Raw genomic sequence first — 72,089 nt, 5'->3', positions numbered from 1 at the left:
TTGGTAAACTTGGTCTTGGCTGGCTGTTCTTGCTGATCTTCTGGGGGAGGGGCCTGTTGCTGTGGTTCTCAAATGTCTTTGCCGGAGGCGGAATTGCCCCACCCTTGCTGGGTCTGGGCTAAGTAATCTGCTCGGGTTTGCTCTCGGGAGCTTTTGTTCTGGGCAAACTTTCCATACAGCTTTGTAGGACAAGAGTGAAAATGGTGGCCTCCCAATGTCTGCCCAGGAGGAGCTGAGAACTCGGGGCCCTACTCCTCAGTGTGGCCCCAGAAAAATGGAGTCAGTCACTCCCGTCTCCCTGGTCTCCAGCCGCACTCGTGCTCACCCAGCCTATGACCGAGCATTTCTATCTCTGGCAACCAATGCCATTTAGAGTCTCCAAACCCAGCAGATCCCTGCAGTGCACTCCCCTGCCTCTCCTCCCAGGGGAGGAAGGGGAGTCTCCCTGGATCTGCCGCTTGTTGGGTCCCTGCTGGAAGCGCAATGGCCCGACTATGCCAAGGATCATGTTTTATGGCAACCCTGAGCTGAGAGCCCACTCATCAACTCTGTCTCTGCATCCGGCTTCCCTGCTCTGATACCTGGGAGCTCTGCTGCACTCAGGCACCCCGGTCTTTCTGTGACCCTGAGTGTCCTGAGACCATACTGTCCCAGTGAGGGTTCCACCCCCTGCTTAGCCACTGAAGTGACGTCCCTCAGCAGAGCAGACTTTTAGAAGTTCTGATTTTGTGCTTTGCTGCTCTATCACTTGCTAGTAGCCTCCCTCACTGTCTATCTTCCCGAATATTACCTCAGATTCACTTCTCTGCACGTCCTACCTTCCAGAAAGTTTTTGCTTTTCTCTTCAGAGATTTACTGCTATTCTTTCTTCAATCTCCTGCTGAGTTTGTAGATGTTCAGAATGGTTTGATCCCTATCTAGCTGAATTCCTGGGACCAGACCTATTTAACATTTTTTAATGTTGACACATTATATGGATCTGTAATAAAGGAAGGAAAACATTCTCTACATTCATTTATCAGACATTTAGTGGGGTTGCCAAGGTATCACTGTCATAATGAAAGAGCTGACCTTAGGAAAAGGGTACCATCTAGCTCCATACACACAGCATCTGATCCTAAAGAAACAACAACAAAAAATCTTAGCTTTCTCAGTGAATATCACATGAGGAAACCTCACAAAACCTGTACTAAGACAGTACATGGAATAAATTATTTTTTGTTTCATGTCAGATCACTTGGTACAACTAGCCAAATATATTTTATAAATAAATGTGTTTCTGTTAAAACCCTAATGATTTTTCACAGACAGAGTGACAGTATCATACCTACCCTCCTCTGAAGATGAGTCAGTTGTTCATCAAAATTCACGACCAAATTATTAAGCAAATTATTTTTCCATCACATGCAAGGTTTGTGAATGTCTGGTATACTAAACTTTTAATGCTAAAGATATTTGAAGAGATCCATGTTGTGATGATCTTCTATGATTGTTAATTATGCCATTATAAAACATTCACTCTTAAAAATTACTGTGATTAACATCCACATTTCCATGAATGATTGCATCAGTGATTTTCATTTAAAAGGACTCTCTTTCAATGCCTGATCTTTACTTGGAAAAATATAATAGAAGATGATAACTAGTTCAATGTTAATTCAGTATAATGTGGTTAACATGATTGAATAATTGTAGTAAATGGAAGCAGTACAGGAGTGCAGAGCTAACATTTTAATGAGGCAAAATTGCTGAATTCCAGCCATGGACTAGCTTTATGACCTTGGGCAAATCATTTTCTTTTTCTGTGTATCAAATCCTTTTATTGTGAAATGGGGCAGTTTTTTTTTTATTTTTTTAATATAAAATTGACATAAACATCAAATGAATGGTAGATCTGGCAGCATCTCAGATGCAAATGACATGATCCATTTAGGATTTGATAAGGACATAATAAAGAGACTATTTGCAAAGGCAAGAAGAGTAGGGACCAGGGATCATGAATTTTTACCATCTGGAGGCATGAGGGGAGGGAATGAGTACTAACACCCAAAGACAGAAGGAGCTGTGGGGAAAGAGTGAATTGTTAGAAGCTCTGACCTTCCTTGGAGGGATACAGCTAGTCCATGGTGAACACTCCTGTCCTCTGCTCATGACAGTACTCCCCAGGGATTGAATTTTACAGGCAGCCAGAGGCCAAGAGACCCAGCAATATGGCCCCCATAGGTCAATCTCCCAGGACAAGAGCAGGATGCAGCAGGGAAAAAGTGAAGCTAGGGGAGCAAATGGAAGATATCTAGGGCAAATGAGGTATGCAAAAATACCCGAAAATATTAACCACCAGAAAATATTAACCACTAGCTAGAATTCAATGATAGAAGCCAGAAATTCTGAATTATCTCTTTTCCTCTCCTACTGTGTAACTTTAGATAAATATTGTAGTTCATTTTTTTGTATCAAGGGATCTATAGAAGCTATGAGCATCTTTCATTAAGCTTATAACACACAATGAACATTATTAGAATACGTTAAAGCACAATGGTCACTTCTGAGACTACCAGGTGCAAAAAAGTCCCTGCTAAATTAGGCAAAATTTCTGAGCACTGATTTTATAGCCAAAGAAGTAGATACATTTATGGTAACCACTTACCATCATAACTTTAAAATATTACCCAGTTTAAGGAGTTATGAAGAAAGCATACTGTTTGAGAATGAAATTTTCAAATCCATCATAACACTTCCACTAGAAAAACTATAATTCACTGCCCGTTGACCAACCTACAGTCCCTTATGCCAGACATTCTACTGGTACTGATGCTAAGTCCCTAAGGACAGAAGGGTCAGAGTTCTCTGGAGGTGGCACCAGAACACCTGCTATACTGCTGTTTTAGGGCTTCTTGAGCTTTGTCTCCATGGAGCTTAAACTGTAATGCGCCTGCATTCAAATAGCACATGTCCAAAGCCCACACTTCTTTTGTAGAACTGCAGGAGGTCCCTTATAAGCACAAGAATAAGGCTGGAGCATTGAATCACTCAGTTTCATCAGCACCCCATTTTAATTTCCTAATGGAACTCCTACTGAGATGATCACTATAAGGATGAATATGTATGTGTAGTGGTTAAACCACATGCTTTGCAGGCATTACCAAGAGAAAGTATTACTGCTCCCTGGGAGAAAGAAGACATGAGAAGAGCAGCTATTTATTAAAAAACTCTCATGATGCCCATACCCACCTTCAACCATGAAGCAGGTATTCCAGCCTAAATAATAACACTTTCCTAGAAACTTAGTCTTCATTCTTGATTGTGTGCATTGTTCCACATTGGTCAAAGGAGGAGATTTTTTTCCCAAAAGTATGTAAAGACCAAACATAGTTGACTAAAGAAAATGGTACACTGTATTGAATTTTGTCCTATATATGGAAGTGTGTTTAATATAGTTCAAAAATAATAAGCTAAATTTTTGGCTCATATTCCCAGTGCTTGTGAGGTTATCTATAAAAGAGAAACCATCGTTCTAAAGTAAGTCAGAATAGGATAATTGTTGTCACAAAGAACCAAATATTGTGTTGGATTAACACAACAAACATTTCTTACTTACTCATTTTATAGTCCAAGGCGAGTTTCAAAGGTGCTTTGTTTCATGAAGTCATTCAGGGACCTAGGTTCTGCCATGCCTCGGGTTCTCATAGATTTCCCCTAAAAAGAAAAGGAGAGAGGGGCACCTGGGTGACTCAACTGGCTAAGCATCTGTCTCTTGATTTTGGCTTGGGTCATAATCTCAGGGTTGTGAGATCAAGCCCTGCATTGGGTTCTGCACTGGGCATGGAGCCTGCATAAGATCCTCTCTCTCTCGGGACACCTGGGTGGCTCAGGGGATTAAGCATCTGCTTTCTGCTCAGGTCATGATCCCAGGGTCCGGAGAGCCTGCTTCTCTGTCTCCCTCTGCCTGCCGCCCCCCCCTGCTTGTTCTCTCTCTCTCTCTGTCAAATAAATAAATAAAACCTTAAAAAAAAAAAAAGATTCTTTCTCTCCCTTTCCCTCTGCCCCTCCTCCACCCCTCTTTCTCTCTCTCATAAAAAATAGGGGCGCCTGGGTGGCTCAGTTGGTTAAGCGACTGCCTTCGGCTCAGGTCATGATCCTGGAGTCCCGGGATCAAGTCCCGCATCGGGCTCCCTGCTCGGCGGGGGGTCTGCTTCTCCCTCTGCCCTATTCCCTCTCGTGCTCTCTGTCTCTCATTCTCTCTCTCAAATAAATAAATAAAATCTTTAAAAATAAATAAATAAATAAATAAATAAATAAAAATTATTTTAAAAGAAGGAGAAAAAGAGATAAATAATATGAATGAATGAAAGAAGGAATGAAGCCTTGAGGAAATGTAAGCACCATGCTTACATTTCATTGACATTCAGTCATATGGCCCCATCTAACTGCAGACACTGAGAAATGAGGTCCAGCTGTACGCCCAGAAGGAAATGGAAGCCGGGGCTCTTGAATGTGCAGTGTTATCTCTGTCACAGTGGCTTTCAGAGCTTTGTGCATATCTTCTGTATAACAGAGAAGAAAAGTACTGAAGAATGATAGACACAACCTTTGAAAAATATCTAAGGGTCTTCTAGATTTAAAAGTTCAGTAGTCCAAACAACAGCAATGTTTATCTAATAACTGGGATGACATGCTCTTCAGTTCCTTGGTGGAGATATGAATGTGTGTTGTGTACACATATACTGAGTGCTCAGCAATGCACAAAAATAAGATGGGGCTTTATCTTTGGAGAAACCAAAATGCATTTAGTGACATGCCGGGAAACTGCAAAAGAGCCCTTCCCCCACCACAAAATCTATTATTACACAGTGACTCAACTACTATTGAGAAGTTTTAAATCTCCTAATAGTAACTGTATTATAGAAACATTAGACTGTTCTTCAGTATTACAAACTGATCATTGAATTTGGTTTTACAACTGTAATAAATTTTTTTAACAAAATAATCTACTCTCCTCATCAAGAATCACAGGAGATATGCATATAATATACTAGATATCCCCACCATGTCTTTATCAAATAAAAATCATAAGGCAATGAGGGTATTAGGACCCTATAAATTTATCTTTGTCATCCTTTTATATCCTTTTTTAGTCCATTTACATGAGTTAGTCTGAATTATCAAATATGCATCTCCCAAAGTTTAGAATAGTTTACCAAACCTAGTCTGCCAGTATAATTTGCTAAAAATGGGGTAGCACCAAATTTGATTTGAAATCCATAGGTGTCTGTCCTGGCTCTCCCATTTACTGGCTCTATGTTAAAGAAGTAACTTGGTAAAGATAGCAACTTAATGAAGATAAGTATTATTATTATTACAGTTGTGCTATTCTTAATGCCTAGTTTAGTTTTAATAATCAGATGTGATGTTGAAAATATAAGTAAATTCAGCCTAGAATGGTAGCATTATATTAAACACAAAAGGGCCTAATTTCTTAAATTTTTCAACAATTATTTATTAATCCTTACTAAAATATGGAACTGTTTATATAGAGAAGTTCTATATTAAAATATTAGTTCTATATTAAAATGTATAACATAAACTCAATTGTTTCTCATGATGCTGGAAAAAAAGCAAGTTAAGAAATATACCTTTAAAACTTTGGATCCTGTCTTTGTCTCCCACATAAACACAATGAATGTACTATAATTTTTAAAAGTTAAGGCATTTATTAAAAGTAAAAGATATGAAAAACCATCATGAGTTGCTTTTAAAAAAACTACAAAGGAATACATTGTGATATTTATGAATTTCTGGTACAGCCATCCTAAATATAAGAACTGCCTCTGCATCAAGATATGTTTGAGCTTTATGTACAAATAGTACTAAAGGATGATGGTGGTGGTGGTGATGATGATGATGATGATGATGATAAATAATAATAATTTATCTAACAACCATTGAGAACTTCTCTGTGGCAGGTGCATAAGTGATCTGAGGTCACATAATTGCACTCAATTAACTCTCACCACATCTTGATGTGAGGTCCCCATTTGGGAGATAATAAAGTTGAGGTTTAATGTGGGTAATTTCATTGCACTTGCTTATTTATCTTTAGAGTTCTTAGATAAAATAGCCACATTTTGGGAGATTTTTAGGTATACAATGTTTCCAAGAAAAAATGCATTTGATTGAAAAGTGTTATTTTATTCATCTGTGTTGAAAAATCAAAACCTATCATATTAGAAGGCTCTTGATCTTTAGCATCAGAGAGATCTAAGAAATAACCCAGTTCCACTCCTTACCAACTGTGTCATTTTTGGCAAGTGAAAAAATATTTCTGAACCTGTTTTCTCAACTGCAGAATAAGATAATAAGCTCTACTTCATGAATTCTTTTCTGGGGGAATCAAGATATTACATACAAAGAGTAATATTCAAGAAATGGAGGATGGTATTATTTACATCCGCGTTGAGGCCAAGTATAATGGAGATAAAGAAGAACTCCTTAATTCCTTGCTCTTCATAATTTTTCCAATCTTGTGAGATAGACTGACGTACCAAGAATACAGCTAAAATCCACAATTGAGGAAGAAACACTTTTACAGAAGCAGAGCATACGATGAGAGCACAATACAGGAAAAATTAATTCTGACTTGCTTAAGGTTTTTGTTTAATAATTGTGTTGTAGTAAATCAACAAAACTACTTGGTAATTGATCCAAGTACTTAGTCATAACATTTTATGATGAAAAGTCATCTACAGATTTCAATATATACCTGTGGTTATTCGACAAAGAGTTAAAAATAATTTCATATATTCAGAGACATTAAGGCTAAGAGGGAATTACATTTCAATTTGTCCAGTATCCCAATGTTCAGACAGTAAATATGAAGACAGGATAAATAGAGTTTTTGCAAAAGTTTGCCAAGTGAGTTATAACTTCTTTATATCTTCTCAAGCCCAGATTGGACAGCATTGAGTCAAATAAGATTTTCAAAAGAGAGCAAGAGATGAGAAGTTCAGGCACAATTGTCCCATCTGGTTTAAACCAACATAGGCCAAGGAAGGTAACACAAGACTCAAGGCTTAAATATAAATTATTGCTGCAATAGAAATAAAATCCCATGCATCAAAACTGAAATGCACCTATTGTAACAGGAGAATCAATAATTCCTCTTCAATAGCAATTTGCCTTACTTACTTGATTCTACATTCCATAAACCATGGAAATATTTTTCTGTGATTCCATTAGCAATAAATTACATTTTAGCAGGTGAAATCATGTAATTGGGTTTTTGAGATTGTTGAAAAAGCTGATGTTTTATACTTAAAGACTAAACAATAAACAAGAAGAAAATAACACCCTCCTTTCTGTGCACTGCCATTGGGGATCTAGTTTATCCCTGAGGGAGTCAGAGAAAGAAAAAGTCCCCTATCAAGTGACAAACCGTGGGCATTTCATAAATTGGAAATAACTCCCGTACTGATATTCTGTTTATTTTACTTCCAAACTATTCCACAGTTCCATGCTCTTTTTACATTTATATTAAATTCATCATATAGACAAAAACCATAGGCTAAATTTTTGGCCATTTTTTCCTAAGGAACTTATCTGCAAGAGCAAATATGTGTATTACCCTACTGACTCTTCTTTGAAATTCGTAGTTACATGGAAGCATTGTTAAATGGTTTACTGGAACTACAAAATTTTAGCACTTAGACTATTTATTTTACGAAAGGAGGATTATTTTATGGAAAGTTTATCATTCTTGATTCCATATATTATTATTAGACATGCTAGTGTTTCTCTTTTTAATCTTCCCTTCCTCAAACCCAAATGGTGGTCATATTTGGGGTGTTCTATTAACTGAGTTTTTGTCACCCTATCCACATGTATGCAAGAGATCAGATGAAGATTTTTAAAGTGTTTGTATTTCATTCTGCAAGAATGTATAAATTTATTAACTTTTATAAGTAAATAATCAAGAGGAAAATGTAATAGAATGCTACAATGTTATAGTAAAGTAGTTAAACCACTTTAATCTAAAAGGTACTATGACTAAAAGTAGATGTTAGAGACTTAAAAATGAAGGTAGAACTAAAATGCTTGAGATCCTACTGCTTGCCATTTGTTTCTCCTTGAAATGAACATAAACTCCTTGCCACAGTGAATTACTCTCTTTTCAATATTTGATGAGGTTATGAAAGTTAAAAATTCACCTTCAGATATCACAACTCTACCTTACAAAATGAATAAAGATGTTTCATTAACAAAAGAAATAACTTGTTCTCTCAAATTACCGTTTGTGTGTATGTGTGTGTACATGTGTGCACAAACATGTGCACATGCATAAAGGCAATATACAAGATAGTTTCATATTAAAAATTGAATTTCATAGTTTTCTCCTTTATGTTTAAAACTCTGTCATAGACTAATGAACTTACTTACTCTAAAATATCTACTCAGCCACTGGAGAATAAGGGGGAAGATAGGGAAATTTTCTTTTCAATATAAATATTTCTAGTTATGGCCAGGAACAGCTAATATTCTTTCTTTAAACTGTTAAAAAATTGTTTAATAAAATATTTCCTTATAATATAACTTGTCATCAATAACCAAATTTTGAATGTATAAGATACAATCACAATATTTTGACCCAAATAATTCTGCATAAAATGACTTCCTTGTAAGATTAATGTCAGCATTCCTCAGTAATTGGATTCAAATCCAATTGTTTCCCTCTTTAGTGTCCTTTATTATGCTTAGCATCCTTCTGGGCATGTGGTGGAGAAATAATGCATTGGAAGCCTTTCTCTTTCTGTCTAACACTGCCTCTTGCAATAAGAATTAGTTGACAGCAATGTGAAGATCTCATGGTGTCAGCCATCACGGGGAAAATGATCCAGTCATCTTGAATGTCTTTAGACACTGTACACTCACAGTGATTTTGGCGGTTTTACTCAAACAATTCATTCCAGAACTAAGGAAGTCATATGTTTCTCTGAACCAAAGGATTACATAGGAAGCAATAAATCAAGAAATAGTTAATGTATTTTTTCTACTATGTGCAAAGGATTGTGGCAGTGTTGGAGGGATAATATGAAGTGTAAAATCTTCTGAGTCAGAAGTATAAGAGCAGAGTGGGTAGACACAAGTCCCCTCCACAGCTCTCCTGAGAATTTAAACAAAACACTACATTTCTTTAAGCTTAGGTAACATTAAAATTTCAGACCTGACTCCCTCTACCCTCAAGGAATTTACAATCTGGTTAACACAGATGTGATTTCAAATTAATATAATTCAAGGTAAAGCATAATAAGGCTAATACAAGTGCCGTTACTATGTCATTGCACAGGAAGGGCCTAAAATTGTTGGTCATGCTGTGAACACATTCTTTACCTCTATTTTCTGAGAGAGTAACATTTTGTGGTGTAACCACAAATTTTTATTTAACATTATAAAATTATTTATTGAACACCAGCAGGGTGCTAGACAGGTTTCTTGGGGACAGAGGTAAAGAATACACACACACACACACAAGAGTGTCTGTATACAAAAATCCCTGATTTCATGGAGCATGTAGTCTGTTGAGAAGAATCAATAATCAATAAAGCAATCAAATAATACAGAAATAACTAAGTAAAACAGATAACAAGTTAGATGATGAAAAGTGCTATGGATAAAAACAATGTATGCAGAGGGAGACGGGGAGTACTGTGGGAAAGCAGAGGTGGCTTTGCTGTGGCCATTTCAAATACCAACACTTTTACTCTCAAGGAAACCACTGTATTTATATGGAAAGGGTACATGATACAATTCAAAAGCATGATTTTGGCTTGGTCAGCATCAGAGGGACCTGTTTGATGGCTGTTGCAATATTCCAAGGTTGTGACAGTAGAGATGTGAGACGTAGTGGGAATATTTTGAAAGTAAAGTCACCAGAATTACTGATGAGGAGAATAGGGAGAGGGAGGAGTCAAAAATGACTATATGGTCTATTGGAAGTTGCAGTTGCCATTAGGACTATAGAGTAGCAGGATTTGAGCTTTGAGATCAGAAGCAAGGCTTTGGAAATCTTACTTGAGTGTCAGGTTAGAACATGAAAATCTTCCTGCTCAAGCTATACATAGCCTCATTCAGTTCTCTTTTCAGCAGTGTTGTAGTTTGGATGAACTGGGAATGTGCCAATGCCCTCAAGAGGGAAGAAGACCGTTCCTCATTCTGTATGTGCATGAGTAGCTCAGGCCTGTCTCTTAACACCTTGCACTGTATTTCAATGATAATAAACAACTAGAAACTCTATGCTACAAGTTCAGTGATCATATAGGACACAATTGTTCAACAATGATTTACTGAGATACCTAATGTGTCCAACAGTGATTTTGACACAATACTTACATCTCAAATTCCTGCATATCTGAATCTTCAGAATTAGATTTCTTATAACTCTCTTGACTTAAAAAGCTTCCCTCACACACATAACTACTTATTTTTTGTTCTTTATGAAATCTTTTATGAAAATTATTTTTTTTAGTGTAAACACTCTAATTCTTAATTCCTTAGAATGAATTTGTCATTCTATATTAAATGGATACTAAATCAATGTTATTCATTTGGAGATAATGTTGATTAATACTTAGGGAGCTTCATATTATGCAAAATAAATGTCCCTGAGGAGCAGGTTGTTAGTGAAATAAATTTGAGGAAACTTGCCAAGTCTGGAACATCATCAGGGTAACCCTAGGATTCCCACATACCTGCCAGCCAGTGCCCACCTATACCTCCATGAAATTCTGTCACAGTGATTCTAGGATGGTTTCTAGGACCTATTCTTCACATACACTTTCCCATATATTCTGATCAGCCAAATACAGGAAATTCTAAGCAAAGAACTGCTTTAATGCCCCTAAAAATAGCCATGGTTGCATGATATGAAATGGACAAGTAAGAAAATTAAATAAAATGTATTCTGTTGAAATACTACTCTTAGAGAGGCTTAAAAAAACTACTGTCTTTTTTCCATATATCAGACTTTGATATGAAAAATCAATATAACTCAATTTATAATCTATATGTAATTAGGTCTCACCATGGATGGTTTTTTAGTCTTTTGTAGGCTATTTTTTAAACCACATATTACTTTTTGGTGGAAAAAGATGATTATTTAGCCTTATATATTTCCACACAAATGTTAATGTTCGTAGTGCATCCATCCCCTGAAGCGTGGGAAGGAAAGGATTTGGAATCTGCAACATTGCCTACAGTTCATTTAATTATGATTGCATATTTGGTTAGGGATAAAGTAAATTCAATGAAGCATTAAAATCAAACATCCCTTTAATTAAACTGGAAAAGAGACTGACTTCATCTTAAATATTGTTTATTTTTATTAATAGAATGAAAATACTATGTCTCCAAAGAAGGTATCATAATTTCTGTGAACTAAAGATACTTCTATCCAGCTGCATTGTCTGTAAGCTTGAGTTTGACCCATGTCTCACTCAGTTTAATATTTTCTGAACAATGGCTTTTAAAGCATGAAATGCCATACAAATTATTTTTTTAATTTTCTATTGTTATGTTAATCACCATACATTACATCATAAGTTTTTGATGTAGTGTTCCATGATTCATTGTTTGTGCATAACACTCAGGGCTCCATGCAGAACGTGCCCTCTTTAATACCCATCAACAGGCTAACCCATCCTCCCACCCACCTCCCCTCTAGAACCCTCAGTTTGTTTTTCAGAGTCCATCATCTCTAATCGTTCGTCTCTCCCTCCGATTTCCCCCCTTCATTCTTCCCCTCCTGCTATCTTCTTCTTTTTTTTTTCTTAACATATATTGCATTATTTGTTTCAGAGGTACAGATCTGTGATTCAACAGTCTTGCACAATTCACAGCGCTCACCATAGCACATACCCTCCCCAGTGTCTATCACCCAGCCACCCCATCTCTCCCACCCCACCCCCCACTCCAGCAACCCTCAGTTTGTTTCCTGAAATTAAGAATTCCTCATATCAGCGAGGTCATATGATACATGTCTTCCTCTGACTGACTTATTTCACTCGAAATGCTATACAAATTATTATTGTTACTGATATTTTATGTAGTAATTTGCACACTTGCAGATGGTACAAATGGACTTTACCCAAATCATGAAGGATTTAGGAAAATTCACAACCTTCAAAATGATTGGCCCATTCTTAAGCTCAATAGACTAAACAAGTTCTGCTCATATGAGAGAAACTATACAGCTGCCTCTCAAATTAATTAAAGCAAAACTCACAAAGCGTTATCTCACTGATAACTTCACTGTGTTTTTAAACTTTTTGGTAAGTTATAGTAAAAAATCCATTTCGCTCTGAATCACTACTTACATACATCCCCAATCCTAACTAATTATCATAGTGGAAGCACTCATCTGTCCCAGTAAATATTTGAATTGGCTATCCATATGTAATATTTACATTATAAAGAAGCTTTTTACAAAGAAACTTTTTGGGCATAAAGAAATACTTCAATTAGTGTCAAATATACTACATACTTAAGAAAAGTCTAAGTAACTATTAGCAAAAGCATCTCTCTGTAAAATGGCAATTTCCCCCACAAAGCCTATTACAAATAGAGTATGTTAGGTATATACCATTGTGGGTCTTTTTCACTGTGGTAATGACCTACCCCTACAATGTGTTCCATGTGATTGTACTATTTGAACTCATGTATGTACAGACAAAATTACAGACATATCTTTTTGCTGATTCATTGGTACAGATTTGTATGGACTGTAAAGAGGTAATTGTTTCTAATTAGAGGGTATCTGTGGCTACTGGTCATCCTTTATTTTGAAAAGTTTCTTTTGTTCTTTCACAAAAATAAAAATCTGAAAGAAAAAAGACTAATTGAAACAAAATTTAAATTGTACCCAAATATAAACAGCATAGGCAAATGCAAAGAAAAAGAAGAAAGCATTAAAAAGACTAGTATATGTAGGGTGTGTCCCCAAGTGTCAGTTTTTATTCCCTCAGTTTTATTCCTTACCTCAAGCTTTCTATTTCCCTTCTCCCTTCCCTCTTTTCTCCAGATTTCTCTAACATCCTAGAAAAACCACTGGATTCATTTTTTAAATAAAAGGTTTATCTTGTATTAAAAAAAAAACAAGTTACAGAATTCAAATTTGCAAAGATAAATGAAGATAGAATGAAGTATTCATCATGAGGTCCATTAAAAACAAACTACTTTTATTTTTTTTTTTTATTTTTTTTTTTTAAAGATTTTATTGATTTATTTGACAGAGAGAGACACAGCGAGAGAGGGAACACAAGCAGGGGGAGTGGGAGAGGGAGAAGGAGAAGCAGGCTTCCCGCCGAACAGGGAGCCCGATGCGGGGCTCGATCCCAGGACCCTGGGATCATGACCTGAGCCGAAGGCAGACGCTTAACTGACTGAGCCACCCAGGCGCCCCAAAAACAAACTACTTTTAAATGGAGATTTGATTTATATGCAATTTCAGAGCCTACTCCTGATTCATAAAGTGGAATATAACTCTATCTTCATCAAACAGGCACCTGCTGAGGCTAGCTCAGTAAAGTAACTAACCAGAAATATCTTGCCACCCAAAAATACACTCAACTAATTATTTGCTTTCACTTGTTTTCAATACAAGACACAGGTAATCACAATACAGTCCTATCAGTGAGAAAGCCTTGTGGAAGCAAATAATACTCTCTCCCTCTGTGTGTGTGTGTGTGTTTATATATACAATATATACATGTATATTTATACACATATACATATATATTAAAATGGTCTCTTTCACTTTAGGCTAAGTCTGAATAAGAGAACAATAAATATATGAATGAGTCATGAGGATTTAATATGCAGTATTCCTACTTTGGTTCCCAGATACTGACTTTTCTGGAATTTACTAGAAGGCCTTGTCCCCATAAAGAATACCTGACCAATGTATTGCTTGAATTGTAAACCATCAAGTTAGCAAAACATAAAACAGAAAGATGGAACTTCTGAAGAATTGAAATGATTCTGTTCACATGATTTCTTGGAATGCCAGTCATTTGGAATCCAGAAAGTCATCTGGTGAAAGTCTTTAATTTTTTTTTAAAGATTTTATTTATTTATTTGACAGAGAGAGATAGCGAGAGCAGGAACACAAGCAGGGGGAGTGGGAGAGGGAGAAGCAGGCTTCCCGCCGAACAGGGAGCCCGATGTGGGACTCGATCCCAGGACCCTGGGATCATGACCTGAGCCGAAGGCAGACGCTTAACGACTGAGCCACCCAGGCGCCCAAAAGTCTTTAATTTTTATTGAAAATTTTGATGTTTCATTGTAAAGTAAGAAGTAAGTGTTTAGGGTTTTTTTTTTTTTTTAATATATAGTCATTACCCTTTAGTATTTGTCATTAAACCAGTTTTCTATATTTAGAGTAAATATTCCAGGATCTGAACTTACTCCTACCAAAGCACACATTCTTTTAAAATTATCTATATCATTCATTCATTTCCCCAGCCAGCCTGCAAATATCTTCAGTGCCAGATTATTATTTTCTAGCAGTGTATGTGGAGCACTTAACATAAGATACACAAGCACATAATAATAATTAAGATGACAGTATATAACATTAAGAGCCTACTATGTGCCACACACCCTTTTAAGTGTTTAATGTACCTTAAATCCTACTTATGCTCAGATGTTATTATTATTATTCAATATCAGAAAGGAATAAACTAAAACAGAGAGAAATTATGTAACTTGTCCAGAGTTAAACAACTGGGAAAGCTGATATTCTAAACTAGAGAGTCTGCACTCCTCTAAACACTATGTTATAGTGCTTTGAATACAAATAAATCCAAAATAAATATTTGCTGATTGCACAAATAAATGCAGCTTTGATATGAATGCAGAATTCAGTCACACAGTAGATCTCAGTTACATAGTAGAAGGGAAAAGAATATGGCTAATAACTAATCCAAAAAATTGATCTTGAGTTGGGTGTTTATTATGTATATAATATCTCCTACCTTTTTGGGAGTGTTACAGCTACCTTTTGGAGAGTGGAATATTACCCATAGTGATGTATAAAATTTTAAAATCCTATCAGCAATTGAAAGACATACCAGCTCTCAGGAGCTGAAAGCAGTAAGACTTCCTATGATTCTATTGGAGGAATGAGGGTGAGGAATGATAACCAAGGAATTAATTAAATATGTAAATATGGGAAATCAATTAATCAAGTTCCCAAATTGAATATATAAGTCAGGTTAAATAAAGTTTTGTGTTAGAACTATTTGTAAGAGCAATAGCCTCACTAAATTTGGATGATGTGGACATGTGTCAAAGCATTAAATAAAGCTGTTATAGAAATTTCTCAAGGAGACTCTTACTGTCTACCTGCTAAATATTCATTTAGTGTGACTTCCTTAATACCTTCCAGCATTAGAGAAATGCTGTCATGTTTAACATTTTTTAAAACTGAAGATTCATAATTTTTTAAATTATGCTCAGACCACAATGAAATAATGCTGTTTTCCTTAAGGTGTGAATCTTGCTAACTTCTGTGTTCTGATATGTATAGTGAGTGACCCACAGAAACATAACTGCTGCTATAATTTAATTAGTCTTTTCTTTAAGTGACCCTAAGGTCCTTTTTATCTACTTGTACCAAGTTCTTCAGATCCTTTGGTAGGCATAATCTCATCCCATGCATTATATACATTAACAGCCAAAAAATCATATAATATTCAGAAATTTTATGTATGTTTTTAAAAGCAAGTGCCTGTAGAAGTTATACTCAGAAACCTGAGATTGGTTTGTGCTAACTAGATGCCTGAATATGTTAGAGTTTCCAAATAACTGCACCATTTGACATCAAAATAAGTAAGATAATGGGCCATTAGGCCATTGCACATGCATATGTAACCAAACGCACGTTTTAAAGAACATGCATTCGAATATGGATACTTAACAAGTAATTCTGAATTAGAACCCCCAAATCATCCATTTCTAATAATTGGTGTATATATATAGTATATATCAGAATATATATACTAATATATATACTATATACATATATACTAATATATATATTAGTATATATACTAATAATATATATACTAATAATTCTAATAATTAGGCAGTGTGTGCATGTTTGTTTATGTATGGATACGGAAGGTCAACAGGAGGCCAATTAGCTGAAATATGTTGAATTATAGATACATTTCATATTCAGAAAAGCCTATTAATGATGGTCTTCATTTTTGAGTTTCATATAAAATTGAAATAGTCAAAGCATCCTGGTCAAGTACATGCTTTAAGCTGATGATGCAGCATCTATTATGTCCATGAAGTAAAAGCATCTAGGGTTAAATAAACACATACAAAATATTTTTCATGCCCACATATTTCAAATATTGATGAGTTGTATATTCATTTTATATCTGGAATAAAATTGGCAGCCAATTTAGAATGTGTCAGGATGAATGGAGAGCTTGAGGTACATTGTTGACCAGATATTCTGGCAGGACAAATTCTGGCAAACTTAGGAGACAGATGAAATTTAACCAACATGCTTTTTCTTGCTAATTTTCTATCCCCAAGGCATTCCCTCTAGTTGTCTTCATTTGTTTATTTCCTCCAAGTTTATTTTCTTTACTCTCTCCTGAGGTGATCTTATCCAAAAGCTTGAGTAAATACTGATAATTGTTAAATGTACATCTCCAGCCTTAACCACACCCCTTAGGTCAAATGTGGAAGCCCAGTCATTTATCCAACTTATTCAGTCAAATGGCATAAAGAGATCTAAATTTGTCAGGTCTGAAACACAAGTATTAATTGCTCTTCATTAAAATGGAATAGACACCCATACCATTGATTGCTCAATCCAAACTTTCCAGTTAGATTTACCAAAGATACCTCTCTTGTCCAAAGACCTATTACATTCAATCTATCTGCAAATCCTTTAAGTTATACCGTCCAAATATATTTTTCATCAATTCACTTCTCTTCATCCTTTGACTACCCACCTATTTAATGCCACCATTATCTCTCATTGCATGCTACAAGGTTAACCAACTATTCAGCATCTATTCAGATATTATGGCCCATTGATCAGTGTCCATTCTGATTGGTTGATCACTTTTCTGATTGACAGGTGTCAGAGGCTATAGAAGCTAATAAGTGTTTTGAATCTCATTCCTAATTGTTTTCCCTGATCCTTCTCTTGTTACTGCAAACTATTTTTCTACATCACTGATGAAGGCATCATCTATTTAAATAAAATAATGGCTTATATCACTCTTCTGCTTAAAACCCCACAAAGGCATCCTTCCCCTTGCTTATAGAATAAAACCCCAGCTCTTAGCTTTGGTTTAAGAGCTCTGTGTAATTTTGTACTGCCTATATTGTAAATCTCATCTCTTATTATTCCCTCATTTGCAGTGCTCCAGACACAATAGCCTTCTTTCTATGCCTGGAACACTTCAAAGTCTTATCTTACACCAACTTTCCCTTCTGCCATGACCATTCTCTCCTTTCTGCTCACTTGACTAACTCCCTCTCATTCTTCAGGTCTCAGCTTAAATGTCACCTCCTCAGAGAAGCTTTCATATTCTACAACAGCTTTCCCCAGTCAACCTTTATTTGATTATTTTCTTTATGTTTTAATTGCTGTTATAACAATTAATTTGTTCTTCAGTATTTGTATCATCCCTTGAGGACACATATTCTACAAAGACATGCAACTTTGTTTCTGCAATATACCTGTGTCTACTGCTTAGAATGTACTACAGGCTCAGTAACTATTTGTTGAATATTTGTCAGGAATTCTCACCTGGGGAGTACGTTTTCTAATGAATTCATTTACAAAGTATTTCCTGAGCACTCACTGTGTGCACAGTATTTTGCTAGGTATTGGGAAACTGAAATGAAAGCAAAGTCCCTGCCCTGAGGGCTCTCAAAGACTAATGGGGAGATAGCTTGCTCACCAGACAATGACAGCACTGTGACGGAAATCCTAGTTAGACATAAGCGTAGGTGTTGTGGGAAGAAAGTTCAGCTACACCTGAATACTACAGTGGGATAGCAGGTATGAGAAAGGAATGCATGAGACAATTCCTGCTGTGAGCCTTGATGGCCAGATAGGAAGGGCTCTAATGGTATGATTCCTCCCCTGACAGCAAGGTGCTCTCACAACAGGCAGTTTGATTGGGGAATCTAAGGTCAGGCAGGGATTTGTGACACCCTCTGACCGTGTGATCATGCTGCGTAGAAGCAGCCCACTTTGTCAAAGTAAGGAGCCAGTTCTGCTAATGATAGCTGCCACACTGTGGAGAAATCCAGATTTGGGTATGTCACTGGCCAGTATTGGTTTAGGTGTCTCTTTTCCTGTTAGACTGTGAGAAGCTTAAGGGAGCCTGGCACACAGAAGGAAGTAGAGGAAGTGCTGGATGGGTAGACAGGAGGGAAGGGAGAAGGAAGGGAGGAAGAGAGGGATGAAGCAAGGAAGCAGGGAAACAAGGAAAGAGAAGAAACCAGTACAGCAATTTGTCGTTGCAAGGAGTTAACAAAATAGTGGCAGAGATTTTTCAGTGTTTGGATTATTTTCTGCTATCAAGTATGTCCAGTGCTTGGCAACTTCTACAACATTTTTAAAATCTGTGTAAAACAGGGAAAATTGCCCAGATTTGTGACTTCTTTTGGTTTTTCTCCTATAACATTTTTGATGCAAACATAAAGCCTTATAAACTGGCAGACAATGCAACAAGGCTGAATGGAAACTGGCTGGCTTCAACTTTATTATTTGAGGTCAAAAAGAAATGAGGCTTGAAATAGCATCCAGCAGGTCTGAACTCACCAGGAATCAAATGAATCAGATTTGGTATGAGCTGAATTGTTTGGTTTTGTTAGTTCCTTTTACTAAAAACAAAAAACAAAACAGTTTAGAGCAGAGATTCTATAATTGCTTTTTTTTTTTTCAGTCTTATAATTGTCTTGAAAACAGTTATGGCCATTTTGTCATTCTGCTGTGGGCTAAATTTCAGTCTGCATTTGACCAACCATATTAGAAATGCATCAATAAATATATTGATTATATGTGGTATTTCCTGCATCAGTCTCAGGAGTGTCATTTAGAGAAAGCCAGAGATTCTTATTTTAGCACAAGAAAACATGCACACACATATGTATACATATATGTGTGTGTGTGCACATGTGTATATACATACAATCTTTTTTTAAAGATTTTATTTTTTTATTTGAGAGCGAGAGAGCCCAAGCTGGGGGGAGGGGCAGAGGAAGAGGGAGAAGCAGACTCCCTGCTAAGCAGGGAACTCCACATGGGGTTCAATCCCAGGACCCTGGGATCATGACCTGAGCCAAAGGCAGACACTTAACCAACTGAGCCATCCAAGCACCCCAACATACAATCTTATTACCATGTGTATATAACATTTAATGAGGATTAATTAAAAAGCTTACCTCTTTTTTTCCAGAAATTCTCAAAGTATCTGTTGCTATCTAATGCCTTTCCCAAGAAAATGTCTACTGTTGGATCAAAGGCATCTATGCCATAATGCTTCATCATGTATGATGCACACTTAAGTTGATATGGCCCAATGTCTTTGATTCCTAAGCATAGATATGCAGGTAGGATCTTATTTTCTTCCTGTTTGCCACATGCTTTGTTTACTAGCCATAATTCCCTAGGCAATTTTGGTAGTTCCCTCCCCCAACCCCGCCTTTTAGGCAAAATGCCTACATAAGCCAATAGCTGTCTATTGGTCAATTTACGTTTTCCAAGGTGTGCTTTAGCTTAGATATATTCCATTTCTTCTACTTGACTCATTTTCTATCACTATGCCCCACATCACCACCACCCGTTCAGTGTGGTTGACTATGATTCATGATTCATTGTCCTGATTCATTTATTACTGTTGAACCCTTGTCAAAATGATGTTTGTTTTGTCCTAAATTTGTATTTGATAACTTTTAGAGTATACGCTTCAAAAATATTATATTCCTTTTATTCTGGAATTATTCCATAGTATAATTAGAGATAAAGCAAGCTGTATCCTTTTGTGTGAAGGAACCTAGGTTTTACTCTAGAAATCGTAATTGCTTTTGAACCCTCATTTTGTTAAGAAACTATGTGTTCCATTTTTATCAGTCTATAGAGTGGTTACTTAACTAACAACATGTGGCTTTCCTGATGTCATTGGAAAAGATTTTGTCCTTCAGAACTTCTTTGATTCTATGTAACTGAGGCAGCAGAGTTCCGTGTTGGCTTTCTAATCTGGACTACAATAAGGCTCATGACTTTATACAGCATGTAGCTAGTAGTCTCCTTCAAGCTGGTAGTCAATAAATGACTTACTCTACTGAGTAGTTAAATGAATGATACTATTTATGCCATGCTACATAGTACAGATAGCGTGAAACCATGTCTGCGTAATTGCCCCTAAATCTTACTGTAAATGAAAATATTAGTGTCTCAGTTTTTGTTAAATGTCAGAATCTTTTCCACTAAAAATGGAGGATTCTCCTGCATGAACAGAGCAGTCTTGCTTTGACTCTCATCTCTGCTTCTCTCCATGGATCTCAGCCTTGCTAAACAAAAAAACAGTGAATTGAAGTGTCTTAGAGAGCAGACACAATAGAATGCCACTGTCCACATGTTGCCTCCTCTGAAGGTCTGTTTCTTTTAAAATAAATGGCGGTAAATATATTAATGGTGTTATGCTAACCTTTCTATACAAAGATTATTTTTATCACCATCAGGAATGAGGTTGAGTTTGTGTTGTTTATCCAGGTAAGGGAGATGAGTTTCTCCAGAGTTGTTTATAATCTTGTACATTATCCCATGCACTGGCAGAAACATTATTTGGGAGTATGGGAGCAGCCTATGTCTGTGAAACAGAATGTAGCTAAACAGGAAACACAGAATTTTAATCCCCAGTTCTCTGGACAGCTGAGCCAACTAACCATATGTTCTTGATGTACACTGTAGCAAGTGTCATAGTATTTCAAGATGGGAAAGAAGTTAGAAACCATCAAGCTTAAAATCCTTTTAAACATTTAGTTAAAACTAAGTTTGCTGTGCAGAAGAGTCCCAAATAAAACCCAGCATGGAGATTTGACTAAAAGGGAAAAAACAGGATAGTGCCTCTTGATGGTTTTAAGCTTTCAACCAACTCGGTTCATAAATTTTGTATATTTACTTAATAATTTTTGTTAAGTATGAAGAGTCATCTTTGAAACACTTATCATTGATTTTTGTAATTATGTAGATAGAAGTGAAAAAATAAAAAAGTCTTATAATTGTAAAAGGCTAATGTAGCCTCATATAGACTTATCTTTCCAAAGAGTAGACTCTGTATAGTGTTGCCTCTCTTTATCAACAAAACTAGAAATAATATCTGACAGGTAATGATACTCCTCTGTAACACATCATTTCTTTGTAAGATATCAGAAAACCAAATGTCACTGAGTGACATATGAGATCTGCAAGTGTTAATAGTGAAGGAACTTTTCAAGCATCTATTTCTTTTTCTAAAAGACATGATTAGTATAAGTTCTGTGGTAGACTGGAAATAGGTGTCTCCCTTAGCAAACTTCTGGGAACATTAAATAAGTGACAATAGTGACATTTTGTTATTCATCAAACATTTCTTGAGTTTATAGACTTCAAGAATCTTTAGCATAATTTATAGGTTGGATAATAAATATTGCTCTGTATGTGAATCAAAAAAATATCTGGTTAAGTTCTTTATTTGGATAGAAATTTTCAAATAAGTAAAAATATCGATCACATTTTCATACATGGTTGCTGTACAGGGTCTGTGCCATTTTGTTTGTGTTTGATTTACCACAAGAAAAATAATCCTGACTTCTTAATAAGTGTTTGAACTTAAAATTTGATTCCCAAAGGTGTTATATAACTTCTGTAAGGTTTGTTTTCCTCATCAATAGAAGCAAATAATAATAGCATCTACCTCACAGCATTATTATGACAACTAAATGAAATATATAATTCATTAATATAGTGTGTGACACTTAATAAACAACCAGTAAGTACTAGCTTTTAGTTATATTTTAGGTTCAAGCAAGAGAGAATTTTTAACAATGACACAAACCATCTTGGAAGTATTTAGGCTTAGAAGTCACAATTTATTGAAACATTGTAGATGGGATCCTTGGAAAGTTTGGCCTAGATCAGTACGTCCCAAATTTGGTTCAGAAGAGAATTGTTGGAGGAAATTTTAAGTATGAGTGCTATTCTAAGCCTAGTCTATCAGACGCTCCAGGACTGAGGCCTGAGAATCTGGATTTTTACCACCCTCTCCAAATGGTTTGCTTTCATGATTGAGAACTACTTGTCTAGATCTAAAATACTATACTATTTAGATATTCTACAAATCAATGTCTAAATCTAAAGAGGCGGTTTTTATAATAAATGGAACATGCACAGCTTTCATATTTGACAGCTTTTTATACTGCCCCAAATCTCAGACATGAATAATAATTTATGCTAATGAGACACATTGCCTGAGTGCTGCTGAGTTCATTGGAGGATGGTTTTTAGAGCTTTCTAAAGTACCACAGGTACCTGATGGCATATATCATTGTGGTCCACTTGCAATTACTGATTCAGCACTTCCTAAGCTGATGGTCCCTGGAACACTGTTCTGCAAAATGTTATTAAGAATCCACACAAATGGCATTTTTCTTCAAATAAATTTAGAAAGCAGTTTTCTTCAGTCTAGTACTTCTCTATCCCATGACTTCTCAAAGCCTTCAATATGTCATTGTGGACTGTGACTCTCTAGGAGAGGGGTATAATCTGGCACATCACAAGCTATTTAGATCATGGGTTCTTTATGGGGTGCCTACCTACTGACAGTCTTAAAAAATGTTTTACAGAACAATTGGACAATGCTATGACTTCAACCAATATGTCCCAAACACAAATTTAAAATGTTGAATAGTTTGAGATAGAAAACATGACAGAGACTGATTCAGTAGTCATTTAATCTTGCAAAGGAACTATATTACAGGGAATATTTTTTGAGATTCTGAACCTATATTGGATTTTAGTATGAAGATCTTCAACTTTGTTCTGAAAATAGAGCTTCTTATAAATAAATTATAATACAAGGAGTTATCACTTCACTATTTTTATTCAAATTTCTGAAACATTGGTGGAGAAACTAGTCTTTTGTTATTGTTAAAAGGCAGCACGTGGAGACTATACCAGCTAGCTTTAGGAAGACAATTAATTGGTTTACGCAGTAATTTATAGTCCACCGACAAGCTCAGTAAACCCATGAAGTAATAAACAGGCATAATAAGATAAACTAAAAAATGTTAAACCAATCCATTTCACTTCTACAGAGAATCCAGGATGACATACTAAAGAGCATACTGATTTGGCAGGGTATTTTTTTGTGTTAATGAAGAAAAGATTACAGATCTGTCCATTAACTTGAGTGTCTTGGTCTTTGCATGTGACACAGAAATATGTGAACCTTAATATCTTTGTAGATGAATCCACAACCACAGTTTTAGGCCTACTAACTTTCTTTTATAGTCATGGGATAAAAAAAAAAGTGTCATTTCATGTGCATAACTTTTGTCACAAGTAATGGGAGTGTTGGGTTTGTACTTTATTAAAAAATAAAGTGCTCTCATAATTTACTTTAAGGTAGAATGAGCCCGTCATCTTTCACTGATCATATGGAATTATGAAAAAAAAAAAAGTAAAAAGGGCACAGTATATTGAACTCACACTTACTAATCACCTTACTTGTTCAATCATCAGCTGCTCATGCTTACAGATAACTTCTAGGCCACGAGCACAACCCTGTCATTTCAACAGAGGGAGGCTGTATCTATATGCATTTACGAACTTTTATTCTCAATTTTTTTCAAAAGGTGGGACAGGATGAGCAAAGCTTGAAGATTCTAGTCTATTTGCATTGCACAGGCTAGTAGAGATAGTTGTTTAGATTCTTGACATAGAGAATAAAAACAGACATTCCTAGAAGGTAGATAGGAAGCCATGGCATGACTAAAAAGTTGCTGGGTACTAAATCACTGTGTGTACAGTGTGAAATTGGGCAGGATTTTTCTATTCCCACTTTAACTTCTACAGAAAATGGTCAGTTAAGTGGGGCTAAATGGATTGTAGCTGTTCACTCAACCTGTGAATCCTTGTAGTTTGGGGATCAAGCTCACCATGTATTCTCAGGAAATCACTTGGTCATGCTAATAAATGAGGAAGTATTTTTATTCTCATATAATTTCTGCTAAAGACCTACTTAAATACTCTCATGATGCCATTCAGTTTTCAAATCCTGCAGGATCACTGTTGAGGGCTGTAACAATTATTGTTTGGGTTCTGCAATGGCCAGAAGACCCAAGTGTGGATGATTCTATAGTCTAAGCACCAGAAGCAGATTTGGCCTGAGGTTCATGAGCTTTATGCTTCAGCCCTTGTCTTGTGTGGTCCTATCTAAGGACTTGCACCTAAAGTTGTGACTTTAAAAATTATTTTTCTGACAAAAGGGATCCCCCACCTTGTATAAAGTTCAGATGTTACAAAACCTGGATCCACCCTTTCTTGTTCCTTTCTTTTCTTTATCTCTACCATTACATATATTCAAGGTAATCCATCAATCTACTTGTTCAGGCAATGGGACAAACGACAGCCGTATAATTTCTGAAAATACTATGACCCATGACATTACAATTAGTTTCAAGCTGTAAAAGGTTTTTTTCTGACAAATTAATATTTAAAAAAAAGCTTTTCAAATTCACTTTATTCTAGGAAAGTGTAGGGATCCATTCTTTTATTTATTTATTTATTCAGGACACTTTTATTCAGTAACTGTGTTGCAACATGATTTTAGGCAGGTACAGAGATAAAGTGTAATTGAATAAGAAGAGATTTTGCTTCTCAATTTGTTCACCAGCTCTGCCCTGGGGATGAGCAAGGAAGGTACCTAGTGAAATTCTCAAGTATAAAGTATTTAAAAATAGCTTATGTGCATAGTATTTTGTGGGGTGTTGCCATTTTATGTTCATATCTCATTTGGATCATTTTATTATGCTTAAATACAATACATATTATAAGTTATTAAAAATGGCAAATTATTAGGTATAACAAGATGTTAATGAAAGGAGTAAGGCACAATGGAGCTGTTTTACAAATCTAACACTCCTTTTATACTCAAGAATTAATTACTTGAATATAAGTTGTGTGCATCCTGAAAAAAATTAATTTCCTGAACTCTCATTTGAAAAAACATACTAAATTTAGATCAGATTCCACTTACTTATAACATACTAAAACTTCACAAAGAACAAAAAGTGCTTCAGAGTTTCTATTCGGTGCCCAGGCATTGTCCTTCTCCAAGAGTCACCTTCTTTTAATATATCTGGGAAGGAGAAATTTAGGCCCGTGTCCATCCACTTGCTCCCATGTCAGGCTGTTTTCCACCACTCTGATCCCCCCTCAGGGGTGCCACTTTATCTGACATACGTGTAATGAATTCTTGCCATGGATCAGACGTTGCATGAAGTGCTGGAGAACCAATAGTGAGCAAACTATGCTTCTGGGTTAATTATATAATCACCAACACAGATTACAAACTGTAGCAAGTGCAAGGTATTAAGATATGATTGAAGAATCTCATCCTCTGGGTGAAGGGGAGCATTTTCTGTGCAAGTAACATTTAAAGTGAAACCAGAAAGGTGACTTGAATATAATCACCCATTAAAATAAATAAGAAAAAGGGTTTTAGTTGCATCAGACTTTGCTAAAATGTGTTGAAATATGCAAATAATTATTCTCAAAATATAGGATTGTTTCCTATATCAAAGAGGAAAATCTCCCAAATGAAACCCTCTACACATATCCCAATTTCTTACTTGCTTCCCTCCCTGAGGACATTCTTTTTCAATCCTCACTACCAGCATACCTTTCCCTTCAGGAAGTCAGCAAAACAGAATCACAACCAGCAATGCATTTGCCAAAGTCTAAAAGTTATTTAGCCTAAAGCAGTATTACAGACGACAAGTAAGGGAGGTGATGTTTCTGTACCCCAGCCTACGACAGCAATTTGAGATTGGTTTAGTCACTCTAAATCTGGCAGTCTGTAAAGTTTACCCACTGGCATGAGACAGAGATATACCATTTCATAAATACATAGTCTCCTAAGAATAATGCTGACCCTTGAGCTCAGTAGAGTTTCAATTCAAATTCAGGGAGAAAATGTTTCCTTAAAAGCCCCATAATCTGCATAGGGGCCTCCACTCAGAGTAGAGGCAGTGCTTTATGTAGTCATTCACCTTTTAGATTGTGCCCAAGGCATAAAAACTGGGACTCATGTCAAAGCCATCCCCCATACACCAATGCCAACCATCTACCTAGCCATTGAAAATTGAAGCAAAAACTTTACATTGATTTTCCCTTATAGTTTGGAGCAGGTAAAATTCTTAATCAGGGGGTGCCTTGCTATCTTTGTAGTTGGAAAGAAGGCAGGTTAAGCCTCTTTTACCCCCAGTAATGAATGATTAGGAGTTGCTCTTACACCCTACACTTATATTGTGGATTGGGGTTTGTCAATATGTCAATATTCCCACTGATGATGTGGTTAAGAAAAATATTTAGCCAAGAAGAAATCGACTTATTCTTCTCCCTTTAGTCAAATATTTTGGGATGGTGCCTACCTATAGGACCAAATGTTCCCACTGAGGTTTTCTATCTCCCACAAGTCCTGAATAGGATTCTCCCTGTGTAAAAGGCCTTTCCCAGGCTGAGTATTATAGATGATCCTTATCATTTTACAACTCAGCACATTCATTGTTTCATTATGGAGCTATCAAGTAACAGGGCCCACAAGCAAACACAATGCACTCATCTCAACTGTTTGACCATCAATACCCATCCCTGTGGGCACCCAAACCACTCTGTAGAAACTGAGTGAACGGCATGAAACCTTACAGGCAACATGATTGGCCTGTGGTCTGCTTGTTTGGTTTGCACTGACTAGGCTTTGAATGATAGTTTTTGTGTTTGACAATAGAGTATGGTTTACAGCTCTCCTGTTTGCTTTTTTACAACAATCCTCACCATTTTACTCTACTTGCCTGAAACAGCCCATTCATGAAATACATTGTGAACCTGGGAAAGAAATCTGCTACTCCTACCTTGAATGGTCCTTTCTTCTCACATCCTCTTGCTCTAAATATCAGACCCTCTTTTGGTGAATACTAAGTCAGTTGATACCTAATCATAATATATGGCCATCTATAAAGAAAACTGAGGCTTTTTAAAAAATTTTCCTCTCTTGGATAGAATTCTTCAAATAAAAGATTTGCTATATTGCTTTTTAATATGTTGGGAAAATACTGGCTATTTCCTGATGGTATCCTGGCAGCGATAGTAAGAATTTTGTAGTATCATTTTACATGTCATCCCTAACACTGTTAGAGATCATGAGTCATAATTTACAACACTTTAAAATCACATATCTTATAGGTAGTCTCAGAAATCTATTCAGCTATTAATTCCATAAATTTGGGACTGAAGTTCTAGATGTCACTGCTTCAAAAACATCTTTTTTTTTTTTCCCCTCACTACATTTTCTTTCTTTTAGTGCTGTAGGAAGCTTCTCAGCTTCCCCTGGTTTTCTGGCCTTAGAACAACTCCATCAAGCCTTACTGTAATACTGGAAGTTCCCTCAGGACAAGATTTCCCTCTTTTACTGTAGATATTGTATATTTGTTAGTACCTTGTGTGTGGTCACTGCACATTAAATATCCAATGACTACGATTTAGGCAGCAAATGGAGAGACAGTGCAATGAGAATTCCACACACATACAGGGAAGAAACAGGAGCCCAGACAGGGGGAGTTTGTCTTACGGTACTCTTATCAGAGAGAAAAAACACATTTGTTTTTTCCTCATCAAAAGTTTGTGATCCAAACACTGCTGAAGCAATTCAAGAGGTACAAAACATATTTGCTATGGTCTCATGGATTTTATCGGTTTTTAAGTTATCTCATTGGGAAGAAGATTCAGAACCCTGATTTCCTCATAATTTCTTTCACAATTTTATTAAGACTAAAATTCTATGGGATTTTAAGCCTGTGCATTTATTCTCTTTCTTAAAAGCTTTTCATTTTGCCATTTGATGAATATTGGAAGCGAGTGGATTATCTGGATAAAGAGAATTAGTTGAGGTTTGCATCAGTCAAGAGAGTAAAGCCAGCAGAGGCTTTGAAGGGAGTGCCTTACAATATAAATAGTCTTAATCTCCCGCAAGCACTGACTTTCAAGAAAGAGAATTTTCTCAAGACTAGTGTTTTTAATCAGCTAGATCTGCAACAAGATTGAAAGTAATGCTGGTGATAATGGGAGCAGCCTGTGCAAGAGAAAAAGCAGCAAGCAGTCAATGATCTGATTCATGAGGAATGTTACAAGTTGGAGAGGAGGGGGAAATTAAGAAGTCTCTCAGATCCCCTAACTACTTCTACCTCTAAAACAGCCATCTGAAGACATCCCCACCTGAAGTGAAAATGTACCATTTGGACGGGAACGAGTTATTAGCTGGAAGAGGGTGCCCAGAGAGATGTTGGAAATGTAGACAGAGCTTTAACAGTCCCAGTGTTTCCATTTTTCATGCCAAAAAGGATCAGTGCCAGATACAAAACAGGTGGAATTATTCTAGCATGGCTTTGAAGGCAGAAAGGAGAATGGCTTATGTGTTTTACCTGAGATAGTAGGATAGCAGTCAAAGCAGATAAGGTTACAGCAATATGAGAAGAGAAATGGCTCTGGCCACAAATTGTTGGAGTCTCAGTAATGGTGGTCTGGGCCCCTGTCCTTATACTTTTTTTTTTTTTTTTTTTTCCCTAGAAGAGAGAGGAAAGTGCTTCTGAAGTGCTTGTCTCCAGCAAGGGGAGTGAGGTGGTTTTTTGGGGGTTGTTTTCATTTTTAGTAGCATGCAATTAAAGAAGGGGAAAAAATAAAGGAAATAAATGCCTCTAAAATTATTTTAGTTATATTTTCTTGAGTTTGTGTGATTTTTCAAATGTTTTCCTCAAGCGTTTCTACAAAGAGGAAAAGAATTTTCAGTGGGAAAGAGGAACACATAACCAAAATCATTTCACCTCCTACATGCAATTCTCCTTGAAAAATTTGTGGTGCATACGCATTTTGCCACACACCCTGGGGCAAAACTGTTACACCAATACTATTCTACTCAGGGCACTTGTTAACAGATGTAAAGTGTGATCTGATAGTCACTACTTTTGGCAACATCCAAAGCATATGTTGAGCTTTCAGGAAGAAATTGGTCTAGCATCTCAGTATGGAGTGCCTCACGTGCTCAAAGGACATATTCCAACCACTGCCCTGTGTCACGTCTATAATCACTTCTAGAACTAGGACTTATTGTACAACCTGGACTCCCACTGGGAAGGGAGTGACCTGAAGGTCCCTGCTTTAAAAATAGGCTCAAAGGATTTCATGAAATGATTATTAGCCAGCTACACGGTAAACCAGAATGTACCAAGGACTTTACCAAGTATTGAGAGAAATTATATTAAATAAAATAAATAAGTTATTCCCTAAATAAGAAAGGGCCAGGGACAAGATTTGAGTGTAGTACTTTTCTTCTTTTCTCTTTGTCTGATGAATTCCTACATTTCCTTTGAAACTCTTGACCTGGATAACTGGGTAACTCACTTTATCTTCTGATTTTCCCTGCTGGACTGTAAGTTCCATGAGGATATGACCTCTCTCTCTCCATGTATGCCCAGTGCCTAGCATGGGGTTGGGCAGAGCTTTTCAATATAGGGACACCAAGTAAATATTTTAGACTTTGTGAACCATACAGTCTCTGTTACAACTACTCAACTTGGTCATAGCAAAGAAGAAATCAAAGACAATATTTTAAAAAATGAGTGTGGCTATATTTTAATAAAAACTTGCTTACAAAAGCAAGCCATGACCTGGATATACTCTGCAGTCTATAGTTTGCTGACTGGCCTAATACCAAATCTGGCACAAAAGAGTGGCTCAGCAAGAAGGTCTTTCAATAATGCAGACTGAGCTGGTGGTCTGTGAGGATGGAGAGAAGAGGATGGATTGGAGCTGCTTGGTGATTGGATGAGTGGTGATTTGATATGAGGGGTGGGCAAGGAGAATAGGATAAATTTAAGTTTCTGGCTTATAAAGTTGGCCTTAAAGAGAAGACATTTAAGTTATAAATAGTGGAACTGGGTATGTTAGCAGAAGTGGGGAGGGAGGGATGAGTTATATTTGGAGATACTGAGTAGGAAAAATAATGTAATATATTCTATAACAATGGCTCTTAGACTTTAGTGTGCATCAGAATCAACCAGAATGCTTATAGAAAACAAATTCCTGGGTTTACCTCCAGAGTTTCTGATTTGGGGCGGGGAGACAATAATTTGCATTTCTATAATGTTCCCAGATGTTGTAGATGCTATAGAAGCCACCTTTTGAGAGCAACTGTACTAGAGAGATGTGCCAGGGTATGTTTTGCATGTCATCACTATTGAGAGTGAATGAAATAGAGAAAGGGTCAGGGACAGGATTTGAGGATATCATAGATGTAAAAATGTGCATGCTATTATCTTGCAAGCAAAGATTTAGAGCCCTTTGAGACTAGAGAAAAATTTGTTTCATCTTCCCATGCCAGACATCTTTCTGTAATGAGGAGTCATGATGTCATCCCTGCCCTCATCCCAACCTTCAATCCCGTAGTGTCTCCTTGGATCTCCTGATATGGTACCAAGCTCATTTGGTCCAGTCCTATCAGACTGAGGTCACATTGCTTTTCCTCTGTTTCTATGGCCTCCACACAAATGGCCCTCTCATCTTCAATCTACATATCAATTTTCAACATCTGAACCTTCTTTCCCTCTTGCTTAATGTTCCTGGCACATTCCTAGACTTTCCTACTAGATTGGGAAGGCCACCATCTCTAGTCAGAATCAAAAAGAAAAGAGACATTGCTATTAAACAATCCAATTCCCACTCATTAGCAAAAAGATGAAGAAAAATATTGGAAAGATGGTAAGCAAGAGGAATATCAGAGAAGGCCTCAAATCTCTGGAACTTCAATCTTTGGTTAATATTAATTAATATTAATAAAACATTAATATTGTTGAGAAACCTCTTATAAACCTTTCAACTACTAAAATTCGAGAGATCTCTGAGGTGTAGACTGTCTTCTCTGTTTTCTTTTTTTGTAGTTCTTCCTCCTTTCTCTGTATTGTAACTATTTTGGTCTTTAAGTTAACAATTAAAATGATAGCCAGTATCCATTGAATTCTTACTTCTAAGTGCATGTACTATTAATATACATTTTCTTATTTTATTTTCACAACCACCACTGAGGTAAGTCTTTGTATCTCCATTTCAGAGAGATTCAGAGAGGCTAATTAACTCACTTATAATCCAATTGTTAATAGGCAACTGTGAGAGAATTTAAGCCAGGACCTGAATGACACCAAGCCTATTCTCTTGACCAATCTTCAGCTTCCCAGATTTCCTTTCTCCATCCTGCATGCATTGAAAAAAAATGTACAGATGCTGCATTTTTAAGGACTTCACTGCTAATCTGTACTTGGATGTAGATAAGGTATAAAAAGCTTAGCAAGGTTTCAAAGTCGAAAAGCCATTTTAACATTTTCAAGATGTTGATCCACAACTGGATACATTCTTATAGATATAGACATCCAGTTGAAAGACTTCCCTCATCATTTATTGCCAAGGAAGGAGTCACCAAAACTTCCCCATCCTACTCCATCATCATTATTGCTCTTGCTTTCAAGAGAGGAAGAGGCTGACTACTGCATAAAAGAAGAGCCCCTTTTTTAACACTTTGGAAGGACAAGCAGGTGGTGAAAGGGAAACTTACTTTGGTTTGATGAGATGCCAGTCACACATATCTCTAAGTGGAGATGCCAGTTACAAGGATAACTTTGAACACTTAGATGCATGCTCACCCCTAAATATTTATTAGCATTCCAGTGGTGTGAGTAATATTCATACCAGAGGGCCTCAGCAATCATATAGCTCTTCCTCTATGAGAACACTAAGCAGAGACAGTCACAGCTCACCTGGTTTTCATAGTCCACTTACAGTTAAGCAGGCATTGACTAGGTCTAGACAATGTGCTATAAGGAAAAATAATATGTGTTACTTATGAGCAAAGCACTTAAGATCCAGTAGACGGCCTTCTAACTGTCCCTTACATGGACTTGGAAAACACATAGGCCAAGTATTGCAAACGGCATAACCACAGGATAAAAGCAGCCTGGATTCCTGAGTCACCACATGGAAGAGAGCTATCCTGGACTGTCCCTTAGCCTTGGATGGACTCCACATGAGTGAGAAATAATATTGCTGTTGTTTTTACTGTGGACTATTTGTTACTGTACCACAACATTATTTATCTAAACTATTGCCAGTGATTTTATTTTTACTAATTTATTTACTCTGGACTGGGTCAAATGAAGCATTCTGTTGGTTCCACAATATATCTTCACTCTTAGTTGAAAAAGACCATGGCTAAGTCCAGAGCAGAAAATAAAAACAAAAGGTAAGAAGAAAAACAAAATTCAAGAAATACCATTCAGAGTAGAGAATGCTTAATTCATATAGACAAATGCAAAGAACATAGATTTTAAATGAAAACCTATAATTCAAGAAAACCATGATTCTAACAGCTTAAAAACAGTATTGTATAATATAAGTCCTAAGGGCTTAGAGAAGTATTTATTACATTGCTTACTAAATGGTTTTCTTAATTTAAAGACATAACGAAGAAGCATGGCAACATTAGAATAAAGGAAAAAAGCAATAATGTTGGAAATTTTGAGGGAGAAAAGTGGTTTGAACATTTGTCACACATAAAATGTAAAAGGAAGAGCATTTAAACTAGATTTTTCTCTGAAATATACACAGCTTAGGCTTTCAAAGAACAAATAAAGGCATGTAAGCTGAAGAGGGTAGACTAAAGTAGAGTGCATTTTAACCATCAATCTTGGAGGTGACAGAGATCTGAACAACTGTAGTTAAGTGTGGATCATAAATAACATGTTACCATCTCTGCAGCCAAAGACAAATAACTTGCTCACCAGTAAGAAATTTAGGAGAATTTGTGGATGAAAACTTTCCAACCTAAGGGACAAGGACAAATAAGCTCATATATAAATAGCTGGCAGCCCCATTCTGTCTCCTATTCCACTCCTACTATTTTACCATTCTCCTATAAGTGTATCTGTACGTGTGTGCGTGCAAACATGCACTCATGTATGTACTCACACAAACAAGCTCCTGCTGCCTACTGGTCTAAAGCAATTGGTCATTTATAATTAGTAGGTGTTTTATGGTAAATAAAAGTTCTTAACCAACTAAGCCACCCAGGCGCCCTATGGTAAATAAAAGTTCTAAGTGTAGAAGCAATTAAGAGTTTTAGGTCTCCTCCTATAACTAGGTTACATGAAAATGAGGCTTTAATAGAAGGAATTTGGTCACACATACTAACATTTACTGGTAAAAAAGTGTGCAACTTACTCTGTAAGCTCCTTTTAGTGGTTTGACCCTACCTATGTGAAAGATTTGCTTGAGGCAAATGCAAAAATATGTTATCAGTAGGGTTCAGCATGGTGACAAGTATGCTCAGAATCATTGGGTATACACCAGACCATTTCAGATTCTGGCCACTTCGAAAAGGTATAGGTAACCTGGTCTCTAGGTTCTTACACCCCATTCCTGCAAGGGCAAAAAGTCTGCACAATATTTCTTGCACCCTTATCAGTAAAAAAAATAATTCATAATAGACATTATGCTAATCTGATGCTAATCAGACATAAGAATATTAGCAATAAGGATAGCTGGAGTGCATATCTTTGGAATGTGGGCTTCTGATTAGACGATTTAAAATGCTAGCTATCCCTGGAGTATGTTCTCTCAATTAAGCCAACTGACCTCCCATAGGGTGTAGATTAAATTAACACAAGATGCACATGTATATCACACTGCCTATGAAGAAATATTGTCAAGGATAATAAGCACTACATAAAAATTTCAATCCATGGGGATGGATAAGCCATAGATTTCAGGACAAATAAGGAGAACAATTATCACATACTAATATATATTGATATATATATATATATAATTATATATATATACGTGTGTGTATAATCATTTAAACCACCCACTAAAGAGTTTGCTCAATTACTTGAATTATTTTGGTAAATGACAACTCTATTAAAGAGGTAGGACTCTGCAAATAAGACCTTTTTTTCCTTTTTATTGTCAATGGAAGATAGGTTGAGTAAAGATAAATACTCTCATTGACTGTCTTTTATGAGAGCTTTTTGTGGTGTAGTCGTTAGGCATGTGACCTCCAGAGTCAGACGGTCTGGTTCAAATCTTTGTTCTGCCATCTATTAATTGTGACATTAAACATATTATGTAATGATAATTTTTAGTCTCAAAATGGGGATGATAACTCTTATGGATGCTGTGAAGTTTAAATAAGATTAAAGATAAATAAATAAGAAAGATTAAATCAATAGCATGCTTAAATTACTTAGAAGAATCTCTAAGACATAGTAAGTAGTGCATACCTGTTATTTTTATAATTGATATTTTTATTATAACTTTAGCGTCCAAATTCTGTATACTTCTCTGCACTACAGATGTGATTTGAGAAGTATCAAGATAACAATAACTGTTTCATAAGATTTTGTGTAGATTAAGTGACATAATGTGCTTGAAGCTCTGGAATACATCAGTGACCCACTAAGCAATAATAGTCATGATGTTGAGTAACATTTCACACAGAACTGAGTTTTTGCAGTTGCTATGTTCAATCCCTGGAAATTCTTCTGGGCATCCCAGCCTTTTCTGAAGGGCAGTGTCCTAGAGGAAAGCATAAAAACTCTAGACCCTGAAGATCTACAGAATCTCTGCCTTAGGAACCTGCATGCCTCCCCCTCTTTCCCCTACCCTTCATGTACCAGAAAGAACACTGGGTGGAGAGAGAGATTATGCATCCATCATTGGGGTGGGGGGGGTGAGGCAAGAGTGCAGATCCTGTTCTTCAGCATTGAAAATGGTGAAAGCCTTAAATACTGAAAGTCAGAGATGTAAAAGTCAAACTCTAAAATAGTACTGATACTTAAGCAGAGCCACATCAATTTCACTTTAGTTGAATGCATTTGAAAAGCTAAACTGATAATCCTGCGAACATTTTCAATGTGTAGCTCTCTCATTTAGTATGTTTAATCCACTCTCCTAGATCATTATACAAGTGTTTTGTTTTGTGCCATGGGAAATTCTGATCTTAGCTGATGAGGTACTCAGTCACCTATAATCTTGTGAGAGCCACAAATGATGATAATTGCAATTTGTGAAGTAACCTAGAACGAAAAACACAATATGCTGAGTTTGAGCTGAGGTAATTGTATTTTTACTTCAGATCAGCAGAAAATTCAAAAAAAGGTAACACCATTTGAGCACTATTTCCAAGTTCATCTTCTCAATTTTATTAACTATAATCATTAAGGAATTGCTGAAGAAAAGATAAGAGCTCTGCAAGTTGACTTAGAGCATCTGCATAGAAAAGAGAGAATAAACAATGTACAATCAGTAAAAAGCTATGGAAGAGGCAAAGAAGGTTTAGTGTGTTGGAAACAATATTGAATTACTACTGAAGAACTTTGAAATTTAATAAGGTCACCTCTAAAGAGCTGGGTGACCTTGAACTTCCCACTTCTCCGCTTGGGGCCTCTTTTTCCTCATTGGTTAAATCTGAGAATCCAAATGAGTTACCACTAATCTATCATTCATGAAATTCTGTGAGTATAGAGTATGTAAGCTATTATTACTTTAGTATGAATAAATATTACATGTATTATCTGAGGCTGTAGGCAATGAGTGTTCTTTTCTTTAAATGTCTTAAACAGATTAGTTTCTCTGAATTCTTCATTGTACTTTCTGTCTTGCCAAGGCATCTTTCATCTTCCATGGTGTCCTGGGATTCTCTCTGGTATCTCACACATATCACAGGGAGTCCGCTATTAGTTTTTTTGTCCCATAGCTATTATAAGTATTTGCAGCTCAGGAATCATGTCTAATTTACCTGTTTCTTCAGTGCTTAAGAAAGGCATGGCCTTTAATGTGGAATGACAGAATAAACAAAGGAATGACTACGTGAATAAATGACTGAGTGAATGGTTTCATATCAATGAGGCAGAAAGTAAGTAAAGACACCCCAAGTACCAAACCGTTCAATGCAATTCACCATTAGAATGTATCTTCAAGCTCCTATTTCACGAGGTTCTCACAAGATACTCCCCAAAATGGTTCTTACAGCACTTGTTTTGGCTGACAGTAGTCACATTCCATGAAAATGACAGTGGGCTCGAGTATCTTTAGAAATAACTGTTTTGCAAACCTAATTACCATCAAACAGCCATCACAAAACATGTACCTGAGTAGGAATGTAGTATATATATAAACCAAGACTTCCTCATTTATCTCGGGGATTGGTAGGCTATGGTCCATTGGCCCAATGTGCTTCACCACCTGTTTTTGTAGAGCCTGTGAGCTAAGAGTGGTTTTTACAGTGGCCACAATAGCCAAACTATGGAAAGAGCCAAGATGTCCATCGACAGATGAGTGGATAAAGAACACACACACACACACACACACACACACACACACACACACACACAATGGAATATTATGAAGCCATGAAAAGGAATGAAATCTTGCCATTTGCAGTGACGTGGATGGAACTGGAGGGTATTATGCTGAGTGAAATAAGTCAAACAGAGAAAGACATGTATCATATGACCTCACTGATATGAGGAATTCTTAATCTCAGGAAACAAACTGAGGGTTGCTGGAGGGGGGGTGGGGTGGGAAGGATGGGGTGACTGGGTGATAGACACTGGGGAGGGTATGTGCTATGGTGAGTGCTGTGAATTGTGTAAGACTGTGGAATCACAGACCTGTACCTCTGAAACAAATAATACATTATGTGTTAAAAAAAAGAAGATAGTAGGAAGGGAAAAATGAAGGGGGGGAAATCGGAGGGGGAGACGAACCATGAGAGACTATGGACTCTGAGAAACAAGCTGAGGGTTCTAGAGGGGAGGGGGTGGGGGGATGGGTTAGCCTGGTGATGGCTATTGAAGAGGGCACGTTCTGCATGGAGCACTGGGTGTTATACACAAACAATGAATCATGGAACACTACATCAAAAACTAATGATGTAATGTATGGTGATTAGCATAACATAATAAAATTAAGAAATGTAAAATTAAAGAATGGTTTTTACATTTTTTAATGCTTGGGGGAAATTTTTTAAAGACTAATATTCACGGCACATGAAAACTATATGAATTTCAAACTTCATTGCCCATAAATTCAGTTTTATTGGAACACAGCCATGCTCATTCATTTGTTAATGTCTGGCTGGCTTGATGTCACAACAGCAAAGTTGAGAACTTATGACAGAGACTGTATGACCTGCAAGCCTGAATACTTACTGTTTAGCCCTTACAAAAAAATTGCTAAGTTTTGTTTTATCTTATGTTCAAAGTTCCTTTTGTCCTATCAAAACCAATTTGCAGTGATGGCTTGGTGTTTAGGAGAGCTGCTTCATCTTCAAATGGAAAGTTTCAGTACCTGCAAAACTTGGAGAAGGATTATATTGTCATTTCTTTGTTTTTTTGTTTCTTTTTTTATGGAAATAGGATACTTTAAAGAAGAGATTTAGTATAATCAAAGTTTTTTTTCACATTATTTTTATGAAATTTAAAGCAAGAACTATTGTGAGCAATTAGCTTCTTTAAAATAATACATTTTCATTTAACTTACTTAAATTCATCACATATTTATTTATTTATTCCACATTTTCTCTTAATCCAAATGAGTTATCAATATTTTTTCATTCGAATTCAAGCAGGGGTCTGATAAATTTTTTTCTTTTTTTTTTAAGATTTTATTTATTTATTTGACAGAGAGAGACACAGCGAGAGAGGGAACACAAGCAGAGGGAGTGGGAGAGGGAGAAGCAGGCTTCCCGCTGAGCAGGGAGCCTGATGCGGGGCTCGATCCCAGGACCCCGGAATCATGACCTGAGCCAAAGGCAGATGCTTAATGACTGAGCCACCCAGGTGCCCCTGATAAATCTTTTTCAAAAGACATTTGCTTGAAACAATTTATAAAATATCATTGAGCTGTCCATAAAGTTAGTATGGTGAAGCACAAAAAACCTCTTCGTCAATGAAATTAAATGATAAAAAGACTTCCATTAAGCCCTTTCTCTCAAATTGTGTCTGAGGGTTAACTGTTAGAAAATAATAATGACTAGCTGAGATTAGAAAATTATCTAACCCCACCAAATAAAAAGTCTAGAAAATCACAAATTTTGTTTTTGTAGCTATTTCATTTGTGACATTTTTACTTTTTATCAAAATGCTGTTCCCCAAATTGAGAAAAAGTCTCCAACAGGTTAATTTACTAAATATGCTAATTTGTTCCATGGGAGCAAATCATTTCTAAGTAACTTCCATATATGATCACATTGTAAAACTTCTGTACTCTGTATATTTAAGAAAATGTTTTTCCACATAGGATAAATTATTTATGTAATAAGTAACCATGGTGGGAAAGCAAATCTTTCAGTTCCAAATCAATGAGAGGATGAGTTGTTATCTTGCTGATTGACGGTGATTAGGCTCTTGGAGCAGATCTGGCCTACATGCTGGTGAATGCCAAATGGCTGAAGGCCACCTCTCTCTATACTCCTTTGCTGGCAGTTACCTTTCAATGAATTGGAAGAAGCCACAGTGCCAGCAGCATGATTTTGGTTCAGTGGCTCAAATTGGCCATTTTCTTCTGCTTAGATCATTGCCCCACCAGGTACTACCTGTTGGTGGTCATATTATATAATGTTATATATCAATTTTACTTCATTAAAAAAATAGCACATCATGACTTCCTCTTTCTTGCTTTTTTATCTGGGTGACAGGAAATACTATATCACAAGACTCTCTTAAAAATAAAAAGCTATTAAAAATAGAGTAACAGCCCTACCCTAGATATTTGTAAAACATATGCAATAAAACCCCAGCTGTGACCTTCAATAATCTTGTATAAGACTAGGAAAATATTTCAATATAAAAGGAGGTTCTATATGCTTGCCTTTGAGACATGGATAAGTATATTGTCTTGGCAGATGGTTATGATCAGTATTAAATCAAATCAACCCCCAAATGGTTGTGGGCTTTGTTGTTGTTTGCTTGTTTGTTTGTCTTTCAAATACCATGCAAATCAATGCAAGTCATAGCCTTGTCATGCCAGGGAGTGTCAGTATTTAGCTCATATCAAATTACTCAGGATAGGAGCCTTAGAAAAAAAATATTTAAAAATTTCATAATCCTAGAATTCTGGAATAATTGGAACTGGAGTTTCTATATGTACAGTCAAGGAATAATTTCTTCCCACATTAAAGATTTAAAGTAAAAAACGTTCTCTGGGGCGCCTGGGTGGCTCAGTCGTTAAGCGTCTGCCTTTGGCTCAGGTCATGATCCCAGAGTCCCGGGATCGAGTCCCACATCGGACTCCCTGCTCAGCGGGAAGCCTGCTTCTCCCTCTCCCACTCCCCCTGCTTGTGTTCCTGCTCTCGCTGTCTCTGTCAAATAAATAAATAAAATCTTTAAAAAAAATAAAATAAAAAACGTTCTCACTTACTGTATATGTGGGTTAATCATATGGTTGTTTAGGAATAACTGAGTAGAGTAACATGCATAAGTGACAGATGCATATCATGTCTTTAGCTTCTCAAGTTGTTTGTGGATAATAGCATGGTTTTAATGCTTCAGAAATTTTTTTAATCAGGTGCTACAAAAGATAATAATTCTTGTATTAGTTTCCCTAATTTATAAATGTCAGTCATGACAATCTTGTGCAGACACTTTGGTTTTATCATCACACCCTGCTCTGCTGCCTCTTTAATGCATCAAGAATATCTTAAGAATCCTCTTCCATCCTTATTCTTGATTTCATGGGAGGGGGGATACTAATCATATGTGCACAGGTGTATTTTTATAGAGCTGCCAGCAAATCCTTCTGCTCATTCAAGAACATCATCTGTCTGTAATTAATGTTTATCTGTCTTCTTGAAATAGAGAAACAAGGACCTACCTACTATCCCAAATTTCACCCAGAAGTTGAATTCACTAGCATCAATTTAAGCTCAGGTCTTTTTGAAAGATACTTCATTATGACTACAATACTAGTTGTTTATTTGCTGAACATAATTATCGTTTATTTGATGAAGCTCTTGCTGTCTTTCTCTCTCTCTCTCTTTCTCTCCCTCTTTCTCTCCTCTTCTTTATATTGGTCAGTTGGTTCAAATTCCTATTAACTTCCTGTATGCTCTATGATTTTTAAACATTACCTATTTTATTCTTTTTAGATAACCAAGTACAATAAAAATTAACAAAATAAACCTGTATTCATATCAAGGAGTCTATATGTATGTGAAATCAAATTAATGAATTGTAAATTCTTAATGAAATTACTGTGGGTGATTATACACACAGTGCAAATAAGAATTTGGAAATCCAAATTGGAAATATAATATGAGATTAGGAACTATAAATTATGTCACTGTGAGTTAGCTACGGATTCTTATATCTAAGACTGACAAAACATAATATGAAAGAGAGAATGGACCTGGATGCAGGTCTCTGGATGCAGGAGAGAAACATTCCCTTCAGAATGTGGCTGCCATTTTCCCTGGACTTTTTACCTTATCTGTAAAGATGCTAATAGTATCCATTTTTGCTGTCAATTTTCCTTTGTTTTGCTCATTTCATTTATTTGGTACAAACAAATAAATGTGGTGATCATCTTCCTGAGCAATGTTCTGTTTATCTGCTTATTCTAATAGGATACTAAATTTTCTGGGTCATGTCATCCCATCCCAACATAAAAAAAGGAGTTGTGAGAATGGTATTCCCTCCCTAAAAACAGTGGTGGTTGAAGTAAACCCAGCTATTTACAAAACTCTGTGTCACTAGGGATACATTTTCAAGGCTCTTTTCAGAAATCAGTATATCTTAGGACATCATGCTCTTCCCCATAAATTCGGGTGCCAAAATGGAAGAGCTACAGGGTTGCAGGCATATTTGGGAGCAGATGGTAATATCTACTGCTGTGTCCAAATAGGCTGGTGGGCATATTTATCTGATATGTTTTTGAGCTATGATAAGAAGCCAACCATCTCTCTTTATTCACCACCGAGGAATACACTTTCAAGTAAAGATAACCCTTTCTGTAGAGCCTGCTTGCCAGTTAAAAATAAATAATACACCTGCTGAATTTTGTCTTTCTTCAATTACAGTCATAACAAAAAGAATACTTTTTATGGCTTGTTTAATGTTTCCTTTTTAAAGTATTTCTTTAAAGTACTTGTGTATAAATAAGATCATTGCTTATTAACATTATACGCTAATTGGAACACATTTTACACTGAGTTGCTTAAAATACAGACTTTTTCAAATTTGCAGTGCATCCTAACCCTCAGTATAGCTCTCTCTGACTCTAATTAATTCGCATTGCAAAAGAAATGAGTTTGATCTCAGCTGTAGAAGTCACAGTGACTTATCCTTTCAATGAGGTGATAATTGGTGTCTGGTTAATTCTATTCATAGAAACCATGGGCCATAAAAAAATAATCTTCTCTTCTATTACACAGCATAAAGCTTCCAGTAGCACCTATGTTGTTCCCTGGTATGAAATATTTTTATTCTTAAACCATAATTCACAATTGTGGAAATGCATCTTTTAAGCAAATACCTATCTCCCGCTTAATAGTTACTCAAGAAGACATTGTCATGTTGCTTTGCATGTGGTCACATGGCCTTTAACACAGAAAAAGATTATGTTATTTACCTCCATAAACACAAGGCCTAACAGGGCAGAAGTTAAGGTATCTCCTTACAAAAACAAAAACATGTACTATCCATAGACATTTATTCAACATAAAGATGATTGGTGATATGCAAGGTATTTTTACACGGGTGTGTAACATTTTGAAACATATGAAAGACTATACATACTCCTGCTGTATATATTTGTAAATTATGAAGCAAATAAGAAAATTATTAATCAGGGCGCCTGGGTGGCTCAGTCGTTAGGCGTCTGCCTTCGGCTCAGGTCATGATCTTGGGGTGCTGGGATCGAGCCCCGCATCGGGCTCCCTGCTTGGCGGGGGGCCTGCTTCTCCCTCTCCCACTCCCCCTGCTTGTGTTCCCTCTCCAGCTGTGTCTCTCTCTGTCAAATAAATAGATACAATCTTTAAAAAAAGAAAATTATTAATCATGAACCAGCACCAAAGTGAAGAGCTAAAATATCACCAATATGATTGCATTTATGTGGGTGTTACTCCTTACCTCTTCTGTCACCTGCCCCCAACAAATATGTGCATGACCTGCTTTGTTTTTATCATTGTTTTGGCTTTTATGAAGTTTTATCACATGTTTACACACACAAACACATACGCAGCTTCTTTTCATTAAAATATCATCATACCCAGTATTATCTCTCACTTTCTTTTTTCTCTCAATAGTATGGTTCTGAGAATTACCCACTCCTTTTTATGAAACCACAGTTTGTTCTTTTTCACTATTACATAACTCCTCTGTACTATGAAGATTTGTATCCATTATTTTGTCTATCCACATCTCAGCTGTTTCCAGCTTTTTAATAACATGGACAATACCACCATAAACATATTTGTATATTTCTCCAGGAGAACATGTTTAAAAGTCTCAGTAGGAGTGGAATTGGTGGCTTGTAAGATGTTCAAATTATTAACTCTACAAAATGTCTAAATTTATTTCCAAAAATTTATCAATTTATATTTTCTTTCATGATATGTAAGATCCACATACTTGCAAAGAGATTATAAATCATTGGGCTATCATAAACATAGTTTTTAGGATAATTATTTTATCATTAGTAACTTTGCTGATGTTATTACAAGTATAGAGAATCATAATAATAAATGTAAATAATAACTAAGATAAATTACGATGACACTGATAATAATAAATATATTTATGGGACAAAAGAACAGAAATCAGGAACAGTAAACAAGAGAGGACGTCACCATTTGGAGGAAAAGAAAGAAATGCAATGTGCAGACAAAAAATCACCTTAATGATTGCCTTTGGGAGATAAATGGATAATGAGTATTTGTTAATTTTTTAATAATTGCACAACATCTACATAAACACATTTTCTTTGCTTTATGTAAATATATTGATATCTTTTAAAAATGATTAAATCATTTAATCATTTCTTTTTTTTTAAAGATTTTTATTTATTTATTGAGAGAGATAGTGATAGAGAGAGAGCATGAGAGGGGGAGAGTCAGAGGGAGAGGCAGACTCCCCGCCGAGCGGGACTCGATCCCGGGACTCCAGGATCATGACCTGAGCCGAAGGCAGTCGCTTAAACAACTGAGCCACCCAGGTGCCCCATTTAATCATTTCTGATAAATTAAACCCCTTGACCACTGGAGAGTCACTTCCTAATTGTAGTTCTCTCTCTAGTTATAATATTAAGAGTTTAGTAGGCAACTCTCAAAACTTATAGATACATGTATATATATAATATATAATTATATTGTATGTATATTGCATATAATTATAAATATATACACACACACAGAATATTGTGGATGTTTTTATAAACATGGTTTTATACCAGAAGTTTGCATTTCTTGAATTTGCTTTCTTTTCTCAAATACATGTCCAGAAAATTTTTCCTGTATGTATAGCTTGACCTTATTTCATATAAACAATGGATGTCCTATAATTTAGCCATTATAGTTACATGATTATATAATAGGATATTAAATAGTCATTTCATATAAATGATAGATGTCATATAATTTAGCCAGAATAGTTATCCTATGTGTGTATTTAGGTTTAAACAATGTTACAATAAATATCCTAGTGTGCCTTTATGCCTTTGAGAGAATATGGTTCTAAATTAGATACTTAGAAATAAAATGTCCTGACCCAATTGCATATACATTTGAATGTTAATAGTTACAGCCAAATCTTTTAAAAGTGAGAACTGTGAAGGGTCTGACATTTTACTCTACATTCAACCTATTAAATGAGCCTGCCACAATTTCATAGATGCTGGCAGAAGATACAACACTCTTGGGTCAGAGACGAAAGACTTTATTACTCATAGTAGTAGCAGTAGCCATTTTCTTATGCAGATTTCCCAAATCCAAATCCCCACAGGGAAATGTGAAGAGGGTCTGGTGATACCTGCACAAGTAGTGTGTTATATGAGAGAAACCTTGACCTTAGGGAACCTGACTCTTTTATGGTGGTCAGTAAGCATGCCTGTCCTGTGATCCAGAGGGAAAGTTGCCTTTATTGGGTTGAATACTGTACAAACATTATCTTTACTTGTTAAGGAGGTACCATATCTATCTTCCAAAGATAGATCCAAAGCTTTTCAGTATATAAACACACTTGAAAAGATAGTTTGTAATATAGTCAGGGCTGCTACTCACAAGATACACAGAAAAACAAAGAATCATTTCCCAATAATTTCCATCAGAGAGGATTTGCACTTGCTTCCATTAGGAACCATGGTGGTTACTAACCTGTGGGTATTTTAAATCCTTTCCAGGTTAATTCAGGATTATCAAGTTCAGTACCCCTTAACTTTTGCTGCAGGATCCAATCTGAATCTCCTAATTACAGTGCTGATACAGCATTTGCTTTTAGAATAAATCATTTTTTTCCCAAGTACTTAGCCACCATGGCAGGAATCAAGAAAATATAACACCTGTTTTCTGCAAATCCCAGAGAACATACCTTTTATGTATAAGGATCAGCTACTGCTCATACCCAGCTAATTTTTGCCCTGTATATGTGCAAACCAAGGGTTGCCTTATATTCTGATGTTTCAAGAGAAGAGAAAAATCTATATTTTGATGGGAAAACACCCAATTTTCAAATGCTGGTGAATTAATTGTAATTGATTAATAATATTTTCAGTAATGTGTGATGCAACAGAGAAACTATGGGGGTAACTATATATTTGATATTTAGGAGTTCATTGGTAACATGCCAATTATGGCCCCATTCACAAAGATTTCATGGCATTTTATATACCTCCCCTATTATATAGCACATCACATTGATTCATAATTGTTTTTTCAATTTAGATAAAATTTATGTATTGTCTTGGAGGAAATTAGACTGAAGACTTTGGGAGTAATCTTTTGTACTAAACAAACTCAGCCCAGGTGGCTCAGTCAGTTAAGCATCTGCCTTCGGCTCAGGTCATGGTCCTAGGGTCCTGGGATCGAGCCCCACATCGGGGTCCCTGTTCAGGGACAGAGCTCTGCTCCCTCTCCCTCTGCCCCTACTCTCTGCTGTGTTCTCTCTCTCTCTCTCAAATAAATAAATAAAAATCTTTAAAAAAAATAAACAGAAATCATCATATCTTCATCTGACAAGTATAATTTATATGTTATGTAGTTTTCTACAAGCTAACATCCTCAAAAACATCAGGGTAAGTGAAAAAAAGGCAAACATCAAGGATCCTACAGTGTATGGTTACGTTTATACGCAATAGATAAAGGAAGTACCATAGTGGTTGCCTAGGACAAGAGGCAGGTATGATGGGAATGGGGAGCAACTGCCAATGAGCATAAGGTGTCTTTTTGGGGGTGATGGAAATGATTTAAAATAAAATTGTGATGGTGGCACAATTCTTTATACTAATAATCATATTAATATAAATATACTAATACCCACCTTAAAAAAAAAAGTTGACATCCAATGTGACAGACTTGCAGAAAGACTCATGGCACACAAGAATTTCTAATCAGTGTAGAAACTAGTGTTTGAAAATAATTGTCAAAACTTTTATTTTAACCATTATGTCACATTCCATAGTTCAGAAAAGTCCATAATTGTCTCTTGGGAGTTCTAAAGACTTTCCCCTGCAGGAGATCACATGGAGAAGGATCTCGGAATCTTCTGGTTGTCTGTACTAGCAATGTTCTTAACCACAAAGAGACACAGGAGAGCTCCTTGGGCCTTGCCTATGACCAGATATATATTTTTTTATTATATTACAAAGTGTGTTGATTTTATAGGTAAGTTTGGGGAGAATCAACATCTTAAAAATAGAAATACCTCTCAGTTTTGTATGTCAACCTTGTATTTTACAGCCATAAACTTATTCAACTCTTATTCAACTAGCTTTTTTTTTAAATATAGATTTCTTCAGATTTTCTATGTAGACAGTCATGCTGTCTGTGAATAAAGACCAGTTTATTTCTTCCTTTCTATCTGGGGGCCTCTTTTTTAAATGTTGTTATTACACAAAATAAGACTTAAATAGAAGTGGTAAGAACAGACATCCTTACCTTGTTTCTAATTAGAGGAAGAAGGCCTTCAGTCTTTGAACATTGTTTGAAGTTAGCTGTAGGCTTTTTGTAAATTCCACCTATTAGCAAAGATATTACTTTCTATGCCTAGTTTGCTGCAGGTGTTTTTATACTATGAATGAACGTTGATATCAATTTCTGGGTTATTTTCAAATCTTGAACCACTCTTGCATTCCTCAGAAAATCTCCATTTGGTTAGGATGTGTTTTCACATCAATACATTGCCGGATTTGATTTGCTATTTTTTTTTTTTTGAGAATGTTTACATCTATGATCATGAGAGATATCGGTTTATAATTTTCTTTTCCTGTGATATCTTTGTCTGATTTTAGTATTAGCATAATGCTAGCCTCATAAAGTGAGCTGGCAAGTATTCCCTATTCTCCTATATTTTGGAAGAATTTGTGTGGAATTGTTTTCTTGTTAAGTGATGTGAATTTACTGAGGAAGACATCTAGACCTGGAGTTTTCTTTGTTGAAAGGTTTTAAATTCTCATTTAATTTCTTTAACTGGCATAGGATTATTCAGTCCATTTGTTTCTCCTGAGTGAGCCTTGATACTGTGTGTCCTAAAAAGAACTAGTCCATTTTACCTAAGCTGTTGAATTTATGGTCATCAAGTTGAGTTTAATATTCCCGTTATTATCCTTTTAATGTATATAGGATTGGAGATCACGTCCTCATTTTAATTCTTGATTTTGTGCCTTCCAACCTCCTCCTTTGATCAGTCTGGATAGAGGTTTATCAACTTTATTGATGTTTTATAAGTGTCTTTTGGTTTCATTGCATTCTCTATTGTTTTCTACTTTCCAAATTATTTATTTCTGCTTTTATCTTTATTATTTCCTTCCTTTTGCTTGTTCTTCTCTTTCTAGTTTCTTAAGATGTAAGCTAAGCTTAGGTAATTGATGCGAGACTTCCTTCATTTCTAATATAATCATTCAATGCTATAAATTTCCCACTACATACTTTTATAACTACATCCAACAAATTTTGATATGTTGTTTTTTTTAATTTTTATTCAGTTCAAAAGGCTTCTAATTTCCCTTGTGACTTCTTGTTTATCAATGGCTTCTTTGTAAATGTGTTAATTATAAATACTGGGAAATTTGGATTTTTCAAAAAGTGATTTCTACTATTTTTTAAAATTTTTTATTATTATGTTAATCCCCATACATTACATCATTAGATTTAGATGTAGTGTTCCATGATTCATTGTCTGCATATAACACCCAGTGCTCCATTCAATACGTGGCCCCTTTAATACCCATCACCAGGCTAACCCATCCTCCCACCGCCCTTCCCTCTAGAACTCACAGTTTGTTTTTTAGAGTCCATCATCTCTCATAGCTCATCTCCCCCTCTGATTTACCCCCCTTCATTCTTCCCCTCCTGCTATCTTCTTTTTTTTTTTCTTAACATATATTGCATTATTTTTTTCAGAGGTACAGGTCTGTGATTCATCAGTCTTACACAATTCACAGCACTCACATTGCACATACCCTCCCCAATGTCTATCATTCAGCCAACCCATTCCTCCAACACTCCACCACTCCAGCAACCCTCAGTTTGTTTCCTGAGATTAAGAATTCCTCATATCAGAGAGATCATATGATACATGTCTTTCTCTGGTTCACTTATTTCACTTAGCCTAAATACCCTCCAGATCCACCTATGTCATTGCAAATGGCAAGATTTCATTTTTTTTGATGGCTGCATAATATTCCATTGTATCTATATACCACTTCTTCTTTATCCATTCATCTGTTGGTGGACATCTTGGCTGTTTCCATAGTTTGGCTATTCTGGACATTGCTGCTATAAACATCAGGGTGCACATACCCCTTCAGATCACTACATTTATATCTTTGGGGTAAATACCCAGTAGTACAATTGCTGGGTCATACAGTAGCTCTATTTTCACCTTTTTGAGGAACCTCCATACTGTTTTCCAGAGGGGCTGCACCAGCATGCATTCCCACCAACACTGTAGGAGGATTTCCCTTTCTCTGCATCCTCGCCAACATCTGTCGTTTCCTGACTTTTAATTTTAGCCATTCGGACTGGTGTGAGGTGGTATCTCATTGAGGTTTTGATTTACTTTTCCCTGCTGCCGAGTGATGTTGAGCACTTTTTCTTGTGTCTATTGGCCATTTGGATGTCTTCTTTGGAAAAATGTCTGTTCATGTCTTCTGCCCAATTCTTGACTGGATTACTTGTTCTTTGGGTGTTGAGTTTGATAAGTTTTAATAGATTTTGGATACTAGCCCTTCATCTGATATGTTATTTGCAAATATCTTCTCCCACTCTCTCAGGTGTCTTTTGGTTTTGTTGACTGTTTCCTTTGCTGTGCAAAAGCTTTGTATCTTGATGAAGTCCCAATAGTTCATTTTTGCCCTTGCTTCCCTTGCCTTTGGTGATGTTTCTAGGAAGAAGTTGCTGTGGCTGAGGTCGAAGAGGTTGCTGCCTGTGTTCTCCTTTAGGATTTTGATGGACTCCTGTCTCACATTTAGGTCTTTCAAACATTTTGTGTGTGGTGTAAGGAAATGGTCCAGTTTCATTCTTCTGCTTGTGGCTGTCCAATTGCCCAACACCATTGGTTGAAGAGACGATCTTTTTTCCATTGGACATTCTTTCCTTCCTTTTCGAAGATGAGTTGACCACAGAGTTGAGGGTCAATTTCTGGGCTCTCTATTCTTTTCCATTGATCTATGTGTCTGTTTTTGTGCCAGTACCATACTGTCTTGATAATGACAGCTTTGTAATACAGTTTGAAGTCCGGAATTGTTATGCCGCCAGCTTTGCTTTTCTTTTTTAACATTCCTCTGGTTATTTGGGGTCTTTTCTGGTTCCATACAAATTTAGGATTATTTGTTCCATTTCTTTGAAAACAGTGGATGGTATTTTGATGGGGATTGCAATGAATGTGTAGATTGCTCTAGGTAGCATTGACATCTTCACAGTATTTGTTCTTCCAGTCCATGTGAATGGAATGTTTTTCCATTTTTTTGTTTCTTCCTCAATTTCTTTCATGAGTATTTTATAGTTTTCTAAGTACAGATTCTTTGCATCTTTGGTGAGATTTATTCCTAGGTATCTTATGATTTTGGGTGCTATTATAAATGGATTGACTCCATAATTTCGCTTTCTTCTGTCCTGTTGTTGGTGTATAGGAATGCCGCTGATTTCTGTGCACTGATTTTGTATCCTGCCACTTTACTGATTTCCTGTATGAGTTCTAGCAGTTTTGGGGTGGAGTCTTTTGGGTTTTCCACTTAAAGTATCATATCATCTGCAAACAGTGAGAGTTTGACTTCTTCTGTGCCGATTTGGATGCCTTTGATTTCTTTTTGTTGTCTGATTGCTGTGGCTAGGACTTCTAATACTATGTTGAATAGCAGTGGTGATAGTGGACTTCCCTGCCATTTTCCTGACCTTAGGGGGAAAGATCTCAGTCTTTCCCCATTGAGAATGATATTTGCTGTAGGTTTTTCATAGATGGCTTTTATGATATTGAGGTATGTGTCCTCTATCCCTATACTCCGAAGAGTTTTGATCAAGAAAGGATGCTGTACTTTGTCAAATGCTTTTTCTGCATTATTGAGAGGATCATATGGTTCTTGTTCTTTATTTTATTAATGTATTGTATCACATTGATTGATTTTTGGATGTTGAACCAACCTTGCAGCCCAGGGATAAATCCCACTTGGTCATGGTGAATAATCTTTTTAATGTCCTGTTGGATCCTATTGGCTAGTATTTTGGTGAGAATTTTGCATCCATGTTCATCGAGGATATTGGTCTGTAATTCTCCTTTTTGATGGGGTCTATGTCTGGTTTTGGGATCAAGGTAATGGTGGCCTCATAAAACGAGTTTGGAAGTTTTCCTTCCATTTCTATTTTTTTGGAACATTTTCAGACGAATAGGTATTAATTCGTCTTGAAATGTTTGGTAGAATTCCCCTGGGAAGCCACCTGGCTCTGGGCTTTTGTTTTTTGGGAGATTTTTGATGACTGCTTCAATTTCCTTAGTGGTTATAGGTCTGTTCGGGTTTTCTATTTCTTCCTGGTTCAGTTTTGGCAGTTGATACATCTCTAGGAATGCATCCATTTCTTCCAGATTATCTAATTTGTCGGCATGTAGTTGCTCATAATATGTTCTTCTAATTGTATTTCTTAGGTGTTGGTTGTGATCTCTCCTCTTTCATTCATGATTTTATTTATTTGGGTCATTTCTCTTTTCTTTTTGATAATCTGGCCAGGGGTTTATCAATCTTGTTAATTCTTTCAAAGAACCAGCTCCTAGTTTTGTTGATCTGATCTACTATTCTTTTGGTTTCTATTTCATTGATTTCTGCTCTGATCTTTATTATTTCTCTTCCTCCTGCTGGGTTTAGGCTTTATTTGTAGTTCTTTCTCCAGCTCCTTTAGGTGTGGGGTTAAGTTGTGTATTTGAGACCTTTCTTGTTTCTTGAGAAAGGCTTGTACTGTTATATACTTTCCTCTAGGACTGCCTTTGCTGCATCCCAAAGATTTTGAATAGTTGTGTTTTCATTTTCATTGGTTTCCATGAAATTTTTTAATTCTTCTTTAATTTCCTGATTGACCCATTCATTCTTTATTAGGATGCTCTATAGCCTCCATGTAATTTGAGTTCTTTCTGACTTTCCTCTTGTGATTGAGTTCTATTTTCAATGCATTGTGGTCTGAAAATATGCAAGGAATGATCCCAATCTTTTACTACCAGTTGAGACCTGATTTGTGACCTAGGATGTGATCTATTCTGGAGAATGTTCCATGGGCACTCAAGAAGAATGTGTATTCTGTTGCTTTGGGATGGAATGTTCTGAATATGTCTGTGAAGTCCATCTGGTCCAGTGTGTCATTTAAAGTCTTTATTTCCTTGCTGATCATTTGCTTAGATGATCTGTCCATTTCAGTGAGGGGGGTGTTAAAGTCCCCTACTATTACTGTATTGTTGTTGATGTGTTTCTTTGCTTTTGTTATTAATTGGCTTATATAATGGCTGCTCCCATGTTAGGGGCATAAATATTTACAATTGTTAGACCTTCTTGTTGGATAGAACCTTTAAGTATGATATAGTGTCCTTCCTAATCTCTTATTATAGTCTTTCATTTAAAATCTTATTTGTCTGATATAAGGATTGCCACCCCAGCTTTCTTTTGGTGTCCATTAGCATGTTAAATTGTTTTCCACCCCCTCACTTTCAATCTGGGAGTGTCTTTGGTTCTAAAATGAGTCTCTTGCAGTCAGCATATTGATGGGTCTTGTTTTTTATTTTTTTATTTTTTTTTTTATTTTTTTTTTTTTTTAAAGATTTTTTATTTATTTGAGAGAGAGAATGAGAGAGAGAGCATGAGAGGGGGGAGGGGCAGAGGGAGAAGCAGACTCCCCGCTGAGCAGGGAGCCCGATGCGGGACTCGATCCCAGGACCCTGGGATCATGACCTGAGCCAAAGGCAGACGCTTAACCGACTGAGCCACCCAGGCGCCCGGGTCTTGTTTTTTAATACAGTCTGATACCCTGTGTCTTTTGATTGGGGAATTTAGCCCATTTTCATTCAGGGTAACTATTGAAAGATATGAATTTAGTGCCATTGTATTGCCTGTAAGGCAATACTGTATATTGTCTGTGTTCCTTTCTGGTCTATGTTGCTTTTAGGCTCTCTCTTTGCTTAGAGGACCCCTTTTAATATTTCTTGTAGGGCTGGTTTCATGTATGCAAATTCCTTTAGTTTTTGTTTGTCCTGGAAGCATTTTATTTCTCCTTCTATTTTCAATGACAGTCTAGCTGGATATAGTATTCTTGGCTGCATATTTTTTCTCATTTAGTGCTTTGAATATATCCTGCCAGTCCTTTCTGGCCTGCCAGGTCTCTGTGGATAGGTCTGTTGCCAATCTAATGTTTCTACTATTGTAGGTTACAGATCTCTTCTCCGGAGCTGCTTTCAGGATTTTCTCTTTGTCTCTGAGACTTGTAAGTTTTACTATTAGATGTCGGGTTGTTGACCTATTTTTATTGATATTGAGGGGGGTTCTCTGTGCCTCCTGGATTTTGATGCCTGTTTCCTTCCCCAAATTAGGGACGTTCTCTGCTATAATTTGCTCCAATATACCTTCTGCCCCTCTCTCTCTTTCTTCTTCATCTGGGAACCCAATTATTCTAATGTTGTTTCGTCTTATGGTATCATATCTCTCTCAAATTCTGCCCTCATGATCCAGTAGTTGTTTATGTCTCTTTTTCTCAGCTTCTTTATTTTCCATCATTTGGTCTTCTATATCACTAATTCTCTCTTCTGCCTCATTTATCCTAGCAGTGAGAGCCTCCATTTTTTATTGTACCTCATTAATAGCCTTTTTGATATCAAGTTGGTTAGATTTTAGTTCTTTCCTTTCCCAGAAAGCGTTTCTCTAATATCTTCCATGTTTTTTTCAAGCCCAGCTAATATCTTTTAAATCATCATTCTGAAGTCTAGTTCCAATAGCATAATAATGTCCATATTGAATAAGTCCCTGGCAGGCAGTACTGCCGCTTGTTCTTTTCTTTTCAGGTGATTTTTTCCATCTTGTCATTTTGTCCAGAGAATAGATGAATGAGAGAACAAAATGTTAACAGGGTAACAATGACCCCAGAAAAATATACACTAAACAAATCAGTAGAGACCTGAAACTGGGCTAAAAGAAAGGTAAAGAAAGAAAAAAGAAAAAAAAGAAGAAAAATAAAAAGATAAAAAATAAACAAACAAACAAACAAGGAAGAAACAGAATATGATCAAATACGATCAGGCTGGTGCATAGATCTGTGCCACACACTAGATTTTGGGCATATTTTCATCTGTTAGAAGAAAGCGCCTCCCAAAATTTTAAAGAAAGAAAACCTTATATATGTACAAAAATAAGGGTAAATACGATGAAGGGATGGAATATGACTGTAAAGATGAAAATTATAAAAGATTTTGTAAAAGGAATTGATAAGATAAGATGTTGGTTGAAAAAAGAAAGAAGAGGATTAAAAAAAAAGGGAGAGAATGTGATCAGGCAGGAGACTAGAACAAAGCCATACACTAGAGATTTAGGGTATATTTTTGTCTGTTAGAAGAAACTGTATCCCAAAATTTTAAAGAGAGAACAACTTATATATATACCAAAATTAAGGTTAACTACTATGAAGGGATAGAATATGACTCTGAAAATGTAAAATAAAAAAGATTTTTTAAAGAAGGGATTGATAAGATGTTGGTTGAAAAAGGGAAAACGAAAAATTCAAAGAAAAAGAAAAAAAAAGAAAATTAAAAATTTAACTTTGAAAGACTAAGGAATCATGGGAAAAAAGCCATGGATTCTATGTGCAGTATTCCCCTAGTGCTGGAGTTCTGCCGTTCTCAGTGATCGATAAACTTCGTCTTACCTGGCTGTTCTTGTTGATCTTCTGGGGGGCGGGGGCGCTGTTGCAGTGGTTCTCAAATGTCTTTGCTGGAGGTGGATTTACCCTACCCTTGCCAGGTCCGGGCTAGGTAATCTGCTGGGGTTTGCTCTCCAGAGCTTTTGTTCCCTGCAAGCTTTCAGTACAGATTTGGAGGACGAGAGTGAAAATGGTGGCCTCCCAATCTCCCTCCCAGAGAGGCCAAGAATTCAGGGCCCCACTCCTCAGTGCGCCCTCAGAGAAAAGCAGTCAGTCACTCCTGTCTCCCCGGTCTCTGTCAGCACTCCGTGCTCACCCAACCTGCAACCGAGCATTTCTATCTCTGACACAGGACGCTGTTTGGAGTCTCCAAAACCAACAGATTCCTGTGATGCACTCCTGTGCCGCTTCTCCCAGAGAGGAAGGGGAGTCTCCCCAGACCTGCCCCTTCTTGGGTCCCTGCTGTAAGCGCAATGGCCCGACTATGCCGTGGATCAGGGTTTGTGGCAACCCCAAGATGAGAGCCCACTCCTTGGCTCCATCTCTGTAGCCGGCTTCCCCACTCCAAAACCTGGGAGCTCTGCTGTACTCAGGCACCCTGGTTTTCCTGTGACCCCAACGGTCCTGAGACCACACTGTCTAGCAAAGGTTCCACCCCCCGCTTGGCCACTGGAGTGATGTCCCTCAGCGGAGCTGAATTCTAAAAGTTTCTATTTTGTGCTCTGCTGCTCTATCATTTGCCTGTAGCAGGCTGATGAAGGCTCCCTCCGCTCGAGGTCTATCTTCCCAAATATTGCCTCGGATTCATTTCTCTGCACATTCTACCTTCCAGAAAGTGGTTGCTTTTCTGTTCAGAGAGTTGCTGCTATTCTTTTCTTTGATTTCCTGTTGAGTTTGTAGGTGTTCAGAATGGTTTGACTCCTAATCCTCCCCCATCTTGCTCCTCCCCCCTGATTTCTACTTTAAAAAGTTACAGAAAGAAAACATTATTTATGTAATTTCTTTCATTTTACATTTTTCAGGTTTATTTTATGGCCCAGGATATAGTCTATTATGGTGAATATTCTTTATGCAATTAAAAATAATAGGTGTTCTGTGCTTGTTGGATGGATTGTTTTATTTATACCAATTAATTCAAGTTAGTTAATAGTGTTACTCAGACCTCCTACATACTTACTGATTTTCTACCTCATTTTTTTATCAGTTGTTAAGCAAAGAACATCAAAGTTTTCAGTTAAGATTGCAGATTTACTTATTTGATCTCCTTTCAGTTCTATTAGTTTTTGCTACATGTATCTTGAAGCTCTGGTGTTAGGTGCTTACACATGTAAGATTGTTATGTCTTCCTGGTGATTTGCCCCACTTTTCACTGTGGAATGTCTCTCTTCATCCCTGTTCTGAAGCCTACTTTGTCTGATACCAAAATAGCCCACTTCAACTTTCTTTTTGTTGGTACTTACAAATTATACCTTTTCTTATACTTTTACTTGTAACCTAGCTATGTCCTTTTATTTACAGTGGGTTTCTTTTCAATAGCATTTTTTTTTAGATTTTATTTATTTATTTGAGAGAGAGAATGAGATAGAGAGAGCATGAGAGGGGGGAGGGTCAGAGGGAGAAGCAGACTCCCTGCTGAGCAGGGAGCCCGATGTGGGACTCGATCCCGGAACTCCAGGATCATGACCTGAGCCGAAGTCAGTCACTTAACCAACTGAGCCACCCAGGCGCCCTTTCAATAGCATTTTAATCCAATCTGAAAATATTTGTATTTTAATTGGTGTGTTTAGAACATTTATATTTGATGAAATAATTGATATGGTTGGAGATCATCATAATTTTTAATTTGTGTCTCTAAATTCTTAAGTATTAACCATCTTTATATTTAAAGCACATTGCACACAGTGTGAACTCAGTGGATGTTTATTAAGTTCATATTTCTTTCAGATCCGTTGTCTTTTTCCCTGTACTTTGGATTTGTTCTAAATATCGTATCTCTAATATTTCCAAATCATAGCTTTTTTCATATAAGTTATAAGTGAAGAAAATAGCTATTATACTTAGTTTCTAAATCACATTTTCTTATGAATACATTTCACATACCCATGCAGGATAAGAGTAATATAGTAGCTGCTGAATATCAATCAGTGAATATTAGATTACTTATCATTCATCTACTTATTACATGCTGTACTTTTGATAATTATGAGTCTATTGAAACAGAGGAAGAAAAAAAGGAATAAATTTATACATGTCTTGCTGCAGAAATCAGTAGCAGCATATGGTCATGAATAAAGTATCACCATTTCAATATCTGTGTCTGCTTTAGTTCTCAGTAGTATTATCTGTAGAGAAGACCTTTGCTCTACAACAGAGAATACTCTTAGCATTTGAAAAAGCATTATTTCTGAGAAGTAGAAGTACATGATAGTGGTTTAACATTAGCATGTTTATAACAATAGTGAGCTTCGTGTTTTGTTTTCATTCAAAACACTATTAACCTTCCCCCCTGGAAAATAAAAATTTAACTTAGGAGCACTTGTTCTACAGAGGCATTACTCTCTCACTGGAGGAGAATCCCAAAAGTGAACAGAGAGAAAAGAAGGTTGCAGAGATACTCAGTAACCAGTGTATAATCCTGGCAGATAGAATATGACATTAGAGAGATAAGGGGGAAAAAGAATATTTTAATTTAGTGATCTTGGTGTGTCTTATTCCCACACCCCACACAACAACCAATTGATTCTTAAGCATGATGGTAAATAATATATCCTAATATAATATATATAATATATTATATATATTATATAAATAATATATCCTAATCCTGAAAGTAAGCAATATCCGATTTGCCCCAAACCTCAGGAAGCTCAGTGTTCCAGGGTATCATGCACTACACCATTGGCTTGTTCTATTAGGTTTTGTTTAGTTTCTTTTTGTGAATGAGAATTTGTGCAAATTTAGTGTTTGTTACTGTTTGCTTTGTATTTAAGTCACTCTCCATGACTACTCATTTACTTATTCCCCAATGGCGTGTTTGGAACTGTCCTAGGTGCTGATAGGACTACTGCTGTGCAAAAGCAGTTTTAAGAGTTGATTCTGGAGATGAGAACCGTGTTTTGTTTTGTTTTGTTTTTAAAGATTTTATTTATTTGACAGAGAGAGATACAGTGAGAGAGGGAACACAAACAGTGGGAGTGCGAGAGGGAGAAGCAGGCTTCCGCCGAGCAGAAAGCCCAATGTGGGGCCCGATACCAAGACCCTGGGACCATGACCTGAGCCAAAGGCAGACGCTTAACGACTGAGCCACCCAGGTGCCCCGAGAACCGTTTTTAATTATAGTGGGACAATTGCCCATATTAAAGAACCAAGAATGCTTCCAAGACTATTGAAGTCTAGGAAATAATTTGCAATAGTAAAAATGTATTTTTTTATTAATAAAACTTTAATCAGAACCAGAATCTTACCATGATTGGAGATCTACCAGAAATGCAGGACTCCAGAAAAATGTGCCAATATTAGTAAGAAAAAAAACCTTTAATTTCTCAGTATTGTCAATGGAATAAGATATCATCAAAAACTCATTAAGAGTTATTTCAAATGTGCAGTAACTCAATTGGAAGGATGCAACTTTAAATTAGTGATGTTTTGAGCAAAGGTATAGCCTTGTTCAAGAGCCATCATTAGTATTACCCCACTTCAGAAAACTGAAATGTTTTTCAAGTTTGTATAAAAGTGCCAGGCTGCCCAATATTATTGTTTTATCTGAAGCTGTCGTCTGTCAACCAAATATCAGGCTTAAAAAATCACAATTACATCCACTCCAGACCTAAGTAATATTGACATCTTCACTAATCAACCTGGGCATGATTAGAAATGTGTGATATTTAACAAGCCATTATCAAGAAGAAGAAGAAGAAGAAGCAGCCACCATTATTCATGTGGTCCAGTCCCAGAATTATTTTGTGATTAAAGACACACAGTTCATAATCAAAAACAATTTGAGGATCGTGACACTGGGCAGCACCCAGTGAAGTGGTTGCAGCTGCCTTGGGTGAAGGCAATGGCAGGGGCAGTGGCTTTGGGTCTCGAGTCATAGATGGACGGATAGTTCCAGGTGCTGGGAGTGGACTGAGCCATTTAGGGTTCCTACATCTTGGTGTCCTGCAGGAGGAGGAGGAAGAAGAGAAGTGGGACTCTCTACAGGGTATCCTCCCTGCCTTCTTGGAAGAAGATTCTCTTCTTAACATCTGCAAGGATGTGGAACAATGGTCGGAAAGTCAGAATGTTCTTACCAAAGTGAAAAAAAAAAAAGATGAGTTACAGGCCATTGCCCCCTAACTTTAGAAGCAGGCACAGATTGTGGTGAGGCCCAGGATGGTGTCAGAAGGGGAGAAGCAGGGAAAAGCTGCACTCCTGGCCCAGTATGCTTGTGTGACAGATGCAGAAGATGTGAAGGATAAGAAGGATGATTCAGGTGCCACCACAATGAATCTTGGTTCTGATAAATCTCTATTCCGAAACACCAATGTGGAAGATGTCCTCAATGCCAGAAAACTGGAGTAAGACCCGCTTCGGGATGAGTCCCAAAGGAGGTAGGAACAGGACAGGCTGCAGAGGGAGAGAGACAAACTAGCTAAGCAGGAATGCAAGGAAAAGGAAAAAGAAAAGGGCACAAAGAGGGGAGTGGAAGCAATAACTTTGGTCCACTCTGTTTTTTTCTCTTCATGGAGTTGATCAAAGGGAGAACTGATCATGCACAGGTATATTTAAGAGAAATGAGGGAAAAAACAAAGTTGTTTCCCAAGGCATTTCCCTCTGTTTACATGGTCCAAAGGAAAATCACAAACACTTCTAATTACAAAATGTGCCATGTCTCTGTGGTGTGGATAGTCAGATTATTGTAGTTGATGTCTGTACCAAAGATGTGGAATGGGGGCAACTTTTACATTTTAATACTGAAGTCCTGGCTCCTTTTGGCCACTTTAAAAGATAAATAGCAGGGCGCCTGGGTGGCTCAGTTGGTTAAGCGACTGCCTTCGGCTCAGGTCATGATCCTGGAGTCCCTGGATCGAGTCCCGCATCGGGCTCCCTGCTCGGCAGGGAGCCTGCTTCTCCCTCGGACCCTCCCCCCTCTCATGTGCTCTCTGTCTCTCTCATTCTCTCTGTCTCAAATAAATAAATAAAATCTTTAAAAAAAAAGATAAATAGCAGAAATATTCAGAAAGCTGGCAGTTACAGTTTTCATCCTGAAGGAGCAGAATCATGACCACTCCTTTCCTGAGTTGAAATGTGGGAGTATAAAGTACTTTAAAAGTAGTATTCACCCCTTAATGTATTGTTTTATGGATGAACTAGAAAGTTTATGAAGAGTCTACCTGGATCCAGATACTATGTTAACATGGCAATGAACTATGAAAATGGAAGAAACTATGTGGTAGATGTTCTAGATTTGAAATTTTTTTTTGTTTGTTAAGTTTCAGCCCATGGGAGGAAAAGAAGTATCTTTTTAAGTAGAAATAGTTACATATTTTTCCTCATCTAAGCTATGATTTTGAAGAAGGATATGTATTGGGTGGAAGGATATCATTGTTAGCTAGATTCATTTTTTATAATCATGAGTTCTTTTGAGTGCTAGTAGAGATTTTATTCCTGATCTGCCCTAAAACATGAATATAAAGAACTGATAATTACAGGTTGAGAGAAACTGCAGGAACCATGTGTTTAAGAAAGAAACACTGGAAATCTCTGCAAACACAAAGATATTTAAGAGTGTACATTGTGGGTGCTCAACAAATTTATTTAATGAGTGAACGGAAAATGAACAGGAAAAATGAGCAGGAACTCTCTCCATTTCTACTTTTGTCACACACCACATTCAACTGTAAATAAGGCCTTTCTCTATCTACTTCAGGCAGCAGACTGTCAAAAAGCCTGAAGGGAGCAATCTCCCAGACAAGTCAGAAAATAGGTATTTTATCCCTGAGGTTGGCAAACTACTGCAGGCAAGCAAATTTGACCCCATCTGTTTTTGTATGGTGCAAGTCAACAATGGATTTTGCATTTTTAAAAGGTTGTAAAAGAACAGATATGTGACAGAGATCTTTTGTGACCTGTGAAGCCTAAAATATTTACTATCTGGCCCTTTGGAGAAAAAGTTTGCCGATATCTTTTCACATCATTAACTATGAGGTTAGCAAACATTTTTACCTTTGTGAAGAAGATAAAAAGAATCATGGTTAAGGAAAAGATGTGTCACCTCTATACACTCCTATAACCGTGGTATTACATTTTCAAAAAGTAACCACCTTTTAAAAGATAAAATATTTAAATCACAAAAACAAACAAAAAGCAAAAAAATCAAAATAAACGTTTCTCTTTGCAATTTTCAGACACAGTGAAAAGAATAAATATGTTACAGCATCACTGTTCCCCTTCTGCTATTCTATTCTTATTGTATTCTATTATATTCTATTGTATTCTATTGTATTCTATTCTATTATTATTCTATTCTATTCTATTCTATTCTTCTATTCTATTCTATTCTATTCTGTTATGTTATAGATATTGCCTCATTTCTCACTTTGGAACCTTTCACAAAACGATTTTATTCATCCCTGGCAAGTATGTCCATCTTATCCTCCTACATCCACCCTTTTCTACTTACTCCATATAATAAAATCTCAAAATCATCAATCAAGCAAGGTTGGGGAAGAGAACTTAAGTAGGCAAAGCAGGATTCCTGTTAGAAAGAGAGGAGGGGAAAATTTAGTAATCTTAATAGAAGAGTAATTTTGGTTTTGCTACATAGGATTTCTAGGCCTTTGCATACTAAATGTTAGTAGAGACTTAATCTGAAAGGATCTCCATGAAGCATTTGTTCCAACTCACAAATGAGAAACTTTGGTCATATAGTTTAAGTGATCTGCCCCTGATGACATAGTAATATTCAAGATGTATCTGGGAAGCAGTTGTCCCAGCTGTGTACTTATTATCTGAACACTGTGCCGCCTGTCATTATCTCTAGCAGAAGTCAGGAAACTATGACCCTTGGGCCAGATTTGGCCCACTGCCTGTTTTTGTCAATAAAGATTTATTGGAACACAGTCACACTCATTTTTTTACCTATTTTCTGTGACTGTTTTTACGGTACAACAGCAGATTTGAGAAGTTGTGACAGAGACTATAAGGCTCACAAAGTCTAAAATATTTATTATTTGATCATTTACAGAAGGCTCCTTTTCAAAAAAGATATCTATTAACTTCTGTCAGGTCCTTCAAGACAGAGATAACCCTCATCCTACCCACCTCCACACACACAGACACATTTATACAGCCACATTATAGGGTTCTGCTGACTCCTGTGGTAAGTCACAACTGATCTGGGAAAGGCCTGCCCTGTACTAAGGGGTAAAAATAAGAGTAGTATTGAATGAAAACTGTTGGAGGTCTTTTGAAATAGCTCAAATTTATTGATTGCTTATCATTTTCCTGGCACTGTTTAAATATTTCACAGTATTAACTCATGTAATATTCACACAAAACATATATCATTATCTGCTATTAACTCATTATAGTTGAGGAAACTGAGACTAGAAAGGCTAAATAACATGCTTAAAGCAACACAGCTATGAAGTGGCAGTCAAGTTTTAAATACAGATACTGTCTCCAGAGCCCACAGGCTTAAATTTTAAGTGGGTTAGCCTCTCCAGAAATAGTAAGAAAATCTGCCTTTTTGCAACTGCAGTAAGCGAAGCAAAACTGCATGTGGATAGCCAATGTTGATTTAGGATAATCTGAGATAATATTTGTAAAGCACAAATGTCCATTAAAGCATTTGTTCAACATGTCTTTCTTGGCCACCGACTGCATGCCCAGAACCCATTTTATTAAGTGAAGATAGTTCCTTCTTTGACAGCACTTACAATTTGGCAGGGATTTGCTTTCTAGAAGGTTCAAGATAAAAGTAAAGGCAACAAGAATCAAGAGTCAAGTGTTCTTGTGGGCAAGAGGATTTTATGCTCTTTCTGACAGTAGACAATTATGGTAAATAAAGAGCAGGTGTTTTAGTTAAATGAAAGGAATGAGAGCATTATAGCCAGAATGCAATGAATTTCACTTGCAAGCTTGACCTTGTAGAAGTTACTGCAAACTCCCTGAGCCTCACTTTTTAAAAATTTATTTATTATTTATTTATTTATTTATTTAATCTATTTATTTTTTTTGATGTAATGTTCCATGATTCATTGTTTGCATATAACACCCAGTGCTCCATTCAATACGTGCCCTCTTTAATACCACATCACCAGGCTAACCCATCCCCCCACCCCCTTCCCCTCTAGAACCCTCAGTTTGTTTCTCAGAGTCCACAGTCTCTCATGGTTCATCTCCCCCTCCAATTCCTCCCCTTCATTTTTCCCTTCCTACTATCTTCTTTTTTTTTAACACATAATGTATTATCAGAGAAAGACATGTATCATATGATCTCACTGATATGAGGAATTCTTAATCTCAGGAAAGGGTTGCTGGAGTGGTGGGGGGTAGGAGGGATGGGGTGGCTGGGTGATAGACATTGGGGAGGGTATGTGCTATGGTGAGCCCTGTGAATTGTGTAAGACTGATGAATCACAGACCTGTACCTCTGAAACAAATAATACATTTTTAATTAATTTTTATAGTTTAGAATATTTACTTCCCAGAGTTTTTCATAAGGATTAAGTGAGATCATATATGTGATGAATTCTAGAGTAATGGAAGCAACTTAGCTGGCGTTCAACCATTTTTAAGTTTCTCTTATCTTTCTTTAAAACATTTATCTATAATTTCTCATATTTCAGTCCTGGCTCTGAATTCTTCCTCTTTGAAATGCCATGCACATTTGTTCATGGGAAAACATTCTCCCTGAACACACAGGGTTACAGCGGCTGCATTCAGGAATATATCACAACTATCCTCATTCTTGGGTATATCTAAAGATTATTGAAAAATTATTAATCATGGACTGTATGTACATATATATATATATTCATTATTTGTGATTTATCTTCTCCTTTATGCACATTCTATTTCTGACAATATATTGCAAACACTTCAGGGCCAAGCACCTTGCTTTGGTAACTCATTAAGGCATTTTGTAGATATTTTTCACATTTGTGGTAATGAAATATTTTAGACTATTTCAGAAAGAGACAGAAACTCACTAAATTCATGTTAAATAATGGATATTAGAAGACTATAATAGAGAAGTAATGGAGAGAGAAATTCAAGGAGTAGATGCATGACCAATTCAGCGATCATGGAAGTCAGGGTTTTAGCTTTTCCAGGATTTGCAGCTCTGATGTAATTAGAAAAAGTGAGCCTGCCATTCTCTCTGTATATCCCTTCAGCCACGATGACTGTATTTCATTATTTTTCTTCTCTGTGTCATGGTGTTTATTCAGAGCTTTTGCTGCCCCATTGTTCCTACATACTATCTTTCCTCTATACCTCTTCTTGCTTCAGCTTGCTACAGTAAACTTTCTGTTTGTTTCACTGGGTCAAATTCCCCAGAGAAAGTTTGTGACTAACTTAACCAATCACTTTTGTTCATAGTTGGATAAAGCCTTTTCCCCAAGCCACATAGGGTGTCATTGTTTAGCTCACAAATTGTCAATCATGGTATAGTTTGCCTATCCTTAGTCATTTCATCTGTGGTCAAGGGGTGGGGTTCTATTGATATACAGAATTTGGCCACTTACTTTTTTTTTTCAGAACAGTGTAAAACCACATTCCATAACTGCGGTAGGAAGTAAGGACAGAGGGACTATGGCTTAAATATAACATACCCTTGGAAAGGCAGTTAAGGACTTAGTATGCATTTTGGTGCTTATAATGATTTATGAAGGTCATAATAATCTAATGGGAGAGACAAAAGCAAATGATATTCAGAGAGCCATGTGGCACAGAAATCAGTCTTTAGGCTCCTAGACTTTCTTGAGGAAAAACAACTTTTTCCTTTGTTTCCCTCGTAACTTGCCAAATATGTGGGATATAAAATATTATTGATATGTATTTGCTGAATGGGTAATGAATGGCATGGATTCTTGATTGAGCTGAGAATTTCAATGTTAAAACAACCATTACATGATGTTTTCATTCTCTGTTTTTCTCAGTGGATGGTATGAGCCAGCAAGAAGTTCAATATTCTATGCCAATAGATTTAGAATATCATTGTATTTAAGACTTCTTAAATGGACAGTGTATGGAGGCATACTTCAGTTCACTTGGTGCCACTCTGGAAATGATCCTGATTTAAAAAGAAAATTTAAGTCCCAGTTATTAGCGTCAGTCAGTTAATCTTTAACAACATCACCTTGACAATGTAATCTATTTCTTATATACCAGCACACAACTATGTGTAGGCTGCATTCATATTTGCTTTCGCAAAACTAGCCCAAATTGTTTCCACTGGTCTAGAAAAACAAACCCCAAGCATCTACTAAAAAGTAAGCAGCTTGTAGTTGGAATCAAGTAACTGACAATCCTTTCTGGGGGCAATTTTGATCTGAGCAGATGACCTCCCTATATTCAAAAGGTTGAAACTAGTATAGAATTTGGGAAAGTCTGGTAGCCCACAATATATGAAATATTTAAAACTTTTGGACACTCTGTCTTATGGCAATGCAGGAAAGAGATGTGTTTGACCTTAAATCCCTGTATATAGCAATGAGGCAACAAACAGACAATTAAGAAGAAAAATCTGAAGACCAAGTGTCAAAAAAAAGAGTGTTAACCCTGAGTTGTGACATTTTAAAAATGTCCTTGCTCACATTGAAGTGCAATTGCTAATGTAGCCATTTATTTGTCTATTTATAAGGAGAAAAAAGCCCTGAGATTTCTAAAATGTTTAGAAATGGATCTTATTCTCTCTGAAAATAACAACAAGCTGTTATTTCCAACCTAAGGGTCAAAGCTAGGAAGAGGTGTCCATTAGTACCCATCAAAGTTTACACATGCATAGTGCATGTCTTAAAGCAAGAATTAGGACACTATTTTTTTTTTAACCTTAACTAACACTAAAAAATTCTCCGAGACATAGGAAATAATTAGTATAAAATATTTGTTCTTAGTGGCAAGAGTATTTATTCTTGCAATCCTACCTATGTGGCTGTAAAATAATTTAAAATATGATATGTTTATGTTTCATTGTTCTTCTCAGTTTTGATCATTAGCACAATGCCATTATAATAGGAGAGAGTCCTTTTATCTAAGTGTTGATCAAAAGCTCACAAGTACTTCTCAGACTTGTAAATAGCCACAGTAATTTTGTTTTCTAATTAAATAACTATAATATTACTACTGACTCAAACACTGTAATCAATACCTCCTTTTTAATGTTTGATGCATTGGAAAGCAGAGGAACTTTAAAAAAAACAATATTTTTGGAGAAAAAAAAATCATCTTGCCCCGTATATGCTCGAGATGGCTCGTTAAATGTGTCTTCCATCCTTTATTCTTAAAATACACACACACACACACACACACACGTAAGATAGTGTCTAAAAAATAAATAAGAGAAAGTACGATGTTGATATTTTGATGTAGAGATTTTTTAGATGGCTCTTTTGATGAGAGATCAAAACAACAGTCCTTGAACTATGTTTCTAACTACCTTTCCTCTTTTGTAGAGTGGCCTACTTCAAAATCTTGTCCACATTTTGCTATACATGTGTCATTTGGAGTATACTTTTATTACTACCATTGTGAGGGACAAAGGCCAAAGCATTACCTCTGCTTAAAAATAACACTCTCAGAGTCCGTTCATTTTTAGTCCTTGAAAATTTCTAGATATTATACATGTTGACTTTGGCTCCCAGAAATGTGTGTCAATAGAAACACTTTTCTTTTGTAAAGAAAGAAATGTGGTATACCAGCACTTAAATCATAAAACATCAACACTTAACCCAAAGAGGCACAGAGCTTTGTGATCAAGTAGGAGTATCTGGAGTCACACCGCAAGAGACTAATGCCAAGTCTTCTACTTAAAGCTGTATAACCTTGGGAACTCACCTAACCCTGTCCATACCTTATTTTACCAATCTCTAAAAAGGGGATAATAACATGATAGTATATCCGTTTTAGAGTTGTGAAGAGTCTATTCAAGGGAAGTAATTCAAACAGCATGTGGTACATAGTAGCAAACTATATTTACAGTGAAATTAGTATTCATGTATAGCTTTTCTTCTTTACTAGGCATAATTTTACATTATTTTTGCATATATTTTAAAAGATTTTTAACAACTTGTTCTGGACTAGAGTGGCAACATGGTAAATTGGGGAGGAAAATCTGGACTTCAGAGTCAAAGAGATTGGGAATAATTTTGTCAATCATGTCTTACACCTTGTGTGAATTCTGACAAGTTACATCAACTCACTAGACATGAATTTCCTATTCTTTAAATTAGGATTCATATACTGAAAAATAAATAATATAATGCATTCAGGAGTCTAGCCTAGTAATAAATGCTCAAAATATAAACTCCTGAACTGGATGAAATCCCACCTCCCCCCAAAGTATACCTTTGTCTACAACTGCAACATAAGGACTGAATTTTGGTGGGAGGTAATCTGATACTCCCTAGAGTGTATATATACTGTGATGTTCCATCTCCAGATTTTGTCACTAATGTGTTTCTCTCAGCTGTCTAGAGATGCTTGCCAAAGTTTACGTCCCTCCCAGGGAAGATGTGACCTATAACTGGCTGATTGGAGGGATTTGAAGGCCTTGCTCCCTGACATAATTTGGGGCAGCTTTGAAGAGCCATCCTGGCTCCAGAACTCAGTGTAATCAGCTGAGCCCTCTCTTACAACCACAGTGCAGACAGCTTCTCCCTCTGCCCAGTTTGCCTTCCACCCTTCCTTAAAGGTATATCTTCTGAGAATACTCCACAATAACCCTTCTACTCAGGACTCTGCCCAGAGACTGCTTCCAGAGAACACAGTCTAAGATCCTCACTAGTTTGAAAGGTTTTAAAGCAAGAAAATATGAACCAAATATGTCTTTTTCTATCATGGCACAGCAATGGATGAATTAAAAGTGAAGCTGCTTTAAGAACTTGGTCAGCCCTTTTGGAAGGCACAGCATGCATAATCATAAACATATGAAAGCACACTCACATTCAACACTAATTATTTACTATAAAATTTAAGGAAAGAAATGTCATGAATTTGCTTTTGAAATTATTTGGCTATGTGTTATTGACATAATTTATGATTGGCTATGTATTTTGACATTTTGTGGACTTAGAAATTCTTGAAAAGTGGAAAAATTTATCCACTAAACTGTTTTCAAATGTAATAAATCTTTTATGAATACTAAATTTAATAATTAATGAAGTGACATAATGTTATGCAGACTTTAATTAAACATTCATTTTGATATTGTGGTTCCCTTTTTTGTGTTCTAGAACCAGTGAGTTTAGTTTTAAAGACTCATATTTTACATGGAGATCTTTGAAAATTTCATAGGCTATTGAAAACTTCAAGTCCTTGAATATATTTGAGCAGAAATCCAGTATATTCTTTATAGAAAGAAAAACATAAATTTTTCTCTTTTCTTACTAATTCTCTCTAGATTAAAGCCAGATGGACACATCCTCCACAGTTTGCACCAGAGTTCACTCAAGCTTGAGAGAAAGGAGTAAAGGAGACAGAACTGGGGGGAAGAGGGTGGTGGGTATACTATGAGAACACAAAATTAACTCAGGTTAAGCATGGGTCATTTCTTCTCACTTTTCCAAGGAATTTTCCATTTTCTTCAGCTTTATCGTATATGTGTAGTCATATCTATGTCTATAACTGTGACCAGTCACACATGGTTAGTCCAATAAAGTGATGTTTCACATAGCTCCCTAACCGTGGCTTGTTAGAAGTAGAGCATAGATATGCACGTATACTCACAAAACTTTGTGTGACACTGTCCTCTATTAGTCTCAGAAAACTGGCTCTTTAAACCAGTTTTTAAACCCCTAAGTTACACATAAAGAATAATAGACTCGTGTTCATACATGTGTATGCTTTAATCGAGAGCAGCCAACCACATTTTATATTCAGTTTGCTCAATCATAAAATCACCAGAATCAGAAATGGAAAAGACTTACTGTATTAGGAAATTAAGACCATCAAGTTTATTCAAGATCATGTCAGCCATTTGGATTCAGTCCTACTCTGTTTCTAGAAATCATGGAGAAATATGCACCCATAATATTTTTTCCTTAATGAGACAAACTTTGTTCTATATTATCAATATATTTGAGAGGGTATGTAATAGGACAATATAATATTTTTAACCCAAAATTGCCCTAAACTAAATTTCACTATTAATTCCTCAAAACTCACTCTAAATTTGACCTAAAATTGATTATTTTAGATATGATATTTATTTATATGTTAATATTAAATAAAATACTAACCAGATTAAAAATATATAATCATTCATGTCTTCATGTCATCAGCTCATATTGATCTATATTTCAGTCAACACTAATTCTACCAGATGTACATAAAACATATGGACAAATGGAAAGAACCAATTAAACCTCAATTTATGATCACTTTGTGGAATTCTACAAGAACCCCTTTATCAATCCAAAAAACTGCTGCATATTGAAAGTGACCAAAATTTCCTCTTATGTGAATGGATCCTGAAGTGTTTTCAGTATTAATGACCATTTTTACACATTATTTCTTACTCTTCTTATATCTTGTGCTAGTCTTCCTCTCTTTTCAGTTTTTCTTTATGTAAATTTAGTATTTCAGCTATCAGCAGGTTTATAGTACTGAAAGAATAACAAAACCCAGGAAGAAGAAGCTGTGTTAGGAAATGTAGCCATCATTTCACAATCAAAGAAATTATGTTAATGTCTTAAGAGTTACTTAACCTCTCTCAGCTTCAGTTTCCTTATTTATAAATAATGTATATTTCCAGGGTGATTGTAAGGGTATAAAATAGCTCATATGTAAGGAAGTCTTAGGTGTGTCAGGCACTGTGCAAGACATCATAGATTATCTCACTTAATTCTCACAAATTCTCTGGAAGGCAGTACTATAATCAGTCCTTTTACAAGTGAGGAATTGATGATATTAAGATTACACAGCCAGGGTACCTACTGTTATATTCAATAAATTATATGTTAAGTATGGGCTATCATGCCCAAAATGACCAATGAGGTTTTCTTAATGGATTTTGAAGAATTAGAACTGACTTTTAGCTTACTTGGTATATGTGTTAGTTGCAGTTCTCCAGAGAAATAGAACCAATAGGATATACATAGAATGAGAGGCAGAGATTTATTTTAAGGAATTAACACACATTTCAATGAGTTTGTGGGAGCTGGCATATCTAAAATCCATAGGATAAGTCAGCAGCCTGGAGATTCAGATAAGAGTTGCTGTTGTAAATCTTGAGCCTGAAAACTGAAAAGTCAGGCAGGATTTCTATGTTGCAATCTGGAAGCATAATTCCTTCTCTGGGAGATCTCTGTTTTTGCTCTTAAGGCCTCCTACTAAGTGGATGAGGCCCATCCACATCATGGAGGACAAACTGTTTTACTTAAAGTCAACTGGTGGTAAATGTTAATCTCCTTTAAAAAATACCTTTCCAATAACATCAAGACAGGTGTTTGACCAAACAACTGGACGCTGTAGTCAAGCCAAGTGGGCACATGAATTTAAAAATCACAGTGTATTTTATTTAAAAAGTACTATATTGTCCTATACATACAGTCTCAGAGATATTCAAAGATATCAGACTGAAGAGTCTATAAGTTTATGACTGTTAAATAATTAGAACACATGTGAAAATGTCTTGCACAGTCTTTGACACAAAATGGGAAGTAAATAAATCTTGCTTGAATCTGAATCCAATATATATATACATAAATATATATTCAGCTAGCTAGCTAGCTAGTTAGTTAGATCCACACTGACACATCATAATGACCCAAAGTCCGTAAGTCCATAGTTTACCTTTGGGTTTACTTTTGGTGTTACACACTCAATGGGTTTGGACAAATGTATAATGACATATCCATCATAATAATATCATACAGAGTATTTTCACTGCCCTAAAATCCTCTGTGATCTCCTGTTCATTCCCCATACATTCACTCCTGGCAATCACTGATCTTTATATTGTCTCTGTGCTATAGTTGGAATCATAAACTATGCAGTTTTCTCAGATTGAATTTTTTTTACCTAGTAACATGTATCTGAGGTTTGTCCAAGTCTTTTCATGGCTGCATGCTAATTTATTTTCAGTGTTAAATAATCTTCCATTATCTAGATGTACCACAGTTGATGTATTCATTCACCCACTGAAGGGTATCTTGGTTGCTTCTAAGTTGTTGCAATTACAAATAAAGCTGCTATAAACATCTATGTCGGGGCGCCTGGGTGGCTCAGTCAGTTAAGCGTCTGCCTTCAGCTCAGATCATGATCCCAGGGTCCTGGGATCGAGCCCCGCATCGGGCTCTCCGCTCAGCGGGAGGCCTGCTTCTCCCTCTCCCACTCCGCCTGCTTGTGTTCCCTCTCTCCCTGTCTCTCTCTCTGTCAAATAAATAAATAAAATCTTTAAAAAAAATAATCTATGTCTAGGTTTTGTGTAGACATGTGTTTTAAACTCCTTTGGATAAATACCAAGGAGCACAATTGCTGGATCATATGATAAGAGTATGTGTAGTTTTGTAGGAAACTGACAAACACTTTTCAAAAGTAACTGTACCATTTTGCATTCCCACCAGCAATGAAGGAGAGTTGCTGTTGTTCCACATCCTCACCAGCATTTGGTATTGTCAGTGTTCCAGATTTGGGCCATTCTAATAGGTGTGTAATGGTATCTCACTGTTTCAATTCACATTTCCTTGTAGACATGTCATGTAGAGCATTTCTTCATGTGCTCATTTGCCATCTGTATATCTTCTTTGGTGAGGTATCTGTTAGGGTTTTTGATCTATTTTTAAATAAGGTCGTTTCCTTATTAATTTTAAGATTTATTTTTATATTTTGGAATAAATTCCTTTATCACATGTGTGTCTTTTGCAAATATTTTCTCCCAGTTTGTAGCTTACCTTCTAATTCTCTTGATCTTGTCTTTAGCAGGGGATAAGCTTGTAATTTTGATGAAGCCCAGTTCATCGATTATTTTTTTCCTGGTTCATACTTGAGTGTTGTATTGAAAAAGGTGATCATCTAGATTTTCTCCTATGTTATCTTCTAAGAGTTTTGTAGTTTTACATTCTATATTCAGGTCTATGATCCATTTAGAGTTAATTTTTGTAAATGATATAAGGTCTATGTCTAGATTCCTTTTTTTTTTTTTTTGTATCCAGGTATTCAGTTCTTCTAGCACCATTTATTGATAAGACTGTCTGCCCTGTTGCATAACTTTCTTGTGGCCTTCTTTTCCATATTGGTTCACACAAAAACTGAAGCAAAAAATAGATGGGCATTTGGTGGAAAAGAAGGGAGATAATACAAAGTAAAATCCAACTCCATAGAGTAATATAGTGTTTAAAAGTGTGGGCTCAGTAACTTAAGATCACTTTGGAAAGTTATGTAAGTCCTCATTGCCTAAGATCCCTCCTCTGTAAAATGGAGATAATCATATTAACACAAATCATTGGACTGTAATGAAGATTCAATGATATAATACACACTGAGTATACAGAATTGTGTCTAGTGAATAGGTGTTACCTTGTAAATGAAGAGATTTTTTTAAAGATATAATTAATAGGGAATTAAAAGACAACATATATTTCCAGTTCACTTCGTAAGAAAAGCACCTTAATCCAGAAAGGCAATAAGCAGCCTGAAAGAAATAGCAAAGAATGTCAATGCTCTATACAATGGTTTTTAAAACTTCTACCTACAAGAATAGCTTTCAAATGACAGTCTATAGTTTGGTATGAGTCTGTGACAATGTTTTGTCTGTTGTAGTTGAAAGCAAATGGGAAAATTAAAGAGTTAGTGAGTGTGTGTGTGTGTGTGTGTGTGTGTGTGAGTTTCAAACACTTCTTTCTTGAGAAAGATTCTTCTTTATTCTGAGATCATGCCCATACTATAACTTTTGGT

At 36.3% G+C, this 72,089-nt stretch overlaps 1 protein-coding gene across 1 annotated transcript; it reads left to right on the top strand.

Moving 5' to 3' along the window:
- The first annotated feature begins 55,274 nt into the window (after positions 1-55,274).
- On the top strand, positions 55,275-58,564 carry LOC110573818 (coiled-coil domain-containing protein 43-like). The gene is given in 3 exon segments (XM_021682431.1): positions 55,275-55,311; positions 58,006-58,432; positions 58,492-58,564. Coding segments are annotated over 3 exon segments (537 nt in total).
- Positions 58,565-72,089: the final 13,525 nt, after the last annotated feature.

Source organism: Neomonachus schauinslandi, chromosome 13 (assembly GCF_002201575.2).
Source record: "Neomonachus schauinslandi chromosome 13, ASM220157v2, whole genome shotgun sequence".
In the NCBI taxonomy this organism is placed as follows: domain Eukaryota; kingdom Metazoa; phylum Chordata; class Mammalia; order Carnivora; family Phocidae; genus Neomonachus; species Neomonachus schauinslandi.
Note: the sequence above shows the minus strand (reverse complement) of the source record. Positions and strands in the feature narration are given on the sequence as shown.